Below are 69,439 nucleotides of genomic sequence, written 5' to 3' on the forward strand. Positions count from 1 at the left end.
TTTTGGCATTTCTACTTTTGGCGATCAGCGAATATCTTATATGTGAACGTCACAGTTATTTCTCCAACAGCAGAGCGGCCATCCACCGTTCAATACCTTGCGCTGTATCAGGGTCATTTCAATGAATTGAACAGCAATTTCTCCGGTACCCAGACACGATATTTGGTTTTTGATCTATATATAACAAGCAAACAAACGTGGCACCCAAGGGTCAAGTTTACACGCTAAGAACTGCACACAGTCCGGTTCGAAGCAACAGCGCCGGCCATGCGTTGTGGGCGCGGCATCGAGCCGCGGCACTGCAGAGCCTTGTGCTTGCGAAATTGCGTAGTGGAGTGAGCTTCTTTTTGCTACGCGTTCATATTGAAAAGTCATTAAGGCAGCCTTGTTTTTTTAAAGCACAGGGGCAGCCACAATACCATTTTCACAATCACCAATGCCAGAAACAGGCTGCAACTTTGATTAAAATCTGCATAGCAGCACTTTAGGGACATGCATGAGAAGCACCTGAAATGACCTTGAAAAACTTGATTAATATTGACGCGGAAAACTACGGTATTTTGGGGGGTGCAGATGCAAAATTGAAGAGTGTCTTGATCGGGTGCCTAACGTTAGTTGTGACAACTTTTCAGAAAAAAGGATTAACAAATTGTGGTGTAATGTTAATTTTGTAGATAACTTGCAGCATTTTTGGCTTCCGAACGCATCAACTTCCCAGTGCGTTGCCCATAGCTCGTACAGCTGTTTCTCTACGTCCACAGGCAATGACTGTGCATGTTGTCGAGTCGATACTCATTCGTGCATTCGTGCGGTGATGTTCTAGACGTATTCCGTGGTTACGTGTCGTCATCGCCCCTGCTTTTAGGGTCCCGTATGTTTGTACAAGCTCCTCGTTCAACCAACAGTAGACCCGTTAACTAGGTAGGTACATAAGCAGATGCCTATGTAGTAGGCAGAAAAGTCGCTTGTAGTGGATGGTGCCGCGGTAACTACTGAAGCTGGTGGAACCACTAAGATGGAGTGTACTGTTGCACCTCTTCAAGGTAGGGAAGGTGGGGCAGTATGTCTTCCATGTATTGTACAGTCAGACTTTGTGATGCTGGCCTGTACTTCAGTAAGTGTTTGGTTATAGTGGTTCTTGAGATTCATAGATTATTTACAGATTTATGACTTTGTGTTCCTGCTTTTTGACCACTTGGTCAGTCTATTAATTGGGTGAAGGTGTGGGCTTACTGCCCATGCTAAGCAGTACAGGGCCAGACCAGACCATCTGGTGGTAAAATTCCTGGTCAACAATATGATTTTGAGGTGAATATATATATATATATATATATATATACATATATATATATGTATATATATATAAATATAAATATAAATATATATATATATATATATATATATATATATATATATATATATATATATATTTGCTTATGTATAGTCCTGCCAACAAATCCCAGCTATCTACATTCGTATTTCATTACCACTCTGTGGTTGTTTCACCATTGGACTGTTATCTGTGTGGTTACCAAAGGTTTTTGAAGGCCTTTTTTCATGGCTTAATGATGGCTTATCGGCCTTTTCATTCTGAATTGAATAGCAACAATGCCACAAGAAGCTGGAATGTGAAACCACTTAACATTGGAATAGTCTGGGTGCAGAACATTTCAAAACTAAATGATAAGTATTGGAAGATGAAAATTATGAAAATTGAACAATCATTTTATCTAACAAAACCATGGATCATTAGTATGCCATTCCAATCCCCACTCGCTTTATCAGGGAATGTTGTTATTGAGGTAGAGAAGAGCAGTGGTATTGTTCTAGTCATGCATGACCCTACTTATATACCAGTTTCAATCCTATTAGTCATTGCTGAAATAGGAGGATCTCCCAAAATTATGGCCATTGCCCTGTGAGTACTAGGGTGCTACATTCCTGAATATGGGTTGTTTGTTATCTTTCCCGACATCAAGTGCTGGTGATGCCCCGGTTTCACCCCTCACCTTTTTTACCATATCACCATACTGGTTTTAATGAACATATAAGACATTTCCCTGAGAGCTTAGTTTACTGTAAGGTAAGGCTTCTATATAGAAGGATTAGCTCCCTCATATTTATAACCATGTTATCAAAGTTTTAAGTTGATGGTAAAGTATTTCTTATCTGTGTTTTTACTTTGTACACACTATACTCTTTATTAACTATACATCCTTACTCTTCTTATCTTTGAATGCACAGAGATAAAATCATTTTCTTTCTAGAAACACAATATAAATAAAGTGGCTGCATATTTTGTGAAATAAGGTTGCACACTGTGGCACAGTTATACCATCTGTTGCAAAATGATGGGCAAAAGTAGCTCAGTCAGGACTTTGGTGCTCAACCTCCATGTGGGATGTCCAGGCTCAATTCACAGCTGATCCTATGGTCTTTTCCTCCTTGGTGATCCTTTGGAGGTAGCATGTTCAGTTCATTCTACATTAAAAACACAATATTGGCATGATAACCATCAAGGAAAGCTTTCTGTAGATGGTATGATCATTCAGAAAAGCTTATTGCAAATGTCCTCAATTTTTTGCCCATTGCTGACCCATTGCTGATCCTTTTGCTAACTTAAGTTTATGGTTGATTAAACATGACAACCTGCTTATAACCTGTTATGCATTAATCTTTTTTTGTTTGCAAAGACTTAGGCATTCTGTATCAGTATGCAGTGCCACAAGACATGTGATTGCATGACAGTGGTCAATTGCCAGCTGATCACAAAGCAATGCGATGTGAGTTTTTTTCTGAAACCTGAAGTGATTCCTTACAGCTGGATAGAAGCTTTTGGCTGACCTGATGTCTCTCCCATCTGTCTATATAGCACTCAAATTCCCAGCTTACTCTATACCTGACTTTAAGTGATGATCAGCCCAGTTATTTGTTTAAGTAGCAGCTAGGATATAGTACTGTTACCAATATTTATCATACATCCCTGCAGGGAGCTCCTTCACAGATGCTGCCTCCACATCACACAGACTCAGAGCAATGCTTATGGAACACTGGTTTCATGCCCAGGTGCTTGGTCACTATGCTGGCTGATAACTTGCCACCCAACACACCACCTACTATGCGCATGTGGTCACATGCTACACCATTTTTGTGTGCGTCTGAGCACAGCTGTGCATGCAGCACCTGAAAGACAGGTTCCTCTTTTGTGTGTGCATGTGCGTCCATATCAGAGGATGCCTGCCATGACAGCCTGGCAGGCATATGGCCAGGTTTACCTCAGAGTGGGAGCACTGCAAGGCTGCCAAAGCCAAACTTCACTGTGTGGCCGCACACACCAGGAACACCGGAAACTTGTTTGGGACATCCTACTAGAGACATGTGTTCCACATGCTCATGATAATAAGATAAAATGCTTTGATCTTGTGGTTCTGGGTTTTTGTCCCAGAGAGGAAGCAAACTACATGACTGGTCATGGTATGGCCATCAACCATTTGCAGACCGAATTGGCACAACTTGTGAACTGGTAGTGTTACATATTGTGGCTTGAAATGTTCCAATGCAGTTTAGAGGCTGCAGACATAATGGCCTGTGGAGCTAGAATGGAAGTACTGAGGATTTTGCTTGGCTGATCTACATGGTTTGCTTCACACATGGCTAAGCTGTACTCTTCGCAATAGCACCTATTGTTACATTTTTCTTGCACGGCCTTTGCTGGTTCTTCAAGTACCAATGTGCTCCGAGCGACCACCCGCTGCTTAGTAGCTGTCTCCGCGCTAGTTATCTCGGCCAGGCGCTGTTCTATTTACCTCTGCTGCGCCCTAGACTCGCCCGTCCGCCCGGGGCAGTCCTGACGCTCTCGGCTTGGACACCGGTGCTCGCCTCCCGCCAGAGCTCGGGGACCCGTCGGTGGCCGCCGCGTCCGCCCTCGCCATGGACATGGACGACAGCGACCAGGAGGAGTTCGACTGGGAGAAGGACGCCGACAGCCAGGATGAGGTGTCGGAGGGCGAGTCCCGGCTCGGCTTCCGGCCGCAGAAGCGTATGCCCTCGCTGCGCCACCTGCCGTACAGCACCGCCCTGGAGCGCGAGGCGGCCGACAACCTGGCCAAGATTAAGCTGAACATGGCGGTGGCGCTCACCGGCGACGACACGCACGGCTTCCAGATCTACACCAGCCGACTGGGCGTGTGAGTGGGTCGTGAGGCTCTCCTGCCGCGTCAGTGACTGGGACACTGGCAGACGCGTGTGCCGGCTGGGCCAGTGGTGGGCCGCGGGAGTGGCCATTGCGTGGTAGTCGATGCGGAGTAACTGGTTTCGATAGTTACTTGCTTTTATTCCTGAGTCACGAGAACGTACAGCCAATGTCGCGGCCACTCGAAGCTCATCCCTGGGTTTTATTTTTTGGACCTGGTGCAGCATTGGATTAAGTGCAACTGCAATGTGTTGTTGCAGTTTGCCAATCGCACTTTTTTGCATTCGTCTATTTGTCCCCATGGTTGCTCCGTCCACTCATGGGGCAATGCTTGGTCAGGTACCTGCAAGTTTACCACCTCTTCATGTCCAAGGAGGACCACATCCTGTTCATCCAGATGTACCTGAAGATGATCCAGCGGTCGCCGACCGACTATAGAAATGTGGACGCCTGCAGCAAGATGGTGATTCGACTGCTCAAGAAAGTGTAAGCATTGTGCGAGCCGCACCATCCGGTGTACTATGGAGCGCCTGAGCACGCATGCTATCTTTCGTAAATAGTGGACTGATACGAGATCTGTGAGATAGGAAGAAGGAAGCTGCTTTCACAAAAATGTCCGGTGCATTTGACATATCGAAGCATTAGGAACATTGTGCTGATGGTTGAATTCTTTTTTTTCTTTTTTTTCCTACGCCGTTTTTTTCCTACGTTAATTCGCATATATTTGAAGCAATTGTGTGTTCGAAAACCAACCCCATATCTCGATTGGTTGAGCGCCTGCCCGCGCCTTCGCCTTGCGCCTTTCCCGAGGCGCATTGGCCCGAGCGCCTTCGAGCTACTACAAGCGCTTGCTTTTTCCCCTGGTTGGGATGGCGTACGGTTGGCGGCAGTGGCCGCTCTAGGTCAGAAGAGGTCTAAGGGCTGGACGAGCAGTGCGTTGCCCATAAATTTTACCACTGAAGCGGAGTTTCGCGATTAAATGATGGAGTCAGGGTTTACACAACAAGTACTGCTTAGCATGATCTCTGATTCCAGAAATCCATCCAGTCAAAAGGGGTTTAACAAATTATTTACAGTTATGAATGCTTTGGAGTACATTTTGTGTTGCTGCGACCCATACAAAATATACGCAAAATAATGTCTACAAATATGTTTACTAGGGTTTGGGTCATGTGTTAATCCATCCGATCGCAAGACGTGCCGTGGTTAGGGGTGCTACTGCTTGCTGTCATTCGCAAGTGACTGTCGTCCGAAGTGTGCGACATCTGCTCACCTCTGACGCCGGTGGCGGTGGCCGGGCTCGGTCTGACCGTCCGCGCGTGCCGTGGTTAGGGGTGCTACTGCTTGCTGTCATACGCAAGTGACTGTGGTCCGAAGTGTGCGACATCTGCTCACCTCTGACGCCGGTGGCCGGTGGCCGGGCTCGGTCTGACCGTCCGCGCGTGCCGTGACTCGCCAGGAAGCGGAACCTGAGCCGGGACGACCTGGAGATCCAATGGCGTCCCATCTACGACCTGTACAAGAGCTTCACCAGGCACCCCTTCCGCACTATGAGGCTCAACTTCTATCTCGAGTAAGTGCAGGGATGACAGATGGGGATCAGAAGGCGTTTTGTGCATTATTCCCCAGTTTTCCTGACATATGGCCCGTGTATTTGCGTGGTCGTTGTTGGCGGACGTACTATGGCGTAAGCATGCTTTGAGGCTGGTGCACGGGCTGGCTCGGGCTGCCTGACTCTCCGGCCGTGGGAGTACCGCGCGTCAGTGGCAGGACCGTGTGCTGAAGTGACCACCACCGCTGTCCCTGACTCTCTGGCCGTGGGAGTACCGCGCGTCAGTGGCAGGACCGTGTGCTGAAGTGACCACCACCGCTGTCCCTGACTCTCTGGCCGTGGGAGTACCGCTCGTCAGTGGCAGGACCGTGTGCTGAAGTGATTGCCACCGCTGTCCCCAACTCTCCGGCCGTGGGGGTACCGCTCGTCAGTGGCAGGACCGTGTGCTGAAGTGATCATCACCGCTGTCCCTGACTCTCCGGCCGTGGGAGTACCGCTCGTCAGTGGCAGGACCGTGTGCTGAAGTGACCACCACCGCTGTCTCTGACTCTCCGGCCGTGGGAGTGCCGCGCGTTAGTGGCAGGACCGTGTGCTGAAGTGATTGTCACCGTTGTCCCCGACTCTCCGGCCGTGGGAGTACCGCTCGTTAGTGGCAGGACCGTGTGCTGAAGTGATTATCACCGCTGTCTCTGACTCTCTGGCCGTGGGAGTACCGCTCGTCGGTGGCAGGACCGTGTGCTGAAGTGATCGTCACCGCTGTCCCTGACTCTCCGGCCGTGGGAGTGCCGCTCGTCAGTGGCAGGACCGTGTGCTGAAGTGATTGTCACCGCTGTCCCTGACTCTCTGGCCGTGGGAGTACCGCTCGTCAGTGGCAGGACCGTGTGCTGAAGTGATTGTCACCGCTGTCCCTGACTCTCTGGCCGTGGGAGTGCCGGGCGTCAGTGACAGGACCGTGTGCTGAAGTGATTGTCACCGCTGTCTCTGACTCTTTGGCCGTGGGGGTGCCGCTCGTCAGTGACAGGACCGTGTGCTGAAGTGATCGTCACCGCTGTCAAGGGATCGGCGCCACGTCGGAGTCGGCGTGCACTCTGTTGATGCGCTCACCACTGACGGCGGTCTTTCGTTTCAGCACGACGCCTCGCTATGTTAAGAACATGGCGCGCCTTTGCCGGAGGTCAGTGTGATCTCTTATGTTCACATCATGCTAGTTTTAAGTGTTGTACTATGTGCGAGCAGTTTGTATGAGGTGGGGGAAGTGCAGTTCGCGATGGGCAAGTGCGCAAGAAAGTAAGATGCGTCAGTGAGCATAGACCCACTTAATTCGTATGAAATGCAGCTTTAACTCTTGCACCCTGCACTGCCGCTTGGCTGGCCTGACCTGACCTGACCTGACCTGACCTGACCTGTGTGTCGGCCCGGCAGCTTCTTCCCGACGGAGGCGACGGCCGAGATCCTGGCGGAGCTGCTGCCCGAGCTGTGCCCGTTCGACAGCGCCGCCACCTGGGTGCTCGAGTGTCTGGAGGTGTTTCTGCCGACTGACCTGCCGCCGGCGCTCTACGACCGCGGCTGGCGGCTGTGGCTGCCGCAGCTCTCCGGCATGCTCTCGCTGTTGGAGAACGGCGGCGCCTGGGACCAGGTGGGGACGGCTAGGACGGGGCGAGAGGGCAAGGGCGCTGCTGATGGCTGGGACCGAATGAGAGGGCCCGGCCAGGTGGAGGCTTAGCAGCCGAGGGCTTGTATGAACCAACTGGGCTTACTTGGGCAAAGGCACGACACTGCTGGGATGTGATGGGATATAGCGGCATGTTACTAGTATGTTTGTTTGCCTCAAAATGAGTTTCTCCAGCACTTCACTCTTAATTTGTCCCAATCGGTCATGTGCAAAAACCGTGTGGAACAATTCAAACTATTTGTCAAGCCATGAAGCAAAACAGTCTGGTAAGCTGAAACAAACGAGTATCATCTTGGTTGCTTTGACGGGCCGTGTTGAGCTGCTGGTGTATGTTGCCTTGTCTGTGCAGGAAGTCACCATCTGTATGCTGATTGTCCTGTGTGTCGCCGACACAGTCTCTCTGCCTGCTGATGGCGCGTCTGGCGTTCGAGAACCCCGGCCAGGTGGACTGGTCGGACCTGCTGCCCGAGGTGTTCTCCCGGCTGCTGCGCGCCTTCGGGCTGCCCATCTCCTACAAGGGCGTCGGCTCGCACCGCGCCAACGTTCACGTCATACCGGCGCTCACCTCCTGGATCATCGGCATGCTGGTGAGGGCTCGTCGCAGCCCGCGGCCGGCGGCTGGGACGCCGGCGGCTCTGATCGGGAGCGGAGCGGCGCCGTCCCGCGCCGCCACGGCAGGTGAGGGCTCGTCGCAGCCCGCGGCCGGCGGCTGGGACGCCGGCGCGCTCTGACCGGGAGCGGAGCGGCGCCGTCCCGCGCCGCCACGGCAGGTGAGGGCTCGTCGCAGCCCGCGGCCGGCGGCTGGGACGCCGGCGCGCTCTGACCGGGAGCGGAGCGGCGCCGTCCCGCGCCGCCACGGCAGGTGAGGGCTCGTCGCAGCCCGCGGCCGGCGGCTGGGACGCCGGCGGCTCTGACCGGGAGCGGAGCGGCGCCGTCCCGCGCCGCCACGGCAGGTGAGGGCTCGTCGCAGCCCGCAGCCGGCGGCTGGGACGCCGGCGCGCTCTGACCGGGAGCGGAGCGGCGCCGTCCCGCGCCGCCACGGCAGGTGAGGGCTCGTCGCAGCCCGCGGGCCGGCGGCTGGGACGCCGGCGGCTCTGATCGGGGGCGGAGCGGCGCCGTCCCGCGCCGCCACGGCAGGTGAGGGCTCGTCGCAGCCCGCGGCCGGCGGCTGGGACGCCGGCGGCTCTGACCGGGAGCGGAGCGGCGCCGTCCCGCGCCGCCACGGCAGGTGAGGGCTCGTCGCAGCCCGCGGCCGGCGGCTGGGACGCCGGCGCGCTCTGACCGGGAGCGGAGCGGCGCCGTCCCGCGCCGCCACGGCAGGTGAGGGCTCGTCGCAGCCCGCGGCCGGCGGCTGGGACGCCGGCGGCTCTGACCGGGAGCGGAGCGGCGCCGTCCCGCGCCGCCACGGCTGGGCGGTCGCCGCCCCGTGTCGTGTCGTGTTGGTCCGCTAGCAGAGCGCCTGAGGTGAGCCGTCAGCCGCGCCTAACGCCGTGTCCGGGCGGCCAGGGCGGCGGCGGTGAAGCACAGGCCTACCTGGACCGCCTGCTGGAGGCGCTCGAGTCGTACTTCTACGCGTCCAACGCCGGAACCTGGCAGGAGCCACTGAGCCACTTCTTGAACAATGTCTGCGCCGTCTTCGTCCGTCGCTACAACAGGTGCGTCCGCGGTGTCGGTCGCCGCTTGGCGACTTGTACGGTGAACTGAAAACCGGGTCAACATTAAGCGTTCAAAGTTCTATCTCTGGTAAGCACAGGGATGACAGGGACCAGAAGTTAATGTTGAATCAACGACCTTCAATAGACTGGGAGGTGCGGGTCAAATGACGCAGTGCTTATGTAACGACTGTATTGACGGCGCTCAGTATTTCGAGGTGTGCTCATGCTCAAAAGTGAGCCACATTCTCAAAAGTCTTAAGGATGAGCACAGCTAGAAATAATGAGTAACATCGATATGAAAGTCATTTAGCGTTACTGCGCCGTTTGACTAGTACCAGTGGCTCATTGCATGCTAACTCAGCATAATAACTTTGAAGCCGTAATGCCAAAAAAACCAATAGCTGAAGGCCTTTAATGTGTGACGTCAACATTGAGGAACATTACCGTGCTTTGCGTCGGGGATGACCATTCAGGTCACCTTCTGTACAGTGCGCAGACACGCTGTTGCTGTGCTTTCACGTGACTGTGCTGGTTGTGGGGGCATGGTCTTTGAGTCATGACGGTTCACGAGTCATCATGCATGGAAGTCATCATGACTCGGTTCCGCTTCAGGGAACGCTTCAAGAAGGCCTCCTGGAGCCACTACACGGCCGAGGGCCATGAGCTGACCGACGATGACGTCACACGCTTCGTGCAAGGCGTGCTGCCGTGCGCGCTGCTCGGTATCTACTCCTGGTGGGTAGGCTGCTCCTCGCAGCTCAGCGTCAGCTCTGTTGCCACGCACGCTGCCTCAGCTTTGTGTGTGTTGTGAACGCTTGATCCTGAACTCGTGTCGGGCGGCTGACCGGACCGCCGAGTGTCACGCTGCGGGTGTATACTTCGACTGTTGGAGATCCGTCGGCCCGTCGGGAGTGGCCCTCCTCAGGCTTCCCTGTAGTTGTGTCGATGTATAGCGCGGGAGACATCTGGTGTCAGCCAACGCCCCGTGGACGTGTGACCTGGCGCTCGTGACTGGCGATCTACGGTCGGAGATGACGGGCGCACGTGATCCGCGGTCTATGGATCGCGCGGCTGGCCCCGATGGGGGGCGAGCGCCCCATCACGCTCCGTGCTCCGCCGCGCTGAGCGCCGCCGTACGGTCGGAGGTGACCGGCGCCCGTGACCGCGTGGTCTGTGGAGCGCACAGCTGGCCCCGATGGGGGGCGAGCGCCCCATCACGCTCCGTGCTCCGCCGCGCTGAGCGCCGCCGTACGGTCGGAGATGACCGGCGCCCGTGACCGCGTGGTCTGTGGAGCGCACAGCTGGCCGCCGGTGGGGGCGAGCGCCCCGTCACGCTCCGTGCTCCGCCGCGCTGAGCGCCGCTGTATGCCGCCCGCAGGACGCACAGCCACCACGCCAACAAGTGCCTGCGGGCGCTGGCGCAGCTGCGGCCCGACCTGGTCATCCCGCCCGTCATCGACAGGTACGCACGGGCTGCCGGCGGCACCAGCCGGCCCGCTGCGGGCGTGCGGGCGGGCGGCGGCGGTGGCGGCGCGCCGCACTCTGTCTCGTGCAGTGCGGTGTACGGATGTGACTCACCCGGGCTGCGGCACGTAGCACAGCTGTGTTTAGTTGGCCGGTGCGGCAGCTGTTTGGGGTAACACCGATCATTGAATGTCGTGTAAATGTGCTCGTTCTTCTTTAGACGTGACTTCTTCTCTTCACATGAATCAGACAGGCATGATCCCAGCAGGCGGCATCTGGTGTTTGCTAGACGCGCTATGCGGTGGCCAGATCGATCTGTGCTTACGGGAAGGTTCAGATATCAATGTAGGGACAACAAACGCTTCGTAGTAATGGTATGGTATGAAACTTATGGCAGCTCATTTTGTATTCCTTTTGTTCCGTTCTTCGTAACTTGACACTGGCTTTGATTACCAGCGAGATCATATTTCCAGTTTGTCTTAACAGTAACCATGAATATCTGTGGCTCCAGCGGCCTGTCTTGGCTTGCCCTGCTTTCGACGTTCTTATATCGCTGCAAGCACTGATCTCGAACCTGAACCAACGCGAAGCTTTTGCAGCCAGCAGTGCAGTTCTCTGTAGCAGTTATGGTGTAATGTGTTCAGATTATAAACGCGTTCGGTTCATTCGATGCAGTTGTACCCACGCGACGTCCCATTCTCTATCACTGGAAGTGAGCGTGCTCCGGGCTGCCGGCGTCTCGGGTCAGATCTCGATCTGGAAGTGAGCGTGCTCCGGGCTGCCGGCGTCTCGGGTCAGATCTCGATCTGGAAGTGAGCGTGCTCCGGGCTGCCGGCGTCTCGGGTCAGATCTCGATTGTTCCTGTGCCAATTCGCTTGCGACTGGCAGACTTAACACAGCGCGATTCTGCAGGAAAACCGAGCGTTGCCGAAAAGCTGGCGTGTGAGCACCTTGCAGACACTGTGCAATGTCTGAAAAATGGCGCCGCTTTTTGTTTGAAGTTCCATGAAGCTGCAACCGTTGGTTGCAAGGATATAGGGTGGTCTAGTACGTGACTGGCCGGATCGGGCCGGGCCGCCGAGGCTGGAAAGTTTCCGGTTGCTTATAGGGAAGGTTTCACACTTGCAAATATTGAGGCGAACATCAGATATAAAGCAAGCTCACTTGTAACCAATGGTATGCTTTGAAGTAGAAAAGACTGGTTTAGACAACACGATTTCTCTATTTAATAAAATGTTCCTCGATACGTCACTACTTGGTTATGTCATCGCACCCGAACAACACTGATTGAGAGCCAATTAGCGGCCGGTTTATCTGGAAATCGTACCCACGAACGCCAGATATGAACGACTCGACCAGTATATTTGTATCCACCTTGATCGCCGCATGGCTTGTGGAATGCTAGTATTTGAATGGCGTTATGATGGCGCCATGAATGTCGAGGTTATCTTTGAAATACTCTTCCCCCATATTCCTTTCCTCATTTTCGCGGGCGTGTAGTTCAGCCACTTGGGGGATATAGGTCTTAAGAGGGGCAGGGCTGTGAACTGCCCCGAAAGGTCTTCCAAGATGGCTATTTCAGTTCAAAACCCCATAGAGATGTGGAACACTCTCTTTAATGTTACGGCGGACTCGGCCGACAGTTACGTTCGTTACCGTTATCACCCGAGCCATTCAAAGCTGCGGGCCGACACTACCTGTTTCCTTCAATTGCACAGCTCGTCTCTTCAGTCACTCTCCGAATGCTCTTATTCTCTTCGTGCGTGTGTGCGTACTTTGTCGTGTGCAGCTAAGAGTTTATGTACCGTCACCTGCAGTGTTCGGACTTTCTCGGACCTCTTGTGGCCTTTGACCCCTGTGGCGTTGCCGCACGCTGGGCCGCCGCTGTGACGTCACACTCTGTCCCAGTTTCCACCAATCGCTGGAGTCGATCACGGAGCCGCACCGACTGACGTCGACCATGAACGCTGTGAGCGCGGTGCTGCGCACCATGACCGAGACGGGGCCGCGGCCAGAGGTGGTGCCCCTGCTGCAGATGGTGCTGCCTGGCATCGACCCCAACGACAAGCTCAAAACCATGTGCACGTTCGTGCTGATCGACCGGCTGGCCGACATGATCACGTTCGTCGACTGCTCCAGCGCGGCCGATAACCCCGAGCTGACCGAGGTCAGTGGGCGCCGGACGCTGCGCCGCGGAGGCGTCCGGCCGAGACTCACCGCAGGTGCTGACTCGCTGCCGCGCACAGCACAGTGGCCCTCATCGTCTTTCAAGATTACTCCACTAGGTTGTGGCTTGCCATTGCTCTACACCTGTGTACTGTGCATTGATCGCCCAGGTCAGTTTTTACGAGCAACTCAAGTGGCGACGTCGACCTTCCGAATTGCTGTTGACCTAAAGAGAGCTGCTTTGCTGTCAGTCAGGAAACACCTTTCTTGCCCGTCCTGACCCGCCGCCCAAGCACCCCGTCGCGCGCGCTGGCAGAGCGGCGTCAGCTGTCCGCCTCCGTGACGCCCCGCCTCTGCCGCCAGATGGAGCAGCAGGTGTGCCTGCAGACAGCCGGCATGGAGGACGTGGTACTGCAGCTGCTATCGCGCTTCTTGGCACTGCTCGAGCCCAACAGCCAGGAGGGCAACTCGCGGCCCGACCAGCAGCGCCAGCGCGTCAGCCAGGAGGAGGGCGTGCTGCTCACCGTGCTGCGCACCTCCTGCTTCAGCATCCTCAACAAGGCGTCGCCGGAGATCCAGCGCTGCGCCGTGCTCAAGCTGCGCGACGTCATTGTGGGCCGCATTTTGGAGACGCGCGTCTCCGGCAAGCTGGCCGCTGTGCTCCTGTGCGGCGCCATCATGGTCAGTGGCCGGGGGTGCGAACGAGCGGCGGACGCCGTCTGGCCAGTGTGGGCAGGGGATGGGGAGGGGACGAGTGAGAGAGAGGCGGCACGGCGCGGCAATGGGAGGTTGTCGCTGGGGTGGTGGTATGAGCGTCAATGCGACGGCGGACGCTGATTGACGTGGATGGTGCTAGAGTGCTTTGCTTGACTGGTGGCCTGGGTCATTTCTCCGACACGTTTTGGATTGTCATGTGCTGACGTCAGGATGTTGTACTGGTGACTCGCCCCGTCGCCGCGCTGCACAGCGAGTCCGAGTCGAGTACTTGGCCACCTCAGTAGCGCGCCGTGCCCAGCTGTCCGCTGCCGGCGGCCGGTGTCTGACGCGCCGTCGCCTGCCGCAGGCGAACCCGGAGATGGGCCTGCGCACGCTGATCCCGCCGGTGGTGGAGACCATCCTGGAGCTATCGGAGGACGTGCAGACCGAGGAGAAGCTGGATCAGGAGCTGCTCTTCAACATGCTCCTGCTGAAAGAGGTCTGTCCCGCTGGCCTGGTACGTCGCCGAGCACACGTCCGGGTGGAGCTTTCAGACACAGCCAGCTGGCGTTAGCTGGCCGAGAAAGTCGGCTGTGGCCTGCGCGGCTGGGTTGGCTCTGGTTGGTCCCACCCTGCCCGTGACCTGTCAATGCTGATGGGCTTGCCTATGATCTGACATGTGACTTTCACTCCGAACGTTCCGGGACCTTCAGCCAATGCGTCTGTTGCGGGGCCTGTTCTCAGACCGTCTCGCCTGCGGCAGATGGTGTGCTCGTGCGGCCAGTGGCTGCTGCCACACCGGGGCCTGTTCTCAGACCGTCTCGCCTGCGACAGATGGTGTGCTCGTGCGACTGGTGGCTGCTGCCGCAGCGGGGCCTGTTCTCAGACCGTCTCGCCTGCGGCAGATGGTGTGCTCGTGCGGCCAGTGGCTGCTGCCGTACCGGGAGCGGCTGGAGCAGGTGCTGGAGCGGGGCCGCCACCTGGCCTGCCCGGAGGGCGCCGAGCTGACGGCCGACCTGCTGCACAGCCTGCTGACCGGCCTGCTGGGCACCTACATCACCGACCACGGCGACTGGCGCCGCCGGCTGGCCGACGCTCACAACCGGCACCTCATCGTCCGGGTACGGCATCCAGCGACACCACCAACCGGTACAGACCGACAGCCGGGTACGGTGGTTATCCCGGGGCGGACCAGCGCGGACCGACTTTGATAACTGACAACTCATCGTCCCATTGTGGGCTATCCGGCTCCACCGATTAGTATCAATATCCCACACCCTACCTACCGCTAGCCGTGCACGGCCACACCCAGTCACAGGGCCAATGTCGTTTTTGCGGGCCTTTCACCAAGAGAGTGTGGTGTGCTGATGCTGTGCCACGTTCAGAGGGCGTTGTCTGCCGATCGGCCAGTCCGCCCGCTGACCGCACGCTCTCGCCGCGCAGGAGTGGGGCAAGTGCACGGACATGAAGTCGCTGGAGCTGCGCTGGCACGTGCCGTCCGAGGAGGAGGTGGGGTGGGCCGCCGCGCTCGTGCAGAAGTTCGTCGTGCCCGAGCTGGACGAGATGGACCGTTTCATGGAGGACACGAGTCGGCTAAACAAGTGAGGCGATCCATACCGCAGTATTTGAGGAACGGCGTGACATGAGCGGCCCTCGTCTGTAGGCTCACGGGATACGGGGTCGGCACTGACGCGCAGTGGTATTCATGACTAGGTTACATCGACATTTGTCTAGCATTCTCTGGGAGCGGGTAACCAGGAGTGCCCATTCCCAGATTGCATTGTCCTGGAAGTTACACCGCGTTATCACTGTTGAAGTGGGCATCGTGCTGCAATCCAGCTGTCATTCAGGGACCCGGATGTGGAGGGACGTGGAAGGACAGTGCCTGAGTGGCGCGGCGCCATGTAAGCCCCGGTTGCGAGCCCGCCCGGTCCTGGTGACTGGAGTGATGCCAGTCGTCGGTCGGGCCGGCAGCTGACGTGTTACCGCGTTGGCTGACGGCCTCGGTGGTGACGCTCTGTCGTCTGTCCGCCGCAGTGAGCAGCTGCTGTGCCGCCTCAGCCTGCTGCACCTCGGCCTCAAGGGTGCCTGCTACGGCCTGCCGCCCATCGACGACGCTACCATCAACCTGTGAGTCGGTGCGGCCCCGCCCCCTGCACACGTCACCCTGGCTGGCCGTGCCACGGCGACTGCCGCTGCCGCCCGCTGCGCTGCGAGGAGCCCAGGCGTGATGCCATGGCCCACCGTCATGGTTCCCTGGCCTGTTGGGAGGCGCCGCCGGGAGGCTCAGCGCCTCTGTTATCCAATGTCTGGGCTTTTGTGAACACCAGATGGGTGCCCGCTCCAGCCGCCGCGCACCGCGCGTCTGGCAACAGCTCGCGCGCTGGCGCGGGCTTTTCACGCACCCCTTCCGAGAGACTGCCTGCGCACGGACGAGCTGACCGCGTCCGGTGCCCCGCAGCTGGAACTGCGCCGTCGACCTGAGCCCGCTGTCGATCGAGACGGGCGCCGTGGTGCTGCCGCGCGCCGAGCGGCTGCGCGCGCGCGCCCTGGACGTCATGCACCGGCTGGTGGCGCGGCTCACCGACGACCGGCCCGACGACACCAAGTCGCTGGGCAAAGTCTGCCAGGTGGGGCCGGGGTCAGCCGGCTGTCGGTGCCACCTGACGGTTCGCGCCGTGTTCTCGGCTGAACTCTTTTTGCGAACGTTCACGAGCTCTATGGTGACCGCCGACGGGCGGGGGGGGGGGGGGGGCATCATTGTAATGAAGATGGGCGTGGCGCCCGTCGTGAAGAGTGGTCTCTTTGCGTCAACTGTCGTTGTCTATGCGGAGTTACTTTTATGGCGTGGTCACATTGTTTTTGCTGATTCTGTGCTGCAAACTTGTGCTTGTGACGGACATCTGCACCCCCGGTTTTGCATCAGCTGACCACTGCAAACCAAGCGTTGATGCCGCTGTATGCAGGTGAGCATGACTGGTTTGTTTGACCAAGTACCGCGTGCGCCAGATTCTGGCAACGGCCATGTTCCACTTCGGTGTGAGGCGGGACGAGAATGACGCCGAGATGAAGATGATGTTCAAGAGCCGCGCCTCGCAGGGCAAGGACTTCGGCCCCAAGAAGTACTCGAGTCGCATGCTGGCCGCCTGGTGAGTGCCCAGGGACCGTCGTCCGGCGATACTGGGCCAGGGGCCGCCGGAGGCGCGCGGCCCGAGGCAGGCGTGAAGCGACTTCCGCAGTCGGGAGTGGTGGCAGACGGCGGGGTACGGGAACGCCGGTCAGAGTTGGACGCAGCTCCGTTGGAGTTCGTTGGCGGTCATCGTGCTCTGTTAAACTGCCATGCTCCTATGGTGAACGTGTGACCGAACCGCCAAAAACGGTCTATTCTAAATCTGTGATCGAACACAAGGTGTTAGTTGCTCAGTCGGTTCGTAAAAAAACGGTCATGTTGTCATGTCTTTTGTTTTGTTCTTCGTCTTGGCCTTCAAACTGATACTTCCTGTTTGGTCCAATCACCATCAGTGTTCTTGCATTGTGTCATTTTGTGTTGTGCCATTTCACAACATTACACGCCGTTGCCTCTATGCTAACCTTTTCCAATTGGAAATAATTTAGATATTTGGCCTCGAGCCGAGACAACTTGGGGAACAGAACGAACTTGTGTTTGCTCACTGGAGACGTGAAGACGTAAAGCAGGAGTGGATCCTTTTAAAATGCTACGGTAAACCCTCGCACTTCTATTGACGGGTTGCGCGCCCACGTGAGATTCGTGCTTGGCCGGCCCAGCCTAAATCAGCCTAGCTTTTGTCGCACCGCGCATGTGTCCGCATGTGAACCTGAAGCTGTATTTCTGCGGATGCTGGTGCAGCCAGCACTGGCAAGACACACTAAGCTTACCTACATGGTCTCACTAAGACACGCTCCCTGTTGTCGCTGTTCAGGGTACAGCTTCAGCACAACCAGCGTGTCATCTTCAGTCACGTCACGCCGCTGACGGACACGTTGAAGGTGGTGATGGAGGACGTGCTGAAGCTCTCCACCAACCGATACAGCTACGTGAGTCCTCCCCACTCGCCCGGCACGTGCCTTTACGATGACGCCTAGATATGTGTGGGCCAGTCGTGCGGTGAATTCATGGTCAGCACCTGTCTTACTGAACGTCCTATGCGTTCTTTTGGCTTTCCACGCGTTTCTATAATCATGTAAGTGCCTCTCCACCGTCGTGTCGCCCCTGTTTGATTTCATACACATGACGCTAATTGTATTGCCAACGTGTGCTAAAGCATCGATGCGTGAGCAGCTTTTGCATTCACAAGCCGCCAGCAACAATGGACCTGTTGCATACATTTGCTGGGATCAGTGACCGTCCAGTGAACCTCGAGCCGGACCAGTGTTGCTACCCTCGGTCTGCGAGCCAGGCCGTTTGTGTCAGTGATGACAGTGCGGCATCGTACCTAGCCACTCATTGGGCGCCGCTGACGACGCGGGGCGTGTGTGGCGCAGGTGCGGCAGCTGGCGCAGAGCGTGCTCGTCATGTGCATGCAGAACTCGAGTCAGGCCTACATGGCCCTGTGGCCGCGCCTGGTGGAGATGCTGCAGACGCCCGACCTGTCGCACGAGCAGCTCAAGGTACGCCCTCTCCGTCCGTCCCCCAGCGGGCTGGACTCTGACTGGCGTCGGTCGTCTCCGTTGACTTCTGTTGTTCAGTGACACGGTCGCTGTGGCGCGCCGCACCGTCCGCGTGCCTGCCTGTTCGCCTGACGCGGTCAGTCAGACAGACAGACGGACGGGCAGGCGGGCACAGAGTGCGCTGCGTCGCACCATGGCGCGTCCGCACGCTCACTGGAGAGGATCCAGCTGGGGCATGCGCCGCGGCCCAGGCTTGGTTTGTGCACCGTCATGCTAGACGGGGCATGGGTGGCACCCCGAACAGATCGTATGATATAGCCCACAGCGTCTTGCTGGATTCAGTTACCTTGTCGATGAAGCTCTGTTTATCTTTGTTAAGTGCTGGCTTCGCGCTAGTACACGACATGTGCCACCAGCTCTTGGAGCAGCCACCGATCCCAGTCGGCGAGCCCTGTCCTGACAGTGTTCCCCCAGAGTGGGCGCCCGTCGCGGCCGCGGCGCTGTCTGACGCTCCGCCCCGTCCGGCCGGCAGGGCCTGCTGCACGTGGTGCTGGGGCCGGGCAGCCACTCACTGCTGCGCGTGCACAACTGGCCGATGGCGGCGCAGCTGTGGCCGGCGCTGCTGACGTGCGTCGGCTCCGAGAAGGACTCGATCGTCGTGCTGATGGAGCGGCTGCGCAAGGATACTGACCTGTACGAGGCGGTGCCGCTCCAGCTGACGGTAGGAGGCGAGCGCTGGCGACTGGGCCGCGACCGGCGGCCCGTCTGCATGCGGTACAGCGTACAGGCCGACCAGTTGGAGGCGTCACATGCGTCGCGTGTGTCGTAACGCTGCGTGTACAGACGTCACTAGTGTTGTCTCACCGTGTCCCTGGCCCCGTGTGTGTATGACCCTGATCGGCGGATGTCTCCCAAGTGTCTGCCGCTGGTGCCGTCTGACCCTATGCTGGTGTCTCCGTATTACTGCCCTGTCCCGGTTGTCTCCGTGTCTCTGCCCTATGCCGGTGTCCCCGTGTCCCTAACCCCGTACCTGTGTGACGCTGGTCACCAGATGTTTGCCGAGTGTCTGCCGCTGGTGCCGTCTTACTCTGTGCCGATGTCCCCATGTCCCTGATCCCGTGTCTGTGTGACTGGTCGGCAGATGTCTGCCGAGTGTCTGCCGCTGGTGCCGCGGCTCTGGTCCAGCGCGCCGGTGGCGCCCGGCTCCCGGCCGCCGCCGCCGGCCGTCAGCCCGGCCGCCGCCGACCGGCTGCGCGAGGAGAGCGCGCTGAACCGGCGCTGCTACGACGCACTGCTGGACCGACTGCTCTCGCTGATGGAGTCCGGCACGCTGTGAGTGACGCCGCGCGCCGGCCGGGCCGCCGCTCCGGCCCGCTGCTCACCGCTGGCACGGCGAGGCTGCGGCGCCCGGAAGGCCGGCCGCGCCGCTCTCCCCCCGGCGGACTGTGTTTGCGGGGGTCCTGGGAGGGTGACGTCGAGCCACTGTATGGTCATCACTAGGACGCTTGGTACGTCGGCCGTTTTTAATGACTGTTTTTCTCGATAAATGAAAATTGAGTATTCATTGTCGTGTTGCCTTATTGGCAGACTACATCGTGAAATCTGGCGATTGCATTGCTGACACAGTCGCCCTCCGCTACAGTCGGCATCCGTCGATAGAGCATTCTGCCTTTAAAATTCAAAATAGCTGGGAAGCACCGATCGTAAATGTGACGTGCTGGAGGCTTGTCTTTTAGATGTGTTCGTTTGCAGACACTGGCGACGGAACGAGCTTTGTCTGGAGTTTGTCAGCCTTCTGGTGCGGCCCGACGTGCCTGTGCCGGCCCGTGTGGTCCGCTTCTGCCTGCAGAACCTCCTGCACACTTCCATCTTCGTCAGAAAGGTGGGCGTCTGCGGCGGCGAGCCGGACATGCTGGCGTGCTCGCCGGATGAGCGTGTGCCCTGTGCTGTTGCCGGCCGCCCCGCGACGTTAAGAACACGGCTGTTATTGCAGCCCGGGTCATCAGCATGACTTCTCACGTCGCCTGTAGCGGGTACACTGAGACGCGGCCGGCTTGCGTCGCCGGCTGGCGTGTGGCGCGAGCGCCGGCTGACCGGCGCCTCGGCCGCCGCTGTCCGGCAGAGCTCGATGCTGGGCCTGGCTGCCATCCTGAAGCAGCAGAAGCGGCGGCACGAGACGGTACCGGTGACGCCGAGCACCGTGGCGCAGCGGCCGGCGCGGCCCTGGCCGCCGCTGCCGGCCGGCGACGCCGCCTGGCGCGGCTGGCGCCAGTTCGGCGAGCGCACCGACAACCTCTGGATGCAATACGACAGCGCCACGGTGCCGCGCGACGCCAAGCAGTGGGCCGTGGCCCGCTATGTGCACAAGATGAAGTGGGGCTACTCGTGGTGGCCGCGCGAGCTGCGCCTGTACCGGCAGCAACCGCAGCTGCAGGAGAAGCCGGCCGACGAGGGCGAGGCGGTGCGCGCCGTTCGGGAGTTCTTCAGTAACGCCGAGTCGGTAGCCAAGCTGGTGGGCTTCCTCAGCCTGGAGGAGCACAAAGGCAGGGACGTGTTCGCCGAGACTACCTTCATCGTATTTAAGGTATGCGCGCGCGCTCGGCCATGGGCCGTGGACGCGGCTGCTGCTCGGTTACCGCTGAGGCTGCGGGTGAATGTACAGTGACACCAGGTGTAGCGCAGCATTGCTTTGTGTGTCGCGTTGCTTATTTTACACGACTCGCCCACGTTCCCTATTAATACATTAAATGCCGTTTTGTGCAAACATGTATGTGCCATGCATTGGCCTCTTTCGTTTTCAGCTAACATTTGTGCATAACAGCAACTTATGGTCATGGAAACCTTAATGCTTATAGGATGAAGAAATGAACGGGACGGCGCGTAGAGCTCAAAACCTGTAGTATCGATATGCTTAGTTGAACACCTCACAGAGCTTGTCACGTGGTTTGTGTGCTATGAATGCACGTGTCTGGCGCAGGGTCTGTTCCGTAACCACGGCGAGGAGCTGCTGGAGGTGTTCAAGCCACACCTGGACCGGCTGAGCAAGGAGGTGACCGAGAGCTCACAGAAGTGTCTCTGCGAGATTGTGGCAGGTGAGGCCGCCGCCGCCGCCGCCGCCGCCGGCCTGTCCGCCGGTGAGGAGGCGCGCCTCCGGAGCAGCGGGCCCGACCTGTCCAGACCGGGCTGAGCGGGGACAGCAGCGGCCGGCGGCCCGGCGGCTGGTCGGTCGTTTATCGGGTCGTGCCACTGCATGGCAGTCTCTCGTTGGCTGATGCCACATGTCCAGCGAAGCAGTCTAGCAATGCGGGGGATCGGCCTCGACGCGTGCCATCGCTGCTCCCTTGCGCCATTATGGAGCAGCTCAAGGCCTCGGCGCGCAGGCCGCAGCTCCAGCCTTCACCGCCGTGGGTCGCCCGTCACACTCGCGCTTCTCGCAGCACCCTCCGGAACACGCTCCGCAGCGCAGGTCATCCCGTCCGCCGCAGACTAAAGCACGCTTATCGGCCAGAGGGGATGTCTTGCTGTAGCACCACAGGTCGGGCCGTCTGTGCCCAACCCGTGTCGCACCAGCGGATGATGTGTTCCTTGACCACTCCGTGCCGTGCTCAGTGTCGTGCCCCGAACCATGTCCCGCGTCGTGCTCTGTGCCGTGCTGTGATCCGTGCTTTGTCCCATACCGTGCTCCATGTATCCCGTGCCGTGCTCCGGCGCGGTGCTGAGCGCGCCCTGCCGTCCGCCGGCGGCGGCTGACGCGGCGCCCCGGCCCGCAGGCGTGATCCGCGGCAGCAAGCACTGGTCCTTCGAGTCCGTGCAGCGTATGTGGCAGTACCTGCTGCCGCTGCTGCGGTCCTGCATCGCTAAGATCAACCAGGAGACGGCCGAGAACTGGGCGGCCTGCATCAACCACAGCGTGGTACGGCTGTCTGTCGATCGGGACCGGCGTGTGCCGGTTCTCCGCGCCGGCGGAGGTGGCTCACTGAAGTGCTCCGATTGTGGGACGGGTGTACCTTTAGGGTGTATCAAGATACCCGCCCTGTGGCTATCTTACACAGCACGATCTGGGGATGTTGTCAGTAGCTTTGGGCCTGAACCTGTGGTCCGGATGCCTGCTGATGCTCTGCCTGTCAAAGTTGGAACGCCTGTGGCATGCAGCATGCCAATGATCATGTCACGTGACCTGCCCTGCGCCACCGAACTCCGGTGTTCCTATCGTTTCCTCTCCGTCGTCTACATCGTCATCGCCTTCAGTGTCTGAGCTCCGTGAGGGCCGCGCCAGCCCAGAGCATGCGGTACATTTATTCCCTGTTGAGTCAACCGCGGGTCGCGTAAGTAGCTGCCACCAGAGTACAGCTAAGAGCGTCAGTGGTGTCTCCCGGCGAGCGGTGGACGCCCTGCCCATGGTGCTGAGCCGCGGCCTGTAGAGGCCGGGCCGCCGAGTGTAGCGCGAAGCGAGACCGTCTGGTGGGGGCGGACCGTGACGCGCCGTGTCGCCGCCCCAGGCCGACCGGGACCCCAACCGGCACCACTGGCTCATCGAGGAGATGATGCAGCCCGTGTTCGGACGTGACGAGTCGCTCTTCCTGCTCGGCATCCGGCTCTTCCTGCTGACGGTGGGTACGAGCTGCCGCTGCTGACGGCTGCATCATGGCAGCATGCTTACTGTAGGCTCTTCCTGCTGACGGTGGGTACGAGCTGCCGCTGCTGACGGCTGCATCATGGCAGCATGCTTACTGTAGGCTCTTCCTGCTGACGGTGGGTACGAGCTGCCGCTGCTGACGGCTGCATCATGGCAGCATGCTTACTGTAGGCTCTTCCTGCTGACGGTGGGTACGAGCTGCCGCTGCTGACGGCTGCATCATGGTAGCATGCTTACTGTAGGGTAACAAACGACGTGACGCCAGGCTCTGCACCATTCCGATGTTTTAGAATGCAGATTGCTTCTGTGTGTAATTCAAACATTTTTTTTTTGTTTTCCCCGCAAGGCTCACATCTGTTGGCCCTGTGAGTCGTGTGACTGCTCCCTCTGCGCCCTCTGGCCGCACGTGCGGGGCGGGAGCGTGACGGCGAGCCTCTGTCTGTCGGTGTGCAGAGCGTGATCGGCGAGGTGGAGTGGCGCGGCGCCGAGCTGCTGCACCGGGTGCGCGACATGGTGATGCCGCACCTGGACCACCCGTACCAGAACATCCGACACCGGCTCGGAGGCGTGCTGAGCAAGGTGTTCCAGCTGGACGTGTACGGCGGGCCGGCCTCGCTCAGCCCGCACTCCGACGCGCTGATCGAGGCGGCGCTGCCCCAGCTCGACCTTCTGCTGGCCGCCGACGGACGCGGTGAGTGGCCCCGCTGCCCGACGGGTGAGTGGCCCCACTGCCCGGCGGTGGACGCGGTGAGTGGCCCTTGGGGAACGCGGTGAGTGGCCCCACTGCCCGGCGGTGGATGCGGCGAGTGGCCCCACCGCTCGGCGGCGAACGTGGTGAGTGGGCCTACTGCCCGGAGGGGAACGCGGCGAGTGGCCCCACCGCTCGGCGGTGGACGCGGTGAGCAGACCGATCACACTGGGCAGACCGTCGTGTTGGCCGCGACTCGCCGGGAGGAGCTGCCACCGCCCAGTCTGCTTGGCCCCCGGGCCCGTGGGTTTGTACGCTGGCTTGCGTGCCTGTGTCTATTGCTGGCAATTACTGGAGCATTGTAAAGTCAAGCTGCAGATTTTTGGACTTTCTTTCCTTTCCTTTTTATCCGCGGGTTCGGGCTGTTTTTTCATCCCTACGTTTGATCTCTGTTCGCAATACTCCCCTCCTCCACGTTGTGCAATACGTGTTACACAGCCATTATTGCAATGTGATACAGTGCTGCGCGCCGGATGATAGCTTGCACAGACGTTCCACGGTTTTACCGGCGCGTCAGCCGCCCTCGGCGTCGCGTGGCTGTGATGTTTTCGGTCTGGCTCGGGCCGGGCCGGGCCGGGCCGACCTTTGGCCCTTGCGACGGCCGGGGCCGCGCCAGTGACGCCGGGTCTACCCGCTCTGTTGCAGCCAACGGCGGCGCGGCGGAGACGGGAGCGGCGCCGCTGAGCAGCGAGCGCCAGACGGCGCACCGGCTCCTCCAGACCGGTGGGTGGCCGCCGGGCGCCGGCGGGTCCCGGCCCTTCCCGTTACCACGCACGCTCATCCGGCACACACTTACTGTCTGATGGCGCTCCAAAACCGCTCCCGTGGGAGGTGCAGGCGTGGTGGTTGGGGCGATGATGATGGTGATGATGATGATGATGATGATGATGATGATGATGATGATGATGATGATGATGATGATGGGTGGCAGAGATACAAATGTTTTCACTTTAACACGGTAGCGACCACGGGCACTGGTTATTTTGGGTATGCTGGACCATTAACGGTGTACACGTAAACCAGAGCGTATTTATTTCGATTAATTCATAAGTCTTGTCTCTGCCTCGAAATGAGGAAGTCAAGTAAGATATTGCCTGCCAAACTGTCAGATCGGGGACCATAGAGATGTGGCGCTCCTTCCTGACTGATTGCTGCCCACGTGCACCAGAGTAAGCTTGTCGGCGTGTCGACCCGCTCATACACCAGCTGGATCGGACCACGTGCGTGACTTGGTGTGGTGTCGACGGCCGCCCGGCTCCGGCCGGCCGACTGCGGCCGGCTGACGAGCGTGTGTGCTCGGCAGTGTGTCAGTACATGCTGTGCGGCGCGAGCACGCGCCTGCTGCGCTTCGTCAGTCCGAAGCACCTGCAGCTGCTGCCCTACCTGTGCGCCATGGAGTCGTACGACATCGACCGCGACCTGCAGGCCGACTGCGTCCGGGTGAGGGGAGCGGCCGGAGCCGGCCCGGCTCCCGGCTCCCGGCCCTCAGGGCCGGGCTGCCGGTGTCGCCGGCGCCCCGCGCCTGGGCCCCGTGCTGCGCGGTCAGAGCTGCGCGCCAGTGCAGACGTGGCCGCGGAGCGATGCTGGGCCATTTCGGAGGCTCACTGTGTTTTTCGGGACTTAGAGTGCTGCAATCATCAGAAATTACCTCAGCAGCGACAAGGTGCTATATGTCTGACGTTGGAGCGCATCGTTCGTTCGGGTCTTTCCGGTTCCTTCCCTCCCGCTCTAACCTGGTCTCCGTGCTGACGCCCTCGTGCGCCGCCAGACACTGCACGCGCTGGCAGTGCTGCGGCACGACGGCGCGGCCATGGCGGCGCTGCTGGCGGCCGTCGGTCGCGTCATGGGCCATGCCTACTGGCGCGTGCGCGTGGCCGGCCTGGCGTTCCTGCAGGCGGCCGCCTTCCACAACATGTTCCTGCTGCTCCGCAACGGGCCGGCGGCGCTCACGGTGAGAGCCGGTCGGCGTGGTGGTGGTGCAGCGTCGCCGGGCTGGGCCGCGCGCGGCGGACGCGGCGTTGCGGCCGGCGTGTCGTCGCTGTACAGTCGTGATCGCGGTGCGGCTGCGCCCCGAGGCGCAGCCGCGCGTCGTGCTGCATCACGCCACGCACAGTGACTCTGTGCCTTGCCGCGGCTCGGCACCGTGCGGTGTTGGTGGCTGCCTGTGTGCCCCGTGTAGCGGCTGTCTGTGCCGAGCGTGACTTGACGCGTGCTCTCGCCAGGTGACGGAGCTGGTGGTACGCGGTCTCCACGACCAGCGCGTGGAGGTGCGCGAGATGGCTGTCCAGGTGTTCTCGGGCCTGCTGCACTGCGGCTTCATCGACAAGGCCCGCCAGCAGCAGCTGCGGGTGAGCAGGAGCGCCGCACACAGGCCGCCGACCGACCCGTGGCCGCTCCCCGGCTGCCCGCACGCCCCGCCCCGCCCTGCCCCGCCTCCCGGCGCCTGGGCTGACGGGCCGCCGGCCGACCCGTGACCGCTCCCCGGCTGCCCGCACGCCCCGCCCTGCCCCGCCTCCCGGCGCCTGGGCTGACGGGCCACCGGCCGACCCGTGACCGCTCCCCGGCCGCCCGCACGCCCCGCCCCGCCCTGCCCCACCTCCCGGCGCCTTGGCTGACGGGCCGCCGGCCGACCCGTGATCACTCCCCGGCTGCCCGCACGCCCCGCCCTGCCCCGCCTCCCGGCGCCTGAGCTGACGGGCCGCCGGCCGACCCGTGACCACTCCCCGGCTGCCCGCACGCTCCGCCCTGCCCCGCCTCCCGGCGCCTGGGCTGACGAGCCGCCGGCCGACCCGTGACCGCTCCCCGGCTGCCCGCACGCCCCGCCCCGCCCTGCCCCGCCTCCCGGCGCCTGGGCTGACGGGCCGCCGGCCGACCCGTGACCGCTCCCCGGCTGCCCGCACGCCCCGCCCTGCCCCGCCTCCCGGCGCCTGGGCTGACGGGCCACCGGCCGACCCGTGACCGCTCCCCGGCCGCCCGCACGCCCCGCCCCGCCCTGCCCCACCTCCCGGCGCCTTGGCTGACGGGCCGCCGGCCGACCCGTGATCACTCCCCGGCTGCCCGCACGCCCCGCCCTGCCCCGCCTCCCGGCGCCTGAGCTGACGGGCCGCCGGCCGACCCGTGACCACTCCCCGGCTGCCCGCACGCTCCGCCCTGCCCCGCCTCCCGGCGCCTGGGCTGACGAGCCGCCGGCCGACCCGTGACCGCTCCCCGGCTGCCCGCACGCCCCGCCCCGCCCCTCCCTGCCCCGCCTCCCGGCGCCTGAGCTGACGGGCCGCCGGCAGACAGCGGCGTCCGGTATCGCCCGTCGTGGGGTTTGCAGGATGACGGCATACTAACTCCAATTGGGGCTGACTGTGAAGCGTGGCGCGTGGTAGTGGTCTTGATGTGAAATTCAATAGTATGTTGGACATCATGGAATCATGAACCCCTTCACCAGAATATGGTCGTAATGGGGAGTGTTGTACATGAAACAATTGGACGAAACTTTGTGGATCGCCAGAGTCGGGCTTTAGGGAGGTCTAGACGATTTATATTCACTTCATCCAGTTTCTTTTTCTTTTAGTTCAGTTGATGTCCCTTGCCACGCACATGTGCTCTGCTCCGCTCTTATCATCTGTGGCACATACTCAGCCAAATTCGGATTTCTTTGTATGTGCCTGGTCACCCTCCAACCGACATATGGTGTCGGTCAAGTCTGGTCGGCGTATTATTGCCGTGGAGACCTGACCTGACCTGTATCTCGTGTGTGCATTGGGCAGGCCGACTTTGAGCAGATGTCGGGCACGAGACTGCGCCAGCGCGGTGCCACCCCTGCCGACCACGTGGCCCAGCTGCGGCAGCGGCACACCGGCGTGCTCGGCCTGTGCGCCTTCGTCAACGCGGCGCCGTACGACGTGCCAGAGCACCTGCCGCAGACGCTGATGATCCTCGGCGACCACGTCAACGACCCGCCCCCCATACAGGTAAGCCGCCACACCGAGCCGCCTCCCATACTGGTGAGTCGTCATACCGGGCCGCCTCCCATACAGCCTAGTCGTCATACCGAGCCACCTCCCATACAGGTGAGCCGCCATACCGAGCCGCCTCCCATACAGCCTAGTCGTCACACCGAGCCAGCTCCCATACAGGCGAGCGGCCATACCGAGCCGCCTCCCATACAGCCTAGTCGTCATACCGAGCCACCTCCCATACAGGTGAGCCGCCATACCGAGCCGCCTCCCATACAGCCTAGTCGTCACACCGAGCCAGCTCCCATACAGGCGAGCGGCCATACCGAGCCGCCTCCCATACAGGTGAGTCGTCATACCGAGCCACCTCTCACACAGGTGAGTCGCCATACCGAGCCACCTCCCATACAGGTGAGTCGCCATACCGACAGCTGGGTCGTTACACAACCAACGTCCGTGCAGCCCGCATAGCTGGGGCACGACAGAGGAATGGCGCTCGTATTGCGGGTCAACACCTTGCACTGCCTTTGGCGCGTGTGTGGCTACAGTGAGCTGACGTCGCGTAGGCGGCCATCGTTATCATCTCGTCTGAGAGAGTTACGCGATGTGTCCACTGTTCGGTGCTGTTTATGGCTGTCTGGCTGTCTCGGGAGCCGCCTCTCAACAAGCATTTGTGTTAGCATACGCGCCATGTGCGTTGCGCGTATGATGTAAAAGTTGGGTGCATTTCCGTGGAGCGACGCGCCGGCTTTTACCGTAGTGCTCTGAAGGGATGATCGCTTTGCCCTGGTTCCTGGTCATTCAGAGGCGAAGAGGACTGATCAGAGGCGCAACTGATCCGTGACGTGGCAATAGTGTCGTCTTGTCTTCCATTTCACTGTGTTCCGTTTCAGACCACGATCCGCAAGACCATGATGAACTTCAAGCGGACGCACCACGAGAACTGGCGCCAGCACCGGCAGAAGTTCACCGATGATCAGCTGACGGTGCTCACCGACCTGCTGGTGTCACCATCCTACTACGCGTGAGGCGGCAGCCTGCCACGCGCGGCTGCCAGCTAGCCGAGCATCTGACACTGCCCGGCCGTGGCACGGCGGCCCGGCCCTCTAACCCTCAGCGGACGGCGGACAGCGTTTGTCAGCTGTCCGCTGCCCGTCACAACACCCACGCCTGTCTGCACCGAGAGTTCCTGCTGACCTGTCTACGAGCGGCCGGGCTGCCGGTCAGCCCGCGGCCCCGCACCGCCCGACCCGACACAGCCCCGGTTCTCAGTTCACGTCCTTAGCCGACGCCGCCGACAACTGGCCCGAGCGGGCCGTCTGCCGCCGTGCGCGGACCCCCGCAGCGTCCCCGAGTCTTCAGAGGTGGCGGGCCTCGGCTGAGCGCCGCCGGTGGCGCCCACTACCTCGCCCTCCCATTCCCCCGGCGCGCGGTGGGGCTCCGCTGGCCGAGCCCCGTTTTAGCTGATGACGCCACGCGCGCTGCCCGTGGGGGCGGCGCGCGGCGGCTTACCGGCGGCTCGCCCCAATGGCGCGCCGCCGCACGTTATATTATCATGTAGTTTTGCAAATTGTTTGATATCTTTATCTATGAGAGTTGGTGACACGAATATAAAGACGTCAGAGCGGGTGTCTTTGGAGGGTCGTTGTGCGAGAATTCGGCGTGGTTGCGTTTGTCTATTACCGCATCGCGCACGTGGGCATAGGGCTGGTAGACACAACAGTATTTCGTCACTTCTATTGCGCGGGCGCGCCGAACACAAACGGATACAGAAAATAATGCACACCGTGCTGAAATGGGAATCCAACCCCCGGCCGTAGCGGAATGGATGACTGGCTGGTCAAATAAACGATGCGTCCCGGCGTGGCAGACTGCGCAGCGTTTGGAATGATGGCACTCAATCCGGGTCCGCCCCGCATTTTGCTTAAAGTAAGTACCCTGATCGCCCGCTTGCTGCCCGATTTCATCGCGTTGGATGACCCCAGGGGTCACAAATGGGTGGACACGTGCACATACGAGCGAAGACAACGTATCACGGACGGCACCGTCCATTGAACATATCACCGGGAGATGACCATGTCGTGACGCTTCGTTTCAGCGCGCTGCCACCTCCGACAGGCGCAGCGAGCGGGATGGTCCGGTCACGTGGCGAGCCGCACCCCTCCCAACCGAACAACAGCCCTGATCACTTGGCAAAAGCCACAGCATTTTGATAGTCAAGACTAGTTTAACGAGCTGGCGATCTTACCTGAACTTTGACCACATTCGGCGACGAGGCGACTGGCACGCCGCGTCTGGTGCTGAGCTCAGTATTCGCCCCATATCACGGTACGCTTCACCCCGAGACGTTAATTTCGGTGCCCATTCCAAACAACTCGAAAAAAGGCCACCTAATCTGCTTGGAAACCACCGACCTGTTGGTCCCAACTGGCATCTTCGCACAATCTCCTCGTGCAACGCTTGTCCGGACGGGACAAAGCCAACCGTCCCGGCCGTTCCCGGCCGGCTGCGAGCCGGCGCGGCCCCCGCCGCCAGGCCGCGTCAGCCAACAGCGGGCCGGCATGTTCCTCAGCCGCCCGTCAGAGGATCTGCGGCACCAGGCCGGCCGACGAGATGTTGTCGCCGCCGCCCGCCGTCTGGTACACCTCCGTGCAGACCAGCACAGGCGCCACGCACATCTGGAACAGGGCGTATACTGAGCGTGGGGACGATCCACCGGGGTGCGCGTCGGGAGTGGCACGGGCGGAGCGCGAAACGAGGCAGCGGTCACGCAGACGCGCAGCACCACCGCACAACAGACGGCCGTCACTGGGGCCACCCTCATCCGAAAGATGGCGCCAGTCGCGTGCAGGGCGATGAGGCAAACCTCAGCTCGTCACAGCACACCTTTGCCCAAGAACTCGGGTGTGTCTCCGCCGCATGGCAAAAATAACTTCCACACGAATAAGATATACAGGACCCATCAGTTACGGCGCACGTCCCATAAGCTGAGCAGCGCCGGGCAAAAGTCCCTGTCGCTCGCTATGCACCTCGTAGAGTCCCTCGTTCCAGCAGCTGACAGGCCGGGCCGGGTCGAACGGCACCCGTCGGCTGCCCGGCTCGCCAGACACTGAGAAGCTCTCGTCCATGATGAGGCGCGCCTTTCTTGTGTCCACCTGGCGGCGCAGCGGGAGGCCGATCAGCCGCCGGACCACGGCCAACGTCGGGCGGCAGCCGGCTCGCGGCACGGCCGAGCAGTCAAACCCAACAGCCTCCCTACGGCGAACCGCCTCCTTATAGGATGGGGGGGGGGGGGGGGGGGGCGGCGACACCGAGTGTCATCTGATCTCCTCTCGCGCACGGTTAAAATATACAGCTAGCGCGGCTGCGGTGACGTTTGGCTGAGTCCTCTGATGCACCCTCACTGCGTTCCAGCTGACCGGCCCAACAGCACCAGACCCGCGTTCCGTCCCGGCCCGGGCCGGCGGCGTACCTGTTTCGTGCCGCAGATGTGGCGGTGGGCGGTGAGTGAGGCGCGCGCCGCCGCCGACATCGAGTTGCTCCAGATGCCGTCGCGGCGCGTCATGATGGCCTGGAAGGCCAGCGTGTGCACGTGCAGGCGAGAGAGCGGCCGGCGGCCGGGCTCGGCCGGCGCCTCCTCACCCAGCACCCTGTCGGCAGCGCACGCAGCGCCGCAGTCAGCCGGGGCTGCCGGCGGCCGAGCTGCGGGGACGGCTGCGCCTGTGGCCAGTCACTCCAATGTACGGCGGCATTCGACACCACAGCCAGACTGCAGCCACATGTGGATTACGACAACTGAACAAACACATAACTTGCACTTGAACGCACACCGCGTGTATCCTTATTCGAATGATTTTTTCTGGGCCACTCGCCCGTCTAGGAGCGCTACATTCGTCGTAGGTCTGAGCATGGAATGGACGACTTAAGTCTCCTTAAGCCGCCTCGACTGGCTGACGCACTGAGGCCACGGCCACTGCAAAATGGCCACACCCGGACAGATTCAGCGCAGGCAGTTTTGTTCACTGCTGAATGTGGGAACGATAATGTCATTAATAATAACTGTAAAGCCGAAAGCCTTGGATTTAAAATAGCGGGGGGAGACAGAACCCTTGGACGACGGAAAGGTGGTTTTATTGGCGTGGCCGTCTGCTTCCATTAGTGGCGTTTTCGGCGGGCTCATTACGGCGCACACCTCGCAGATGGACTGTGCGGCCTTGAACAGGTGTAGCCCAGGGCCACACCTGCCACGCATGAGCAGCGATCGATCCGGCTGCGCTGGCCGACTCATCGGGCCGGCACCGCGCTCCGCGGTGGCCCGGCGCAGACGGGACGGTAGGCGCCGCACCAGATGGACGGCACGGAATCTTCACAGAGAACCCATTTGTAAGTGCAGTGATAAACCCAGAACTTAGCTGACCGGTTCATCGTCAGATTCATCCAGACCCGTTAAGCCAGACCGGTTTATCGTCTATCCCATGGCGGACGGATGTACTCGGTGTCTGCACGCAAATTACAAAAAAAGAACCAACCTCGAAATGAAAGGCCGCCATTACAATTCTGCGCCGCTTTTTAACTCTTGCCATTCCAGAAGTCGCCATAGTGGCTGCATGCCTGGCCGCAGCAGTGCTGTAGTAGCGAGTTATCTGCCCCGGTGGGGGGTGCGCTTCCCCCCCCCCCCCCGTCCGCAGGGCGACCTGAGAACGGCCCGTACCTCATGACGGTGCGCATCTGGTCCAGCACGGTGGCGACGCGCGGGTTGGCGTCTGACACCAGGCTCACGTTGCCGTACAGCACCATGCTGTGCAGGTTCGGCAGCTCCTGCGGCAGCGGGGTGGCCGGCGGTCAACGGGCGCACTATAGGGCCGCACCGATGTCGAAAGAAGACTCCCCAGCGCCACCGGCACGATGTTCGATGATTTTTCACCCGGTGCGCACACATCAGTACCACCAGGGCATCACCGCACACGCATAACCATCCTCCGTTCAAAGAAGGAGAGCTAACAACATAATCGCACGGATCTACCGATAACACGAAAACACCCAAAGATCAATACCGCAACTGGCACCGCCACCTGGCCCATCTCTTTTTGCACGCGACTCGGGGCCTAAGTAACTGCTGTTACCAATTGACGCCGGCGGCGAGAAGGGGCAAAATTTCAGACCATCAGGCCTGCACCACCTGCGGTTGCGATCACACAGTTGTGCGTTACTCACCCGCTTTCCCACTTTTTAGACTTTACCCCCGCCTCTATCCAACGCAATGACGGAGCATGTCGAAAAATGTTTGCTTCGACTCGCCTTTGAACCTACAAGACTTCAAGCAACAATGTACAGTCAGACGCTAGGGCTCCGGCGATTTCACCACGGCTGGTGTACTTCTTCCCTCGCTGCTCACCAGTTTTTCTATCAAGCAGCTATCACCCATTGCATTTCTCAACTAGTTGACGACTGGATACGGCTGCTGCGTACCTAAACGCGTTCAAATCACTCGCCAACATCGTACACGGGCGGCGCACCGGCACCCGGCCGGCTCGCGCGGGGCGCCGGCTGCTGCGTCACTTCACCTGTTCGTTCATGCCCATGGAGTCGACGTAAGGCGTGACCATCTGCATCATCTCGCGCAGCAAGCCGGTGTCAGCGAAGCTGGCCATCTCGAAGTGGATCTTGGTGCGGGCCGGCTGCGAGCGCATCTGGTCCCGCAGCAGGCGCAGGCGCTCGGGCCGCGCGCCTGTCGGCAGCAGCCGCTCCGTGGGGTCCCGGTGAGGGGGGGGGGGGGGCAGAACAGCCAGCCAGTGGGGGGAGGGGAGAGGCAGAACGGCCAGCCAGTGGGGAGGGGGGAGGCAAAAACAGCCAGCCAGTGGAGACGGAAAGGCAGAGCAGCCAGCCACTGGGGAGGGCAGAATAGACTGATACAGCCGGCCATGGCAGAAACTCATGTTGGTCCATGCATGGCCTCATTGGCCCTGTTGGACCTACACCCGAGTCCGCCAGAAAATCATATGGCGCGATGTAGCCGGTGGCGGTAGCCAAACGTCGGGTTCTCACCCTTCTCGAATGGGAAGTTATCCATCATCTGGAGTCCCGAGACCACGAGCAGGTCCGGGTCAAACTTCTTCAAGGCCTCGCCGAAATCCTCCAGAGCAGAGATCGTGGGATTGGCCACGTCGCTGTGAATAATAAACCTGAAACATATACGCAAAGCTATACACATAATTCCCGTCTTTAATTTCGCAGTCAACATCTGGGACAGTGCAGACCTTCCGCTCATTCGCCATTGCCCCAGCCACCTATCATCTGACGCCTCGATAATAACCACTCGACTTCTATTGCCCCACGAAAAGGAGCGGTGCCGAGCTGCACCACCCTGCCGCCGGCATTGGTCGGTGCGGAGGGGCGGGCTCACCTGTTGGCGCGGGTGGTGGTGGTGGCCGCACCAGCTGGCGTCGGCGCCGTACTCGAGGATCAGGTGGACGTCGGGTCGCGCCGCCTCCGGCCCCACCACGCGCACGTCCTCGGGCACCTGCTGGCCCGGGTAGCGGCCGCTGCCCAGCAGCACCGAGCAGCCCCTCGCGCGCGAACCGGGCCGCCATCACGGGCGCGTTGCCGCCCACCACGTAGCGGGCATCGGGCGCACTGCGAGCCGCCGCCACCAGCTCGGCGAAACAGGTCCGCGTCCGAGACGTACCGTCTGAGGCACGGAGGGCGGCGTCGGGAGGCCGTCCGGCGCAGGGAGGTGCCATGGAACACTAGGGGAGACAGCGGCACACCGGCGCGAACAAAACGGCCCCACTGGAAGGCATCGAAGAGATGGAGAAAAGAGCAACAAACTGTGCTCCTGAATACCCAGCGTTTTATCAGCATCATCATTGACAATGATGGGACAAATTGTCCTACTAGTGGAACCAACTATGCGTTCATCCGTATTACAAATAAGATGTTATTATGGGACATACACAATCCACACATATACTCCTTGTTGGTATGGGTTTTTTTAAAATACATGATGGCATGACCTGGCGGCCCGGGTTATGTATGACACAGTTCTGGCAGATTTAATAAGCATGACTGGTCAAAAGGTGGCTCAGAGAAGTGCAGTGGATCCAAGAATGATACAAAATGTTTCATGTAAAGTCCTGGGCGTTACTTTCAGCCAACAATTACCCACACAGCTACAACATGGCCGTGGTTCCAGCTGTGTCTTCATATTCCCCGGCCGCGTTGGAGTGGCTGCGACGCTCGCAATCACAGCAGCAAAACGCCATGACATAATCCGTGAATTCATCGCCGCGTCTGGTCCGCGGGTACTCACTCGGCGGCGGCGCCGTGCTGGAAGAAGTAGAGGAACGTCTGATGCAGCTGGACGCGATCGTGCAGGAAGCCGTGGTGGCTGGCGCGCACGGCGCACTTGCCGCCGTCCAGCACGTGCAGCGCGCGTGCGAACAGGTCCATGCAGCCGCCGTAGCCAACAGCGACGCGCGGCCGCGGCCGGGCGGCCGGCGGCGTCAGCGTCAGCTGCTCGGCGCGAAGCAGGCTGTCCAGCACGGCGTCCAGCTGGTCCGCTGGCTGCCGGTACCAGATGGCCAGCAGCACCACCAGCAGCGACACGGCCGCCCAGCTCAGCCGACTGGCTGCTGACATTGTCTGATCTCTTCTGTCCTATGAGCATTCAGGGCAGATGTTACAAGCTGGCTGTTGAGGGGACCATTGGTCAGTCCCTTCAGCTTTACACATGCATGGAGCTTACATTATGAGCTGGCTCTGGCAGCCACCATCATCTCCAACTGTGGCTGCATGGTCTCTCAGTAACATCAGACAGGTAGAGTCAACCATACAGCTGGGCTATGCTGCCTACCACCATCATCCAATGCATTAATCTCTGCATGCATTTGTGGCTATTGTTTGTAAAACTATCCACCCAGGTGTCACAGGTTATCATTATAAACAAGGTAGCTAATCAACACCTGCAAGGCTGCATCTTTGATGCATCCCATTCCAGTCACACAACTAATAGTGTCTCAATGAATTATCATATTTATGACAACCAGGCACAGGCTCCAGGCAAACTGTTTTAACTGGGTGGTGGCCAAATTGGCCACTGATACCAGAGGAGCAGGAGAGGTGAGAGGAGCCCGAGGCAGCACAACTACTGGTACCAAGGTAGCAGAAGAGGAGAGAGAAGCCAGAGGCAGCAGAACCGCTAATACCTGAGTAGCAGGTGAGGAGAGAGGAGCTGGAGGAAGCAGGGCTCCTGATACCAGAGCAGCAGGTGAGGAGAGAGGAGCCAGAGGAAGCAGGGCTCCTGATACCAGAGTAGCAAGTGAGGAGAGAGGAGCCAGAAGCAGCAGGACTACTGATACCAGAGCAGCAGGTGAGGGGAAAGGAGCTGGAGGCAGCAGGGCTCCTGATACCAGAGCAGCAGGTGAGGAGAGAGGAGCCAGAGGCAGCAAGACTACTGATACCAGAGTGGCAAGTGAGGAGAGAGGAGCTGGAGGAAGCAGGGCTCCTGATACCAGAGCAGCAGGTGAGGAGAGAGGAGCCAGTGGCAGCAGAACCTAATCTGTAGCAAAATTTAAGGATGACCCTATGATGTTCCATGCACAAAACATAAGATAACAAATCATTATAACCCTTAACCCCCTAGTGCCAGGGGGGTTTCATGTAGAATTCTGTGTCACTGTGACTGCATGGGGTGAAAGTCTATCCTTGACAGCAGGTAAGCCCTCCAAATATGTCTCATCAGCAGAGCATTTTTTGCTTGCTGTTTCCTGCAGATGCTATGGCTGTGACTATGAGTTAAATTTAATAAAAGTCCAGTGAAACATTTGCAGCATTATGATGCAGCCTGGGGCAGCTAGGTAAAACAATAGTCAACATTCTATACATATCTTGTTCTCTTGTTAAATTGCCAATGCAATTTTGTGGAAGAGCAGCATAATTTAGTGAACAAAACAACACAACTAGAGAAGATAACACCATAGTCTCCGAGTAATTAGCTTTGACAACACAAATGGAAGACTGAAAATAAAATCATAAAATGCAGGGAGATGAGAAAAATACAATGATGGGGTAACCTCACAACAAGCAAATATTTATCAGCACCTCCAGCCTAGCGTATTTAAAGCGGAGGAGCTTTCAAGCAAGTGATAAACCCCATCCACAAACCAGGGCACTCCAGTCCCTTCATATCAGCAAGAAATGTCTCCAACTCCTATTGCTTCATTGTTTGCATTATAAGTTCAGAATTCTCATTCTAAATTACTCATTTTGATGATGCACATCATGTAGGAAATGATTACCTGAAGACTCAAATGCATAAATATATCAGCAGCCAGGAAGGATGTGCCTGTTAGACAGCATTAAAGAGAAAACATTGGCTATATTGATGGTATGTACTCGATGTTTCCTCTACATCGTCGTTTCATCAGTGCTTATCAGTATATTGACGGTCAATGACCAGGAACAAAAACTCACGATTCGCAACAGCCCAGACCCCATTTCTAAAAAATGCGCGATGTTACGACACTAGATCCACGGCACCCCGGTGATGCCCCGCATATCAAAACTCATCCTTCTGCCTTTGCACATCAACACATGCTATACATGACGTGATGAATGGCAGGGATCAGCTCCACATGCCAATCAATACGTACCACCAGGGAGCACTCCTCGGTGAAAGTACAGATGATCCCAGGACGGCCCGCTGCGAGCCTGTTCGGGTTTCGTCACATACCGGCCAAGGCTATCGAGTCACCGGCCTTGAACATCCCCGGGTGCGGTTAAAGTCTTTTACTTTGCTCTACACTCAAGAGCTTTTTTATTAGTTTTGTGAAAATATTAAAACAGGTGATATCACTGGGAGGATTTGGTAACGGTTCAAGTGTGGTACACTACTGACGTTTTTCAGAAGATGTTTGTTTTATTCGCTTTGTTGTGTTGCATTGAACTTGCACCAGTAGTGCAGGCGGGGGGACACAGGGCCACGTGCCCCCCCCTCTCCCTACGATTAAGGGCCCGCTGATTTGAGGGCCCGATGGGCCCGAAAGGCCTGCCGGAGGTCTCATTCAGAGGCTCCGTCCCAAAGGGCCAGGCACTTCAGTGCCAGCCAGAGGGCCCTTTGCGCTAATAAGGGCCCACTGAGTCCATAAGGGCCCACATGTCGGTCAGACACCACAACTAACAAACAGTCGGCCCTGTGACGGCATCAGCCTAAGGGTCCATTCTCAAGCAGGGACAAAGCCGGAACCAGCACTGCTACATTTATCCGGGCCTCACAGCGCCTAACAGAAGCCTCCGAGCCTGTGTTGTCAACGTACCCCGAGTCGGCCACAGGCGACGTTCGAGGAGGCCAGAAGAGCCTGAGTGTCCAACGGGTCTGACGATCACCTGCCCGACTGGAAGGTCTAGGGGCATTAAATGCTGGTCGACGTCTTATTCAGGGACCCCGAACTGTGAAGATGGACCCTCAAATAACGGCCAAAGAGCCATTTGCGTCGATCGGGGACCCCCTGAGTCGATATGATCCTATATGTCGGTGCGGTACCACCGTACTACATAGTCGGCTCCGTGTCGGTATAGGCCTTAGGACCCACTTCTCAATCAGCTATAAAGCCGGGACCAGTGATTTACTCTAACCGGGGGCCTTATACCTGACAGGGGCTCACAGCGCCCAACGGGGGAGCATGGAGGGGCCTGTGCTCGCAAAGGCCCGAACCGACCAAGGGAAGTGCTCGATGAAGCCCGAAGAGGGGCCCGGGAGCCACCGGAACCGACTATCAAAGGCCCGGCTGTAGGGCACAAGGGTGCAAAGGACTGTCTGTAAGCACATAAAGAATCGTGGCCCGTTAGGGTCGTGACCTGAAATATCAATCAGAGGTCCTCTTGCACCGTTTGAGGAACCCCTGTAACAATGCGGCTGTCTAAATCGGTCAGAGACCACGAACACCGAACAGTCGGCCCCAGGTCCGTCCGAGCGCGTGAGACCCATTTCGCAAGTAATGACGAGGCCGGGGTCCGCGATTTGCAATGTTCGGAGTCCCTGGCACAACGAGGGGCTCCTGTATCGGTTAGGGGCCACAGTGCCAAACAGGGGTCCCGTGGCGGCAAGTGGCCCGGAGTCGGCGCGGAGTTTACAGTGGCCGGAAGAGGGGCCGAAGAGTCTCCCGAGACCAAAGATCAAGGGCCCAATGGGATGGCTGGAGGGACCGAATGGCTGGCTGTAGGCCACATTAAGGGCCCCACCCAAAGGGCCGTGGTCTCAAATGTCAGTAGGATGATCTATTGTACCGATAGGTACGCCTGAGGCAGAGTGCTTCTCTATTTCGGGCAGAGATCACGAAAAGCGAACAGTCGGCCCCGTGTTGGTCTGAGCTCTGAGAGTCATCTCCCAAACAGGGACGAGGCCGGGCCTGTGATTTACAGTAATCGGGTTCTTGTATCGTTCAGGGACCCACAGTGTCTAACAGGACATTCTGTTCCAAGGGGGCCTCGAATCGGTCAGGGGAAGATTTGCTCAACAGGGACAGGGATGGGAGCCCGAATGGCACAAGTTCATGACATATTGGTCAGGGACCTCTGAAAATTGTAGGAAACATTAAAGCTTATGATGAGCGCTCACATTGAGGTAACAGAAGAGTCCTGCGTCAGTCAAGGCCCCAAGTACCGAACGGTGGGTCCTCCACCCATATTCCAGCATGGGCCCGTTAACACACGCCCGGGTGGTCAGTTGGATACCCTACGCTCGGGTGGCGGTGGGGGTCAATTTGACCCCGTTGATATCTCAGGACCTAAGAGAGCTAGAGACACCAAATTCACAGGATGTGTGAATTATGTGAACATGTACGTGAACTCACTTAGGTATAGTTTGAGGTTCCTAGGCCATGACCTTTGGGTCAAATAAGGTCAAATAAGGTCAAATTCCAAGTTGGTCTCCAAAGGGCCCTTGGAACCTAGATCACTGTTCTACGAAAAGTTCACATGCTCATCTAAGGTCAGTGACATCGTTTCACCTTTTGGGGGTCATGGTGACCAAAATCATACAAGACTGCTTTTAATTTTGCATTTGGATATGCGACATATATTACGCTAGGGGGCACATTCTTAAAAACAAAATGTTGACCTGAGTCGTTCCAGGTCAGTTACCTATTCTGACCTTGAAGAAGTCTATGGGAGGCGTACAATGCGGTTCCTATTGTTGTACAATAAATTTGGTACATAAATTTGATATTGAATCTGATTATATGAATCAAAATATAATGAATTATTTGAATATATAATAACTTTGGAATGAACACCAGAAACTACCCCATACAGCAAGCCCTACAGTAATAATGCAGGTTGATTTTGACCCTGGTCTGACCTTCATACCTGACTTTAGGTCAGTTCAATTTGTTCATTCAATTGTTGTGTTGCCTAATAAAGTCTCAGAAATATATGGCTTCGCCTAACACTCCGTTGTTGGATCAGATTGAGCGACTCCATAGAAATTGCCTTCGCTGAAACTATGGCCTGAATTTGACCTGCCTAGCTCAGTGACCGTAAAAGGTACATCTAAATTGTTTATGCCAGACCATCAACTATTCAGTCGTCTACAGCTATGCAAAATTGGGCGTGGCCACGCCACGCCAAGCGTTTCTTTACCGGAAAGCTTGGAAATCATTCCGGGAAAACCTTCGGGGGGTCAATTTGACCCCCCCCCCCCGAGGGCGTATTAAGCCCAACTCGAGAATTTGTGCCAATCTGACCACCTGTGAAGAGCAGGGATGCTATTGTGTTAATGACAGTTCACGTGTCGACCCGGTATCAACTGTGCGGGTCAGAAGGTCTCCCCCGTCAGGGAGCGGACCAATGTGATATTATGCATCCCTCTAACGGCCTTTGGATCAGCCAGGGGATGCCGCCCCGTGTCGCCAGAATGACGGCCGGAAAATACATCGCGTGGGATAGAATGACCCTTCAGACCTTGACCGGGAACAAAAATGTGCCCTGTAGTGTTGTAATGAATGGGGGCCCATTTACCGGAAAGAAATAAGATGTCTCACTAGTGTTGAATGAATTGGGTCGAAATGAGGAACGCACAAGGCCATCCCATGTTTCCCCGAGAACATCCATTATTTTGCAGAATCGACTAATGAAACAAATGACGTCAGAAGAATTAGGCATGCACGCCGGATGCCGATAGTGTAGTGGTTCATGCGCTTGCGTAAACTACTGCTCGTCCGGGAAACCAGAGGTACGGGGTTCGAATGCCCGCGGTGCCCGCCCTTCTCACCAGGTGAGAGGCCGGCGGCGCCATATGGCCCGAACAGCTGAGTGCGCCATAAAGCCCCCGTGATACGCATGTAGCATCGGCGAGCAAGGACAGCGATGGTTTCGGTAGCAGTTTTCGTAAAATCGAACGGCGTTGTCCGCTGTAAGCAACGCCAGGGGGCGGGCGCCGAGCGCAACAATGACCATCACAAAATAATGTGTCTTAAGGTCAGTTTTTTTACTGTCAACTCAAGGCAAAATTGATCTCGTGGTAGTGTCTGGCCTATATTCCAGTTACAGAAGGTAAGCATTTGTAATATATATATATATATATATATATATATATATATATATATATAACATCGGAGATAAACATGTCCTCAATATCAAATGGGCCAAAACCGGCGATTTCTGGGGTGGTTCTTTTACTATCAGGGGGCTCTCTGTCAACCCTGTGCCCCTTACCTTGCCAATGCTTTGCCTGTGCCCCTGACTTGCACCACTCCTAGGCTGCGTCGACTGACTGGCGGGGCATTAACGGCGCGGTGACAGGATGCAATACCGTGGCATGCAACGAGGAGGGGGTCACAGTCTAATGTCGCAGCGGTCACTGCCAGGCCGCGGTCGTCTGACTGGCGCGGTGACGGGATGCAATGTTAGAAAGTATAGCCGTTATTCGCTGCTGAATCAGAATGCATTCCTATTCGCCACATGACCTCGTCTGAATAATGTGGTATTAATTTTTTGCCGCCTGTGCAAAGCCTTTGATTAAACTCGAATCATTGTAAACGTATTTCCGATGAACAGCTGACAATATAAAGTCCATCCGTGATCTAAAATCAGCATTGCCCTCTTTTGATGATTTGGGGCGTAAATTTCCACGCATGACCATGTTCGTCCGGTGCATGCGTGCGCAGTGCTTTGCGTTCCGTGAACATAACTTCGGGCGATTTCAAGATTTGACCTGGAAGACATGCACGTTAAAGATCCCTCACATTACCAACGACACCTACTAGTTATTTGGTTTATGATGTTTCCGCTTCACTGCCGACTTACTGAACTCCAGCCTCGAATGACCTTTGGAGCCGTCACGGGCGCTGATGAGGTCGATCGCGGGACCACTCCACACGTTCGGGATCTAACACGCAGGGAATGCAAAGGCGTAGGGAAGTAAGATGCAGTGAAGGCCAAAGGCCACTCCCAGGTCACTTCTTTCCAGTCACGAGTACTGATGAGTGCAGTCACGAGTACTGATGAGTGCAGTCACGAGTATTGACGAGGTTCGTCATGTGACCAATTCACACATTGGGGATTTCAAACGCGGGGAATGCAAAGAAGTAGGAAAGAGGGGGGGGGGGGAGTCAAGGCCGACCATAAGATCAAAGTCAAGTCATCGTGGCAATATACGAGATGATGCAAGGCGAGGACCCGCCGTCACAGGTGTTATCCTCATTTTCACTGCAAATGCAAACTTTTCAAAACGAGATATCTTGTTGGTCTGATATAAAAGTGTAAAACGCACACGAAACTTGCCTGACATCATTCGAGTTGCGCCTCGGAATAATGCTTAGCATGTTTCAATTTGAACGGATTTTACTCGCAGACATACCTAGACGTTATGCAGACACACTACCGTGCCGTCTATGCAGACATACCTCGCATAGACGGCAAGGTGTAACCGCCGCTGTATCAGTCACGATCGAGCGGCACCGCCTGGTGGTCTCAAAACACAATCGTCTTTTGAATCTCACGATATTGTCAGCACGCGGTGAATCTCACGACATTGTCAGCACGCGGTGACTGACTCGTCACCCGATCGAGACCATCTCTGGGCAGCCAGCGTTACATTAAGTCGTAACCGCGGCCGGCTGGCCGGCACACGTCAGTGTGTCAGCTGGTCGCTGCGACAGCCCAAAGCTACCACGGACCACCACGGGGGTGCCCAGCCAGGACGGCCGGGTCAATACCGGCGCATTCAGTCGGCCGGTCGGCCGACACATGACTCAAGGTATCCGGTATCCCCCTCCCCTCCCCCCCCCCCCTGGAAAACACGGCACTCGCTGATTTGCTTCCGGACGGTCGTTTGGCGAGTGCCACGGCATCCAGTATGAATATGAGAGTATGCCGGTCTTACGCCGGAATGCGGCTGGTGAATGCATTAAGCGATAATTCTTCCGGCGCCAAACGGCGGATTACTGAGGCATGTTGCGGTAGTCCGGCCTCGCTGGCGCTGCACGCGGCGAAAATCCCAAGTTCGCTTTGTGTTTAATATTTGTATCACATTTATGTCTGGCTTCGGGCATTCACAATGATGAATACACGTATAAGCTGCACACAAACCACATCGCTGAACTCTCAGTGTTGACTAAGAATGACATCTTCCTGCTTCGTTGTGGTTATGGCCTTAGCTAGAAGGCGTTTCCTCGAACGATTTCACATCATAGCAACGTTGCACCATGTTCCGGCAGGGGAACACAATTAACGCAGATACGTTAAGCCACACGAATCAAGGGCTGATTACCTGTATGACAACAGTTATGAGCTCCTTAGCACAGTTCGGCTTAGACTAGGCATCGACAATCTGAAACCCGCCACACTGCAAAACCAGCAACGGTCTGGAGCGAACAAAAGCCCAGCATCGCGACTGCGATGTCTCCAAGTTCGCTCGAAACTCACTGAGAACACAAAACAAAAGTGGCACATCGATCATCGCGTTACGTTGGAGTCCGGCCTGGGCCACATGCCGTGTCCATTGCGCCTGTGGTTAACTGTGGCCACAACGGGCCGCGGCTTTCCAAGCTCGTCTTGCTGCACCCCATAGTGGTGGGTGGTGAAGCGCCCGTCCACGGGTGAGGGATTAGCGACGCCGGATATGTGAAGAGATCGCCACCCTCTGAGCCTCCAGTCCCATAGACAAAGCGAATGGCTGAAGGACATTGACGCTACCGCTCGATATGCTCTGTTACCACGAGCGGACCATTCACACCCAACCGCCGGCCGTACTAGGCAGTGCATGGCCCTCCGACGCCGAGCTCCCGCCTGGCGCCAGGTGACGTCACCGTCACACGTTCATCTCGCGCGGCGCGGCGCCGGCGTCGCAGTGCCACCTGGTGGGTGGGCCGGCCTCGCCGTCCCGCAGCACGTGCCGGTCGGCGCGGTAGGCGGCGCGGTGGGCGCTGCCGCCGCGCACCGTGCCGCTCTTCACGTGGTAGGAGACGGGCCCGCCGGGACTGGCGACTAGCGGGGACGGCCGCAGCGGCTCCCCGACCGGCCGGCAAAGCGGCGGCTGGCGCTGAACGCTGCCCTCCAGCTGCAGCGAGTCGGCCCGGGCCAGGCGCGCGCGGCCGGGGCAGCCGACCGGTGCCGGTCGCGGGCGGCTGGGCAGGGCACGCCCCTCCGCGGCCACGACGGCCTCGCAGCTGCGTGGTGCCTGCCGCAGTGGGAGACAGCGGGTTACTGCAGAGAACGGCGGGGCTGTCGGCCAGCGGCTATTCTGCCCTGGCTCGCGACCGGACCAAATCATCACTGACACGACGAGCTCCAGTTTCATTACAGCCACTGCTCCAACAGCGGCGCAACTACGTAATCCCGAGCCGACGACATCCACAAGGCGAAGCTACACCAGCTTGGGTGAGTGGGCCGGCCACCGCCTCCTCCTCCGCTGACCCACCTGCGTCTCGGGTGGCGCCCCGTCGGGCGCGGCGCCCAATTCCGGCCGAGCCGACTCCGAGTCAGACCAGTGGCCGGCACCGCTCGGCTCGGCATCCATCTGCCGCAGGGGGCGCCACCAGGCCGGCTGCAGGCTGCTGGTCGAGCGCGTCGAGCCGTACAGCGGCGGAGCGCGCGAGAACGAGCTCCCGTAGCCAGACGAGTCGTTCAGGCTGAGCCCGCTGGACGGCCTACTGGTGCCGCCGTCGCAGAGCTGGAGGAGGGCGGCGGCGTCAGCGGCGCCGGCTGCAGTACCCGCCCGGCTCGCAGCTCCGCGTCACACGCCAGCGAGGCTGGCCGAAGTCAAACAGAACGGCGTTCGATTGGCGAACGAGCGATCTCGAGCGGCACTTTAATTACACGACGGCTGGCAGTGAGAACAGAAAGGGCGACAGAAGTCAAACAGAACGTCCGTTCATAAGCGTGCCGGCTGGCTAATATCTAGTAAAGACAAACTATTTCCATCCTGGTTTGACGCCCACCATTGCAAATATTGCATTCGTATCGCACGCATCCATGTCGATTTTGATGGTCGCTGACAACAGCAGCTCAACAAATCACTGGGATTGTCCTGGCATAGCTAATCGTATAATGTGTTCTAGTTGGAATATTTTGTGCAGGGATGGATATATTCCTCCATCAAGTTTTAGCGCGTGTCATTTCCAAACGATTTACCACAGGTTTTCGGAGCCTCGAGCCTTTTCACATATTGTTTATCCCTGCCACGCCCAAATTGCGAAAAGGTAATGTTACGAGCGGATCTAGGGCCCTTTTTCGAAGGAACTATGTTGAAAGCAGTCGCCTTTTTACCCTCGTACGTGTCCACGTCATGTGAATTATTAAGGACGTAAAAAAATGCGCAATGCAGGCATATGCAGTCGTATCCTGCTTTTATCTTTTCCCTTTTTACGCAAGTTGTCTCTTCTGTGTGTTTATCTATAAAGTGGCCACATAATGCTTGCCAGAGCTTAGCCCGCGTACGAATGATCGGGTGGCAGACGATTGACCAAAGATCTGGTCATTTATTCACACATTATAGATTTATTGGTATTTCGGGAAAAGCAAGTATGTAAATGCAATATATAAAAACAAGATTTCATATGTTGTGCAAGGATGGCTCAGAGCCGGGGAGGTAAAAGGAAAACGTTATGAAAGTGCGCTGAAGACACTGTGGGCAAAATTAGAATAGGTAGCGATTGTTTGAAGTGTAAACTTATGCTGGTTATATTATGTGCATTTCCAATCATATTGCACTAGATGTCAAAAGGTAAGAGGCCATGGCAAGCCCTTGCAGGAAAAACAGAGCGTTTTGCATTGTGTGCCAAATGGGGTATGGCATAACATGTGTCGTAATTCCTGGACAGGCGGTTTTTTGTTTGTTTGTTTGTTTTGAAAATCGCCTGCATTTCTTCGAATCGATCGACGTTTTCTGAGCGGAGAACCGGCCAGTGGTTCTCGATATATTATGGGGAAAAGGATCTGACCCCGCCCAGCGCATTGCCGTACATCGCCCTCGAAATACCATTAAGCAACGATCCACAGAACAAATGTGGCGGTTTCCTTTCCGTAGCAAGGCCACAAACGCTTCAGAAGGTACCGTCTCGGCACCGAGCCGGCGGAGACAGAGTCTCCCAAGCTGTCTGCGTCTGCCGTCTGTCTGTCTGTCTGTCAGTCTGTCTGCGTCTGGCGGCGGCGGCGGCGGCGGCGGGGGCGCGCCTCTGGGGGGGGGGGGGGGGGGGGGGCGATCTCACGCCTGCGCGTGACGCCGCTGCGTGTCGTCGCAGTACCTGCACCAGCGACGGAGGACTGCTGCGGTGGGTGGCCCCCTCGCCGGTCGGCCCCAGCCCCGGCTCCGACACGACCCGGTCTTCTGGCGGGGGCGTCACGGCCAGCGAACCCGCTCCTGCCGCACAGAGTCGGCCACAGCCGAGCTGAGCGGTGCCCGCACGTGCGAGACGGCGACGTGCATACCAACACAGGTAGGTCAACTATTCACCACTCATCCATAAACTATTCTATCAAATGCGGTCCGTTGGATCATATTTTGTCATGTTTCTTACTTGGGTCGGCTTCACCTCAACTCATCTTCGTCTTAGTAAATTGCGCAAAGCTTTCAATGGGCAACACAGGTAACTTTTCGTACTGCGTGGCGACGTGATGATTCCTACCTGGTTCAAGATTGTCTGAGGCAGCACGGTTGGAATATGATACACCGCAGCAAACATGGAATAACAAAACAACGGCTACACAGACGTTGTGCAAATGTAAACGGGAAACACACATTAAACCCTACACCAGTACAAGAATAGGAATATGTCGTACCTCCATCAGCTTTGTCCTCCTTCCAGTCAGATTCGATCTCAAATCTTCTCAGAGTTAAGACTAGAACGGAAGAGCATATATTAATAAAACGGCACTGAGCGCGCAACAACAGCGTATGGCTATGTGTGGTCAAAACCCCTAATAAAATGGGATTAATCATAGCCCACCAGCAAACCGCTAAGATAGAAAACAGTTACATTATCAGACAAAAGGCTTCGAAGGCGGCTGACCAAACAACAGTTTGCAACTAAAAACTGCAACTGAAGCTAAATAGATCAGCCACTCGACATCAATCCGAAACAGCAAACTTGAGTCGTAAAAGAGCACTTATAACCAACAGCTCTTTAGCAAACAAATGAGCGTTTACCTGACGGGTAAACGCTCACTTGGAGAGAAACAAAAAAGATACGACACCTTTGTCGGGTGAACCCAGTGCTGCGATGTGATTGGCTGCGAGGTCTCCGAGCTTGCTCAGCGATTGGACGCTGCTCACATGCACCTGAACGCCCGGCCTGACGGGCCACTTATGCACGGGCCGGGCGACCGGGCCATCCCGGCCGTCGCCGCTGCCAGCCGGGCTGTGCGGGTGGACACGTGACAGTCAGCACACAGAAGGCGACCAAGCGTGACAGCTAGCTGCGGCGGGGCCATCTGACCGGGCTGTACAGGCAGACGTGACACACAGCACAGCGGGGTAGACAGCGGCGCCGTCTAACCGGGCTGTGCAGGCAGACGTGAAAGACAGCCCAGAGGGATAGACAGCGGCGCCGTCTAACCGGGCTGTGCAGGCAGACGTGAAAGACAGCCCAGAGGGATAGACAGCGAAGCCATCTGACCAGGCCGTGCATGCACACGTGACAGACAGCGCAGAGGGATAAACAACGGCGCCATCTGACCAGGCCGTGCAGGCACACGTGACACACACAGCATACAGAAACAGGCAGCAGAGCCAGCCTGATGATGGCTGGACCATGCAGGCGACCGCATTCGGCCGACTCAAGGCGACGGGACGCCGGACGGAAGGTCCGGTCAGCATACAAAGCCGCCTGGAAGCCCCTGTAAGGCAGGCCGACAAGCCGGCGCCATAGCAGAGTCGTCAGACCGCCCAAGCCCCATTGATAGACCGAGCGTGGACGTAAGCATCTAATGCTGCCAGCGTCATACACACACAAAGAGAGCGGCATGCCACGGCACGCGTCAACAAGTACACAAGGCGCCAGTCAAGTAATGACGTCAAACCACGCTGATGGACCTTGACTTGAGGTGGTATGGAGGGACTATTAGAGCGCTGTCAGCACAAATGCAGCAGCGGGCCGCCCGCGATGGAGCCGTTACATCGGAGACGCGGCGGTGCTCAAACTGGCGGGTTCGATCTCATCGCTCTTCCGGGCGGATCTGAGCGAGCATGTCAGATGAGCGGCTCCACTGATCTCGAGCTGGGGAGCCCAGTCCGGGTACCGATGTTGAGTGGTCACGAACTGAAAGTGATCTACCACTCTCAAACGGGTGACGGCTCGTCAAACGGAGGGCCGCTCGCCACAGATAAGGCCGGCAGGGCTGGATGAACGATCCGTCGCAAATGCGGGTGAGACGCCGGGTCGACGCCTGGAGAGGCCTGAGCGGGTGCCCCCGCCGACGGCCGGGCTTTCTGCCGACGGCCGAGGCCTGAGCGGGTGCCCCCGCCGACGGCCGAGGTGTGGGCGGGCGCCCCGCCGACAGCTGAGGCCTGAGCGGGTGCCCCCGCCGACGGCCGAGGTGTGGGCGGGCGCCCCGCTGACAACTGAGGTCTGAGCGGGCGCCCCGCTGACAACTGAGGTCTGAGCGGGCGCCCCGCCGACAGCTGGGGAGGTATGAGCGGGCGCCCCGCCGACGGCCGAGGCGTGGGCGGGCGCCCCGCTGACAACTGAGGTCTGAGCGGGCGCCCCGCCGACAGCTGGGGAGGTATGAGCGGGCGCCCCCGCCGAGCGGTCTGAGCGGGCACCCGTGACCCAGATTCGTTTCGGTCCAATGGTCAAAGACTGACCTTAGACTCAACATTGCGTCCGCCATTTAGAACTGCGCGTCGGAGATGTGTAGATCGTTTGCGTATTGAGTTGATAGGTTGTGTATTGTGTTTAAAGGTTATGTGTTGAATTGATAGGTTATGTATTGAGTTGATTGGTCATGTATTGAGTTGATAGGCTGTGTTATGAGTTGATAGGTTGTTTATTGAGTTGACAAGTTGTGTATTGAATAAACCGGTTATGCATTGAATAAAGAGGGTGTGTATTGAATTAACAGGTTGTGCATTGAACTGATGTGTTGTTTATGAACAGTTAAGCTCTCTGAACTGAGGACTGAGTTCAAAATGGGTACATTCTGCAATAAATAGCGATACCGAAAGTCGCAAGAAATCGACGACACGGACACCTTTCTACGCCACATACGCAGCCGACCTTGTCTTCTTCAGGTTGTTTTCTACTCGTCCGTGTTAGGCTGCACTTTCCTCGAAAAAAAAACTCAAAAAGCGCATACTGCTCTGTCTTGCGCACCGTTAGAAATATTCACGGGTGGGGCTTTACACTGCAAGAATGAGACAAGGTGTCAGTATCCCGGATGGAAAAGCTGTCCGGACTACCATCCTCGTCTGGTGTGTCAGTACTAACACACCACTCGAGGGGACAGCCCACACTAATGTTCCATCTGTGGTACTCGTGGCTGCGATTGGGATGATAGGTCTCTCATGCCAGCGGGATTTCGGCTCACACGAAGCGTGCAGCAGCAGCGTGCTACAGGAGCTGTGGGTGGAGCGGCGGCCACTGAGAGCGGCGCACGCCCGCGTTACCTGCCCTCCGGCCGGAGGATGCGCCCGCAGACCTCGGGAGGAGCACCGAGCGCACCAGCGTCGGCCCTCCGTACCGGCACAGGCTATCCCGGTCGGAGTCAGAGGCAAAGGTGTCAGCCATCGCAGGGGGGGGGGGGGGGGGAGCCGGCACGCCCCAGTGCTCAGCGCCGCGCTTTTTCAGGATCTGGAGCATGTCACTGGCAACGCTTTTTCTAAATCCTGTTGACGTGAAAAAATGTTTTCAATTGGTTTTAGGCGACAAGAGGCATCCGATCTGAAAAGATACTCACGCCTCTCTTTCCTTGGGATGACTGGAGACACCATCTGTTGGAGAAAAGGAGCATGGTGATGTTAAATCGTTTGAAATGTCCACCTAAGCCATGCCGCAAGAGTGCTGCAAACAATAGTCTGGTCGTGACAGGTGTGGTATGTGTCTCGCTGTGTGGTACGTTAGTACTATGGCTACATGACACTGTCCAAAACTATTGCAGTTGCGTTTCAGTCTCCAAATGGGCACAGAAGCTCGGCGAAAGGACAATGTGCCACCGCATTCCCTTCGTTTCTCAACAGTACACCGTTTCTGGCGCGGTCATGACGGCAGCCATCATTTCAGGGCGTAAATGTTTGCCTGACATTACCAATCAAACCCCACATGGTCGGGTCGTCAGAGAACATGCCACAAATAACACGTCCATCGTGTGTTCAGTCATGCGATTATCATTCAAGCAAGGCCAGTTCGACCAACAGCCCAGCTGCGCCCGGCGCGGCCGACTTACGTTTGTCGGCGCGTCTGCGGCGCAGGAGCAGGAGTCCACCGCCGATCAGGAGCAGGAGCAGGAGCAGGGAGCCGGTGGCAGCGATCGCCAGTGTCAGAGTGTCGGTGCTCATCCGCTCCGCCCAGCTGTCGCCGCCGCCTGCCAACCAGGCTGGTGTTGGATTCCGACCGATGTCGGGGTCGATTCCGGAGTCGACGCGGGTCCCGTTAAGTCCGGGTGGAAGAGACTCCTTTGAATTTTTGCTATGGGTCCGGGTCGGAGCCAGGCCAGCCGAGTCTTCGGTGAGGCGCGTGAACAGACATGACAGTAGCATCATACACCGGTTGTAGGGCAGTTCGCATGTGCGCGGAATAAAAGCCATTTCCTTGCATGTCTCCCTATGCTCCATGTAGGCTTTCACGCAGCCCATGCCACGGAATGTTTCCAAAGCCCCCGTCCCCAGAACTGACCCGGTAGGACTCTGTTCTGGAGCCCGGCCACACCTCGAGTCAGCAGGAGCTGACCCAAAGCTGTGCCGAGTAGCCAGAGTTCGAATCAGCCCCATGCATTGAGCTGAGGTCTACTGCTGCAGTGAATTCAGGCAGCAGCCGGCTGCCGCCAGACTGCGGCGGGTCCGGACCGCGTGGGACCCCTGACGCCTTGCCGAACGTGCCGAAAGTTGCGAAGGCCGTGTGCGGAGCGCGCTGGCAGCCCGCCCACGTCTTGCTCCACAGGCGAAACTGCGCGTAGAAGTTAAAGCCAACTTGCAGGTTGCATTTAAAAGTTAACCCGACCGGAGCTGTTTAAAGTTTGAGCCAAGATGTTACCCTTACCGAGAATTGGGTCGAACTAAGGAAAAAAAATCAACGAATTGGAGGAAGCGCCAAACTGCCAAAGTTCACCGAGCACAGGGCGGAGTGCACCAGACGTGACGAGCCGCACCTGCGACGAGCAGGGTGCATGGCGGGCCGACCCCGAGTGAGCTGCTGGCCCGGCAGGAGACGAGGGAGCCGTCGCCGTGCGGCGGCGCGGTCAGTGTGCTGACGGCGCCGACCGTCGCCACGCCGTCCACCACCGTCTGGTTGTCCCTGGCCCAGACGAAGGTCAGCTGGGCAGGCGCGCTGTCCACCTGGCAGACCAGCAGCGAACCGGCCTCGGTGCGCCGCTGCCGCAGCCGGCACTCCGGAGCGTCTGGGGACACGGCCAGTCGCTGCTCACACCCACAGATCAGCTGGTGAACACCGCGCCTGGAGAACGCCAGCTGGTGAACACCGCGCCTGGAGCACGCCGGCCAGACTGGAGCGTCTGGTGAGACAGAGGCGCGTGGCGGCGAGACCGCCGGCTCAGCACTGTTCTCAAGCATCACACCTGGCCTCGCAAAACAGACTGTCATGTGGACCGCCACGCGGGTTGTTCGCGGTTAATACGAACTGTCATGTGGACCGCCGCGCGGGTTAGTCACGGTTAATACGAACTGTCATGTGGACCGCCGCGCGGGTTGTTCGCGGTTAATACGAACTGTCATGTGGACCGCCGCGCGGGTTGTTCGCGGTTAATACGAACTGTCATGTGGACCGCCGCGCGGGTTAGTCACGGTTAATACGAACTGTCATGTGGACCGCCGCGCGGGTTATTCGCGGTTAATACGAACTGTCATGTGGACCGCCGCGCGGTTTGTTCGCGGTTAATACGAACTGTCATGTGGACCACTGCGCGGGTTGTTCGCGGTTAATACGAACTGTCATGTGGACCGCCGCGCGGGTTATTCGCGGTTAATACGAACTGGTTCCCCAAATGACCTGTTGTCGACACTGACAATTGCTTTCGGCTTGTCTCGCCAGCGTTCCGACCAAGTTGCGACATACATATCTGTGTTTTTTTGTCTATCGTTTCTACGTTTGCAAGGCGGCCATAATCCCGTCTCCCGCTGCCCTTACAGAGCACGCGGACGTCGAGATCGGCGGAGGCGTGGCCGTGCCGGTTGTGGGCGTGGCAGACGTAGTGGCCGGCCTGCGAGCGCCGCACCCCTCCTCCGTCACCGAGGCGAAGCTCGCTGCCCGCCTGCACCGTCTCGCCGTCTGCAATGGTGCAAATCATGTAGCGTAACCCGGCTCCAGGCGAGCACCCCTTGTATCAGTGAAGGGCGCCGCTCATGTGACGTTATCATACAAAAGCGGACTACCACCGCCACCAGGAAATGCACGAGACTGCCTCGGTTGGGTCACTGGAAGCATAGTTTCGGCCAAGTAATAACCGTAAAGCGGAATGTCCCGGTCATGATTTTCATGAAACCACTTCGGTCATACTAAACGCGCCATGAGACAATTTTGATCAGTTCACTCGCATTGACTCCCGGCTTTATATTATGAACAGGGTTGCGTCAATCAGCAACTCCCAATTTTTCCCAGCAATTTCTCCCAGCAACAAGCTCTGCTTAGCTGGGTGGACTCCCTGGAAATCCAGCCCAAAACCCAGCACAAAAATGACCAGGTAATTGCCCCCTCCGACTTGTGACTATAACCCTTACTAACACGGGGAATTGAGTGGTTGTAGATTATTGGGCGGTTGTAGCGGGCTGTCATTAGCTGATTTTGGCTAATGACTACTTTAAGCCTTTTCATCTATGATTTTTCCCTACCTCTCACATAACACAATTCCCTCGGGTCTGCTCCATCTCCTCGCCTGTTTTTTTTAAGTTTGTCTCATCTTCCTAGCTGGGAGTGCCGCGACTTGATTTTATGTTTTCTGGTGTTAACGCACGGTTTACTGCGTCGCTGGGATTGAGGGAGGGGCACTCCTGGTTATCTGTTCTTGGGTAATGGCGTAGAAAAAAAAAATCAGATCACAACGCAGCCGGCTTCCGGAGCCAGCGCACTGTGGATGGCTGGGATCGTCGATCAAAACAAGGGAATAGGTGGTGCTAGGACAGCATCGAACGGCTAATAAGCCAGTGCCCTGCCGTGTAGCTGCTGCGCTTTTCCGGAAATAAACTGCCAGGTCACGAACGACTGGCCCAGAATTAATTGCACACCATTAACCGGCACATATCAACAGACGGAGGCAAAACCCGATTAACGCAATCAGCTTATCGTTTGAAAGGGTTATTCTTCTCTGTCATAGTTCGCCGTAGTTGTCGTTTAATAGGATTATTCTTCTCTGTCATAGTTCGCTGTGGTTGTGTTCGCATAGTCAATGCAAATGACTCGGGTCCTTTTATCTAAAGGTTAGTAGATCGCTAAAGATAGTGATAGTGTGAAAATGGCAAATTCAACTCCGGGCGATGTAGACCAAACAGAGCTGGAAAGTCCGTGGAAATGGTCACGATGTCAGGGAACCGGCTGGATTTTGTCAATCCCGGGTAAGATCCGCATGCGGCTTCAACCGTGTCTTTCTCACTTCACTTCACTGATGCGCCGAGACTGGTGCGCTCACCCCGACTCCAGGTGTAGGCAGCCTCCGGGAAGGCGTCTGACGAGCAGGACACGACGGCGGCCGCCTCGCCTTCCACAACCTCCACAACAGGAGAAGTTACGCTGACGTTGTGCGGCGGGGCTGAGGATCGGGCCGAGGTCATCACACACCGCCCTGAGCCAGCATCACTGCACCGGGTCACCAGTCACAGGCGGCCAACGCAATACGGCGGCAGTCGTCACGCTCTCTGATCAAACCAGGGCCACGCGATCGTTAGCGTTGCAGCATCGGCGTCAGCTGCCCCTCCTGGCGATCAGGTTCAGCGACAACCGATTACCAGTCCACGTCCGTGGGATTACCAGTCCATGTCCGTGGGATTACCAGTCCACGTCCGTGGAATTACCAGTCCACGTCCGTGGGATTACCAGTCCACGTCCGTGGGATTACCAGTCCATGTCCGTGAGATTACCAGTCCACGTCCACGGGATTACCACTCCATGTCCACGTCCATTACCAGTCCACGTCCGTGGGATTAACAGCCCACGTCCGTGGGATTACCAGTCCATGTCCGTGGGATTACCAGTCCATGTCCGTGGGATTACCAGTCCACGTCCGTGGGATTACCAGTCCATGTCCGTGAGATTACCAGTCCACGTCCACGGGATTACCACTCCATGTCCACGTCCATTACCAGTCCACGTCCGTGGGATTAACAGCCCACGTCCGTGGGATTACCAGTCCATGTCCGTGGGATTGCCAGTCCATGTCCGTGGGATTACCAGTCCACGTCCGTGGGATTACCAGTCCATGTCCGTGGGATTACCAGTCCACGTCCATGGGATTACCAGTCCATGTCCATGGGATTACCAGTCCATGTCCGTGGGATTGCCAGTCCATGTCCGTGGCATTACCAGTCCATGTCCGTGGCATTACCAGTCCATGTCCGTGGGATTACCAGTCCACGTCCGTGGGATTACCAGTCCACGTCCGTGGGATTAACAGCCCACGTCCACGGGATTACCGCTCCATGTCCACGTCCATTACCAGTCCACGTCCATTGCCAGTCCACGTCCACGGGATGACGAGACTGTGCACAGCGTTCAGACGGCCGCTGCCGGCCATCAGTCAGCCCAACGGGGAGAGACCCGCGGACCGCCCTCCCGCCACTCACACTCGAGGTGAGCCTGGACAGACCCGCGCACCACCCTCCCGCCGCTCACACTCGAGGTGGAAGAGCGCCGTGCTGACGACCGCCGGCCCCAGCCCGTTGGACGTGCTGCGGCAGCTGAAGCGGGACGTGTTGGCCGCTCCCTGCGACGCCTGCTCTGGCCAGGACGTCGTGTTCCAGGCGACGGTGGACGTGACCGTCTGCAGAGTGTTGGTCCGAAGGTCCGGAGCTCGGTGGTCGCTGTTGATGCTGTACACAGCGCCGTTCTCGATACGCTGGAGGAAGAGTGTGCGGCTGGTGCGGGCGGACAGTTGGTGATGTGTAGCGCGGTCCAACCTTAGCGCGCAAGTGACGTCATTCCGCGCTGTCACTGCTGTAATTATGCCCTTTAATGCATGCTTAACATGTTGAATGCAGGAAAGTCACAAACGACAAACACCTGGCATCCCGCTGATCAGGTATCTCCCCCTAACTCGCGTTTTGTTTGTGACCCCCGTTGCGACCCCTTATAACCTACCATACATCTCAGCCATTTCGCCGTATCTTTCTGTGTTTCCCTCGGTCTGAATGCAATACAAATTGAACTGAAGTCTAGGCGAAGCCATAATTTCGGGGGGGGGGGGGGTGATCATGTAAGCCCACATATGAAAGTGGTCGCGCCATTGGGATTTCGCGATACACGATGCTGTAGAACAACAAGAACAACAAAACACCATCAGAGAAAATATAACAGCCGCTCACCTGGCCGTCCTTGAACCAGCGGAGCTCGCAAAGAGGAAAACACTCCACTCGACATGTCAGGGAGACCACAGACGAGTTCAGCTGAGTACCCACGTGGGGCGGCAGCTCCTGGATAAACCGCGGCTTACCTGGTGAACAATGATCGCATGATTCAGACCAACGAAAACGGTGATTGCCATGATACAACTATCATGTCGTAATGGAATGCGTGAAAGATATCACCAGAATGCACAAAAAGCAAAACGAACCCCCAGCTCGCATCCAAGCTTGCTGAGGGCACCACAGTTGTCACTTCTGGCAATTGTTGCTTCTTACTACTACTTTCTACGCTCTTTCTAACCGATCCTCTTATTTCCGACATATTTTTTTTTAAAGATTTGATCCGAACCCTTTGAATGGATGGATTTCCGGAATCAGAGCTCACGCTAAGCAGTGCTTGTTGTGTGAGCCCTGACCCCACCATCCGATCGCGCAATTCCAGGCAACGGCAGAATTTGGTGGCGAAAGCTTAACGTGCCGCAATGCTCGGCACGGTCCGTCCTGCCCTCTGACGTCAACTGACCTTTAGCGCGACCGCTGCCACCGGCCGCAGGCCATACCTGTCAAGGGCATATAGCGAGCGCCCTAAAGCGACTCGAACCCACCTCGCCACGGGTGGGTGCATCGGAAGGCAGGCGCTCTAACCAACTGAGCCACCGGGACGGACAAATGCCCTATTTTATTTGATCTTCCTAAGGTAAGTGTACAGCATGCCAATGTGACGGTCGTGCCCTTCACTAACCCATCACGGTGATGGCAGCTCGGCTCACACCACTCCTGCCGGCGCTGTTGGTGGCCACGCAGCTGAAGTTGGTGCTGTCCTGCAGGGAGACCGACGAGATGTTCCACGTCCTCTCCGTCATGTCGGTAAACACGTGCTGGCCGCGCATCCAGATGTACTGCCGACACATCGCGACAGCGTGAGCGTGGTGGCGGGTGGAGGGCAACATGTCAGTGTCAGTGAGCTTTCGAAGGGAGCGAGCGTCCCACTGTAGACTGTGAGCTGTACTGAAGGCAGGGCTCGGAGACCACAGAGCTGAGGGCGAGCGTCCCACTGTAGACTGTGGGCTGTACTGAAGACAGGGCTCGGAGGCCACAGAGCTGAGGCGTGCAGAGCGCGAAACCACGGTGTAAGCCACGGTACTTTCAAGTCTGACCTGCAATGAGTTCAGCTAGGGTTCCGATATCGACGCTTTCCCCAACACTAACATGCAAAACGAACGTACTCTGGTAGCCTGGGGGTATCCGGGGTCATCCAGGTCGCAGGTCAGCGTCAGAGGGGAGCCCTTGAGGACGACAGCTGGCCGGTACACCAGAGCCGAGTTCTTGGGCGGATCTGAAACGCATGTAAGCATGTCTTTCGCCCGCCTGATATCATAACTAAGGCATGTCAATGACTGCAGCGTCTGTGTGCAGTTGCCGGTGCAGGAATTGTTGGAAAGCGAGATAATATGACAAGGAATCATAACCATAGGCCTCTTTGAAATAGTTCAACGTAGATATCACAATGATTCGATCGCAACAGAAGGGGGCCATGCGTCTTTGCTACGCCGTTTGTGTGATGGACGCCGTTTGTTTGGGCGGTGTCATGGGGCATGTTCATGTCAATGACGCATCCAATGTCGCTAACAAGAGCATACCACGGGCTGCTATGTTATGTGAACATGTTATATGAGCGTGTTATGGGCTACGCTACGGGTCTGTCCGTAACATGAATGCCGGGTGCTATAAACTGTGCTATGGATCAGTTTGTGTGGTGAACAGAGACATTACGAGTTGCGCTATGAACATGCTGAGGTAAAGTTCACCGGCTGTTATGGGCCTATGAGTCTGTTTGTGTTATGGCCTGACCCTGCAGCGGACGCGGTGTGCTATAGGCTGTGTTGAAAGCCTGTTCATGCAATGGTCAACTGAAGTTACAAGTTATCCATAGCACCGAAGCTATGTTCGCGCAGTGGACACCGCTAGCATTATGGGCATTGTGAATCATGGACATTATGGGCTATGGAACTGTTCGTGCAGTGCTTTGGCCTGCACGGGTGCTATGGCCTGCGCTGTGAGCCCATTCTGGCGCAGACATCTGGCGCCGCTGAACTGCTGTGAGCTGAGCTTACAGTGGACGCTGAGCTGGCGCGCCGGCGAGATGGGGCCCCAGCCGGCCGCCGTCTGACCGGCGCAGCGGTACGAGCCCAGCTGGGCCCGGTCCACCCGCAGCAGACGCAGCTGGGCTGGGTCCCGGCCGCAGAAGTCAGCTATCGAGCCCCGGGCGCCGGCCGGTCCACCTGCACGGCAACACCAGCCGCTGTCTCGACACCACAGACACCAGCCGCTGTAACGACACCACAGACACCAGCCGCTGTACCGACACCACAGACACCAGCCGCCGCACCGACACCACAGACACCAGCCGCTGTACCGACACCACAGACACCAGTCGCTGCACCGACACCACAGACATTAGCTGCTGTACCGACACCACAGACATCAGTCGCTGTACCGACACCACAGACACCAGCTGCTGTACCGACACCACAGACACCAGCCGCTGTACCGACACTACAGACACCAGCCGCTGTACCGACACTACATACACCAGCGCTGTACCGACACTACAGACACCAGCCGCTGTACCGACACTACATACACCAGCGCTGTACCGACACTACAGACACCAGCCGCTGTACCGACACTACAGACACCAGCGCTGTACCGACACTACAGACACCAGCGCTGTACCGACACTACAGACACCAGCGCTGTACCGACACTACAGACACCAGCCGCTGTACCGACACTACAGACACCAGCCGCTGTACCGACACTACAGACACCAGCCGCTGTACCGACACTACAGACACCAGCCGCTGTACCGACACTACAGACACCAGCCGCTGTACCGACACTACAGACACCAGCCGCTGTACCGACACTACAGACACCAGCCGCTGTACCGACACTACAGACACCAGCCGCTGTACCGACACTACAGACACCAGCGCTGTACCGACACTACAGACACCAGCGCTGTACCGACACTACATACACCAGCGCTGTACCGACACTACAGACACCAGCCGCTGTACCGACACTACAGACACCAGCGCTGTACCGACACTACAGACACCAGCCGCTGTACCGACACTACAGACACCAGCGCTGTACCGACACTACAGACACCAGCCGCTGTACCGACACTACAGACACCAGCCGCTGTACCGACACTACAGACACCAGCCGCTGTACCGACACTACAGACACCAGCCGCTGTACCGACACTACAGACACCAGCGCTGTACCGACACTACAGACACCAGCGCTGTACCGACACTACATACACCAGCGCTGTACCGACACTACAGACACCAGCCGCTGTACCGACACTACAGACACCAGCGCTGTACCGACACTACAGACACCAGCCGCTGTACCGACACCACAGACATAGAACCGGTGACGGCGACCACACTCTCCTTCAGCCGATTCCACGTGGGCGTGGTAAATTTCCCAGAAGATAAGGATTGGTCGGAAAGCTTTATTCAAAAGGAAGTCCCCATCGATTTTTAAAGTTTCAGATAGAAGGTTCCGACAGTCAACTTCCCAGGAACTTTCCCGTGGGGATTTCCGAAAAGTTTTCTCAAAAGGCGTCTGAACATCAACTTTCTATACATTTTTCTGAGGCCCTTGAAGCAAGAAACGATGACTATTTTCAGTTAATCCGTTCAACGAATGTGGATAACACGATGGGCGAAATCCTTGCGATCTGATACTTCCACTAGTATTTAACTGCCAGCTGTGCATGCTATTGCATTGATGATTTCCATTCATGGTACTTGTGTACCCGTATTTTATTGGAGATGTCTTCTATGTTATTTTCCAACTGGGTGAGGTACACATTTATCAACAGATTTACTGTCCTGGTATCGCCTTAACATTTTGTCAAACCTGAGCCACATTTCGGAAAGCTCAGTCAGAGACAGAACCTAACAGCTATTTAAACTAAGTCCGAGAAAAAATGGCCCGGGAACTTTAAACCGTTACAAGCCGCAGCTTTCTGTCGAAATGTGGTGCTAAGGCTAATCTTGAGTTTTTTTAGCATTCCATGCAAAGTTGGTGAACTGTCCGCTGGATTTTGCTTCGGAGGACAGTTTACCGACCACGGAAAGCTCCCTACAAACGAGGAACACGTCATCATTGGCTCGAGGTCTTCCTTCAAAGGAGCCATTGAAGGCGTATCACGACATGATTTCAAAGCAATCCTAGAACTCGACGGCCTTATCTGATCAAAGGTTTCCCGAAAGATAATGCTTAACCACATGAATAATTTCGCGGAAGACCGTTGGAAATGCCACGTGTTGTTTGCATGTGATCACCAAGCCTTAGTAATGCAAGTGTAGTAGCTTTGTGTACATGCCTTTCGGCGTCTTGGGAAATCAGGAAGAAAACGAAATAGATCATTGTGAAGGACGGAGCTCAAAATTTTTGACATAAAGCCATGAAGCTATACAACTTAATGTTGTATAGCTTCATAACCATGAACTTCATCTCACTTTTCAAGCCAATACTTGAGTGTCAAATCTCTGTTTTTGCCTACTTCGTTTGCGTCCAGCTTTCTCAAGACTCCGAAAGATGCGTCAAAAGACGGAGCAGCCCCGTGCAATTTTTTACTGCATATAAGGTAAATAAACTCCGGCCTTCCCGCTTCCGCAAAGTTTCCAAGTCCTGTGTCTGCAAGTTTGCTATTGGCACTTGCCAAGTAAATTCACCAACATATTTCATGACGCGCCAAAACGGCAGATGACGGTCAGCAGCTCGCTGCGATGACTCAGCATCGGCTGGTGCTGACAGCACGCTGCGATGACTCAGCGTCGGCTGGTGCTGACAGCACGCTGCGATGACCCAGCGGCGTGGAGCGCTCACCGTCGACACCGTTGAGCGTGCAGTTGTCGGCAGGCTGTTTGCGTAGCAGGTGGTCGTCTCGGTACCAGGCCACGCGGTCCAGTCGTACCTCGGCGCCGTCGGCCACCAGACAGCGAAGCGTCACGTCCTGCCGCTCCGCCTCCAGCACGAGGCTCGGGCTGATGGTCAGCAACACTGCTGGACGGACTGTGGAGCCAAGGCACGGTGTCATCGGCGCAGGCACGCTGGGCGGGCCGGGCGGGGGGGGGGGGCGAGATGAACATGGTAGCGACTGCGGACGAACTGTGGAGCCAAGGCACGGTGTCATCGGTGCAGGCACGCCGGGCGGGCCGGAGGGCCGAGATGAACATGGTTGCGGCTGCGGACGAACTGTGGAGCCAAGGCACGGTGTCATCGGTGCAGGCACGCCGGGCGGGCCGGAGGGGCGAGATGAACATGGTAGCGACTGCGGACGAACTGGAAGGCAGAAGAGGGCCTGGACTGCGGCCGCGGCTGTATAGTCTGTCAGAGTCTGTGTACGGTCTACCGAGGCAAGAGCGCGGCTAGTGTTGGCCCTGATAGGTCCACTGGAGCTCAGCATACTAGACTCTTGATTCACCTAAATTTGAATGCAGCCTGCACAACGTGTAGGTGTGCCGCTGGGGTCCGCTACACCTCTGCTCAGCACGGATGGTGATGACACATCCTTTGCTGTTGCTGTCAGGATCAATTTGCACACCGATTGAAATGTAGCCGAGTCGTCCTCCAAGAATTCACTTGTTTACGCGATTCAACTATTGACTTGGTAGTAATCAATCCAAGGCCACACAAGAATACATACTGTCCGGGTCCTGGGAGAAGAGTCTGATGAGCCTAAGGGACCTCCACAGCTTCAACACTTACAGACGACGGTGACGGCTGCCTGGCTCTTGGACAGTCCCTTTCCGACGGTGTTGGTCACCTCGCACCGGTACAGGCCCGAGTCTCGCCTGGAAGCGTTCCTGACGACCAGTGCCGGCTGGTCCGGAGTACCGCCCGAGTACCGCGCGTGCAGCAGGTCCAGCCGCCGGCCGTCCCGGTACCTGCGGCACCGCCGGTCGCCCTCAGACGCGCGGTCGACGCACGGTGCGACAGCCTGTCAGACGCCCCCTGCGGCCGTCTGACCCAGTCGCGGTGAAACAGAGAACTGGTGCTGGTCCGCGGCAGGCTGCCCATCTGGCACCCGGTACCCAGCCTCGTCCGGCATCCAGCATCCAGCCGCGTCCGGCGCCCGTCCGGCACCTGGCACCCAGCCTCGTCCGGCACTCGGCACCCGGTCGCGGTGAAACAGAGAGCTGGTGCTGGTTCGCGGCGGGCCGCTCGTCCGCTGTTCAGAATGCCTGCCTGGTCCGAGCCGGCGGGGGTGTGAACTTCACCAGGGTTTTTTGGTCACTGGTGTTGGCTAACAGCCCCAGAGCACGCCTAAGGCGCCCCGGGTAAGTAGGCCCACCGACTGCTGCTCTGCCCTCAATAGATTGCGAGTGGTCATGACACACTGCTGCATCGTGTTTCGAGTTTGTACCCGATTTGTGTAAGTTTTCACAAGACGGAAGTACCGTTGTAACAACAGAAAAAGAGAGGGTGTGTGTGGGGGGGGGGGGGGGGGGCTTACAGAAGAGCCGCTTAGCTTCTCCGCCGAGGGCGGTTTATTCGGTGGGATGGACCTTACTCAGCGGAGCTGTTCGCTGGTGGCTCCGCGGGGATCTCAGCGGTCAACAGACCCTCGTGGCTTCGCGGCAACTTCAGCGGCCAACAGACCCTTGTGGTCCCGCGGCGACTTCAGGGGCCAACAGACCCTGGTGGCTCCGCGGGGACCTCAGCGGCCAACAGACCCTTGCAAAGCGTTCAGAGCCAATCTGCCGAGCAGGAGTGCCCCGGGTGCTACGGCGCGCCGCGCGTGACTCAGCTGGCTGACGCGAACGCATTGCACGGGCTCACATGAGCTGCGCCGGAGCTGGAGTCGCCCGGAAAGACTCACCACGTTACGGAGCTGATGTTGAAGGGGTTGGCGTCGAAGGAGCAGAACAGCACCATGTCCATGGACTCGTTGATGATAACGGTGTTCGGTGTCACGGTTACGACCGGCGCGTCTGAAGAAAGCAGTTCATAAAGTCACACCAGACCACAGACGTAGTCACAGGTGACCCTACGGGGGCTACCGCCCTTACCTAGGACAAGTGCTCTTCACCAGTAATCGTGCGTTTTCGTAGTAAAGCGATTCGCATATGGCAGAAGTTGATATTTTGGCTGTCTCCGAGGGCGAGTTTTTATACGTGCTTGTACCAGAAGGGCCCTATAGGTGACTAATTTATAGCCACATCAGGTTACAAAGATATAATGAGCAGTAATTATATCCTTTGGTCTTTCAATAATTCTATGATGAGAACGCGAGCCATTACAAGCCGAATGATACATCCCAATAACCGTTCCAAGATACCCTGCACACTTTTGAGCAGCATCACATGGCTACAGTGCTGATGAATTGTAGTCAATCCAGCACCAACTCTAGATGCGGGAAGACAGCGATAATATTGTTCGATGTAGACGGGCTAACCAGAAATCGCGGCAGTTGATTTGAATCACAGCTGCTAGTTGTAATCGTGGATACCGACTGATCAGGGCCACAGTCTACGACCGCGCCATGATCAGCGGTACCCCCGGCCGTGACCTGCCTGCCGACCATCACCGCGGGCCGGGCCGCCGACTCACAGATGACACGGAGACGGAGGTCGGCGGCGGACGGCGCGGCGCCGGCTGCAGCGCCAGCGGCGCCGTTGTCGGCCCGGCATGAGAAGCTCCTGCCGTCGGCGCCCCGCTCGGCCACCAGCGCGTGCCGGCTCACCGACAGGGTCGTGCCGTCCGACTGCGGAGATGTCGGCACTGGTGACCGCTGGCGGGGGCTGTGGACGCTCGCGCAGGGTCGTCACGAGGCGCTGGTGGGAAACTGCTCCAAGCGGTCGCACAGCTCGCCATTTTAAGGGAACAAGTGGTGGCTTTATACGGATGGGTTGGGTACGGGAATCTGCATATGATGTAGCATTAAAAACATTTTGGTGTCAATCATGATTCACGAGCAAGCCCATGCGTCAGTACAATTGATCTTGTACAAATCAGCAGAGCCCGCCACACTTTCTAGCAAGCCCGCATATCACAACTGGTCAGGCCCAAGCTACTCCTTGATCATTCAATCCGGGCGCGGTAAGGCCATTTCAGACATAGCAGACTGACCAGCGCGGCTGGTCCGAGGTCATAACTTTGACGGCTCTAATTTCTTTCATCAACCGTTGCACCAATGACCAAAAGATATGGCGGCACGGACATCAGCTTCATCATAAACATTGCTGGCGAAGACCACATTTGTAACGACTTAAACCCTTTCACTGCTGATGAAAGACGTCCCGTGCCCTAAAGGTCCGCTTTCTCATGAAATCAATCTCTTTGAGGCTGTCCGAGCTCCTCGCCGCCGAACTGTCCCATGTGGTACAAATAGGCCGCTGCCGCTCCTGGATCGCCGCGCGCCGACCGCCGACGTCCTAATCTCGCTCCACGAGCACTGCTGAAATACCGCTAAATCTCGCGGGCGTGCGAAATCACTGGTGGCTTGGACATTCCGTCCAAATGTAATCGAATCTCCTGGGTCCGAGAAATCACCGTCGCTGCGGCGGATTAATGTCGAGATATAAAATGGCGGCCCACTTCCTTCAGGAGTGGGCGGAGGAGCTGAAGCGTTCGCCTTATCATGGAATTATTTTCGTTATTTTTCACGGAGATGCAAGGACATCTATCTTCAACTCCAACAAATCGCATTCGTTCCATTCACATATCTTTTTGACAGCTATCATATACAACTGTAAGTCAGCGAAATAAAAGAAGAACATTCTTATTCAGTGTGTACGCTATAATAAATTTCGTTCAATTGGTTCATTTATCAACTTAAGTTTGATGTAGAATGCAAATGTTCATATCTGTCTGGCATTCCGTGAGGTGCACCCAGCTGCTTCTCTGCTATCCCGTCAATGTCAGCAACCACCACACGAAAGAAATTTGCCGGCATACGGATCCATGTTGAAATCGAAAATTACAATACCTTCAGCACCAGCGCTTATATTCAACAGTCACGTATGAAATGCGGATAATTATATTCCAAACCGATTTGCTTGAGCTGCCGAGACGGTTCCGTTGCCCCAGCATATAGCCCCAGTTGAGCCGATTCCAGTTGGAGCGCAGCCTCCTCACCTGGCTGTGGTGGCGCGTGGTAACGAACTGTTGGGCCAGCCTTCTGCCGTCCACCTGCCACGTGACGTCAGCAGCAGGCCGGGCGCCGCGTACGGTGCACGTGAGCACCAGCCTGGTGCCCGCCACCACCGGCTGGTGCTGGGTGGTGAGCGTCACCAGCGCCGGCGGCACTGTCGGCACCGCGTATGCAGCCGTCATCGTCAGGTCCTGTCTCTGTCACGAGACTGGCAGTGCGCAGGGGATGATCAACGCACGGATCACGGTTCTAGCGGCACGTGCAGTTACGTTTGACAGTCGTCAGTGATTACCGCCCATGTCAGGCAGGCGTGGGTTTGGGCGTGGGCGGACTCGTGTCCGGGCTCATGGCCTAATTGGGACACGGACTTCGAAGATTCCATCCATCTTACACATGAATGAGGCACGGACTCAGATACAAATTTGAGAAAGCCGTAAACTGAGACTCAGACTCAGGCCTGAGCCAAAAGAACGCGGACTCCAGCTCAAAGGTTCTATACACTTGGGACTCAAAGCCAGCTTTGCCTCACATTCAATGGCCACCCACGTTTGAACGGGATATGTTCACAGCAAAGCACATGTTTGGAAGGGGATAGTTGGCTACAGGGACATTCCATCAGGCGTTCGCGTACCTGGCCGGTATGTTCGATTTGCGGGTCGGTTCGTTCCTACAGATTCCGATTTGGTTTCATTTAGTTTAATTTATTTGGATTCTACGCGGGATAGAAGTCCGCGTAAGGCTTAGCATCGGCCATTGGTACACTGTGTTGTAAACAAAGGCACACTCTTCGAGATAATAATACCAGTGGTAACTCAAATGCGCCTCACGTGCCGCCATAGTTGGACTTCAGTTAGGTCCAGTGGAGTTAGGCGTAACCGTCACAGGTCACCGTGCAGGTCCAGGTGCGTGCAAGTATTTCGAACGAGTTCGTGTCAGTAAGTGTTTGCCGTGCACGCCCATGGTGGTGTTAACACAAACGCTGGTGTTTATCGTGCACGTACAGCAGGACATCAGCCATTGCGGTGTAGCCCACGTGGACGTCAGTGCTTACAGCGCACGTGCAAATTACGGTATGCGAGCTGTACCGCACGTGAACGGACGGCGACAGTGCTCATTGTGCATGTCCATGTGGACATCAGTACTCCCTATGAATGTCCGTGTGGGCGACAGTGTTAACAGTCCCGGTCCAGGTCAACATCAGCGTTTACTGTTCATGTTTCAGGTTGACATCAGTGTTTGCGGCACGTGTCCAGATAGACGTCAGTATTTACAATACACACCTATGTCGACATCATTGTTTACTGTAGATGTCCCAGGACGACATCAATGTTTACAGTTCATACCCAGGTACACATCAGTGTTTACCGTGCATGTCTGGGTGGACATCAGCGTTTACCGGGCGTGTTTAGGTGGACATCACTGTTTACTGTCCATGCCCAGATGGGCACCAGTGTTTACCGTGCGTGTCCAGGTGGACAACAGTGCATACCGTGCATGTCCAGGTGGACATCAGTGCTTACCGTTTATGTCCAGATGGACATTGGGGTATGCCGTGCACGTACAGGTGGACATCAATGATCATCGTGTATGTCCAGGTGGACATCAGTGTTTATTGTGCATGTCCAGGTGGACACCAATGTTTACCGTGCATGTCCAGGTGGACGGTTGACCGCAGCGGCGTACGGACGGCCGCGTTGGTCGCTTGACACTCAAACCGGGCGCCCAGATCGTGCCGACCCAGCCGAAGACGGAGCACGTTCTTCCCCACTCCCGTGCCGGCTCGCGACGTCACTTGACTAGCGACGCCTGGCGAACAACGGACGATGCTGTCAGCGGCACACTCGTCTTCTAGGGGCAAGGGCCGGGCTGGGTATCGCCACAAAACTATCAAACACCTGCATTGATCGTGCTTCCGTGGGTTAGGATTCAGACGGTCAGTATACTGTGCATTACACTTCATGAAGAGCATGATTCGCCATGGATGTTCTGCTTGTCTCCTGATAAAAGACACCTTCCAAATCGAAGTGCAGTCAACTATTTAAACCTCGAAGACCGGGGCTGGGTCGACTGGAACGCAATAAAAACTCGCTTCTAAACGAGGAGAACACGTTTGGTAATCATCGAATATGAGCACGAGGGAAGTAAAATAAAAATTGAATTGAAGGACGACGCAAAATGAGAGCGCTGAGATCAAAACGCCATTACTTACACGCGTAAAAAGTTCTAAGCATTTTTCTTGACATGGATAAAGAAAAGTGACTATAAAATTACGTTTACATTGCACAGGGGACATCAGTAAAACTGCTGTATCACATGAAGCGAGCGACAAACTCGCGGTGGGTTTGGAGTTAGATCCGGGGATGATCCAGCGCTCGGCAAGTCTCGCCCTCGAGTCGAGCTCGGCCGGCGTTCTAATGTCACAAGTGCCGCGTCAACTGCCGACAGCGGCAATTTTGTCTCCTTTATATTCAGGGCTCATTTCCTGAAGGCTGCTTGCTATGCCGCACTGATGCCGAGAAAAATAGCTGTGCATACATCACACTGTACGCGCCGCGGCGGCCCGCTATGTCTACGGGTGGTCTCAACTGGATTGGAAACTGGGAGGGAGGGAGAGAGAGGGAAGGAGGGGGAGAGAACTGGAACAGCCACAGGTTCACGAGATTGCCGGGCACCATTTATCGTGCAGTTTATGGTCGCCGGCAAGAGTCGCAGCAGCTGATTGGAGGCGGGCGGATGGCCACCGGATGTGCTCACCGCCCATGTCGACCGTGTTGTTCCACCACGTGACGGTGGCCGGAGGCTTCCCGCCGGGCGCCTCGCAGGTCAGGGTCAGGTTCGTGCCCTCGGCGTACGGACCAATCAGCGAGCCGTCCGTCACCTCCGCGCCGTCCTTCAATAGTATCCTCAGTGCGCCCGGCTCGGCTGTGTCACAGGAACAAGTCGCATGTTCAAACGGACGTCCAATGCATACCTGTGCTGAAAGGCGAAGCTCGCTAACTTTGTTAGCTTATTCTACAATACTCGCAGGGCGTGAGCGCACCTGACAATGAACGGACAGCGTCCTTCGGCGCGACGGTGCGTGTCTGACAATGGCGACACGATTATCAGACATGCTAGCCGCAAGCAATGTTTGTTACACACCGTGCCAACAATGAGCACACATGTATTAACCATACAGCGTGCAGGAAATGGAATGTCAATGACACGAAAACCTAAATGTATATGAAACGATGAGGAGCATTCTAGTGTGATAAGCTGAACCACTAAATTTTGCAGCATTTGGCCACGTCTCGTTGTCGTCAAAACGTCGGATGCTCTTAACACCGCATTTCAGCTGAATGACATCATTCTTATGTTCCCAACATACAATTAACCGTGGAAAGACAAAGAGAGGCCAAGAAAAAAGACAAAAAAGACAAAGAAAGACAAAGAAAAATTGAGGGACGACTTGGCAGCTTACCCGTTGTGGTGAGGTTGACAAACTGAATGACGGCGCATGACTCCCTGACCTCCAGGTATGTCAGCTCACACTTGTAGAGGCTCTCATCGTCCGCCCTCAGCGGACGGATCTCCAGCTGAGTCGTCACCGAGCCCTTCGTGTAATGGAAAAAACCTCTGGAAGTGTAAAAAGCCCAGTTGTAACGGAACGTGTTCTCCCATATAGGTCCACGGGAAAGAGAACACCCAAGACCGATGTCATACGCATACGACAGCGGATCGTTCAAGACATCTGGTCAACCTATTCCCCCGGAGATCTTTCCAGGGCATTTTATTCTTGATCAAACGCGGTGCATCGCAATCGAAGTGATACAGGTGCGTATATGTAAAAGTCCGGGCCTTTTCCGACACAAAGGCAGGCCGCAAGAACTCACGCCGTCCGCGGGGCGGCTCCGACGCGACAAAGCTGTCATCTGCCCTGGCGGCCCACTGAATAACCTGGCGGCCCACTCAATGACCTGGCGGCTCACTGAATGACCTGGCGGCTCACTGAATGACCTAGCGGCGCACTGAATGACCTGCCGGCGCACTGAACGACCTGGCGGTGCACTGAACGTCCCGGGGGCGCACTTAACGACCCGGCGGCGCACTGAATGACCTGACGGGCGCACTGAGTGACCTGGTGGAACGCTGAATGACCTGGCGGTGCACCGAATGATCTGGCGGCGCATTGAATGACCTGGTGGCGTACTGAACGACCTGGAACGCGGCACGCTCAACAGTCGTCACCGGGCCTGGTGGCGCACCGACTGACCTGCCCTGCAGCATGTTCTCGCCCGACTCGACGGCGGCCAGCTCTGAGAAGATGAAGACGCGCGTGTCGCCGTCACCCCGGTACCACTGGATGTTGTGGATGGGCCCGCAGAGCGTCTCGTCCACCTGGCAGGGCAGCAGGACGGACCGCCCCCACCAGACCCGTCACGGCCACCTGCTGCACACCCGACCTGTCACGCACGCACACGGGCACGGTCACCACAGCCGTCACACAGGAGCAGACACGTCACGACCTGTCACACATGACCGGGGCCGTCACACGACCGGTCATATCGGAGCAGCGATCATACGACCAGTCGCCTAGAGTGTCGCATGAGGCAAGGGTCACGTGACCAGGAACGTAGGCTACTGGGAGTGCTACAAACTGCCGCGCCTGTAGTCAGCCGCATTTGTCAGATGATTCCTTACGC

At 57.3% G+C, this 69,439-nt stretch overlaps 3 protein-coding genes across 5 annotated transcripts; 1 reads left to right on the top strand and 2 right to left on the bottom strand.

The window, feature by feature from the left end:
- Window positions 1–581: 581 nt before the first annotated feature.
- On the top strand, window positions 582–28,982 carry LOC119103523 (proteasome activator complex subunit 4). 3 transcript variants are annotated; one of them, XM_037227121.1, is made up of 34 exons: window positions 582–921; window positions 3,823–4,187; window positions 4,532–4,678; window positions 5,652–5,765; window positions 6,874–6,918; window positions 7,167–7,380; window positions 7,812–8,003; window positions 8,923–9,071; window positions 9,684–9,806; window positions 10,450–10,533; window positions 12,444–12,702; window positions 13,065–13,382; window positions 13,765–13,896; window positions 14,303–14,518; window positions 14,841–14,998; window positions 15,435–15,527; window positions 15,859–16,027; window positions 16,407–16,546; window positions 17,339–17,453; window positions 17,901–18,026; window positions 18,559–18,747; window positions 19,168–19,358; window positions 19,779–19,908; window positions 20,149–20,610; window positions 21,004–21,118; window positions 21,797–21,939; window positions 22,526–22,636; window positions 23,116–23,353; window positions 24,056–24,133; window positions 24,714–24,850; window positions 25,179–25,361; window positions 25,633–25,758; window positions 27,169–27,372; window positions 28,251–28,982. In XM_037227121.1, exons 2-34 carry the CDS (start codon window positions 3,931–3,933, stop codon window positions 28,383–28,385), a joined length of 5,493 nt encoding a protein of 1,830 aa, XP_037083016.1. In that variant the 5' UTR covers window positions 582–921; window positions 3,823–3,930; the 3' UTR covers window positions 28,386–28,982. The 3 variants fall into 3 exon arrangements, with proteins under 3 accessions (XP_037083016.1, XP_037083007.1, XP_037083000.1); XM_037227112.1 differs by having other exon boundaries at window positions 3,890–4,187; XM_037227105.1 differs by lacking the exon at window positions 582–921 and adding an exon at window positions 953–1,043 and having other exon boundaries at window positions 3,890–4,187.
- A 98-nt stretch (window positions 28,983–29,080) lies between these two features.
- Window positions 29,081–37,095, bottom strand: LOC119098672 (ADP-dependent glucokinase). Its single transcript, XM_037221660.1, has 10 exons — window positions 37,008–37,095; window positions 34,667–35,013; window positions 33,992–34,045; window positions 33,693–33,923; window positions 33,403–33,539; window positions 32,922–33,085; window positions 32,069–32,175; window positions 30,830–31,007; window positions 30,387–30,512; window positions 29,081–30,035 (listed from the first exon to the last, which is right to left on the bottom strand). Exons 2-10 carry the CDS (start codon window positions 34,993–34,995, stop codon window positions 29,937–29,939), a joined length of 1,425 nt encoding a protein of 474 aa, XP_037077555.1. The 5' UTR covers window positions 34,996–35,013; window positions 37,008–37,095; the 3' UTR covers window positions 29,081–29,936.
- Window positions 37,096–41,107: 4,012 nt separating this feature from the next.
- On the bottom strand, window positions 41,108–57,707 carry LOC119098682 (hemicentin-1). Its single transcript, XM_037221671.1, has 15 exons — window positions 57,685–57,707; window positions 56,797–56,906; window positions 56,313–56,469; window positions 55,532–55,659; window positions 54,843–55,065; window positions 53,644–53,763; window positions 52,149–52,289; window positions 51,154–51,402; window positions 50,233–50,370; window positions 49,747–49,780; window positions 49,457–49,539; window positions 46,633–46,692; window positions 46,098–46,213; window positions 44,273–44,524; window positions 41,108–41,125 (listed from the first exon to the last, which is right to left on the bottom strand). The coding sequence occupies exons 3-15, from the start codon at window positions 56,458–56,460 to the stop codon at window positions 41,108–41,110; spliced, it is 1,710 nt and encodes a 569-aa protein (XP_037077566.1). The 5' UTR covers window positions 56,461–56,469; window positions 56,797–56,906; window positions 57,685–57,707.
- Between the last annotated feature and the right edge of the window lie 11,732 nt (window positions 57,708–69,439).

Source organism: Pollicipes pollicipes, unplaced genomic scaffold (assembly GCF_011947565.3).
Source record: "Pollicipes pollicipes isolate AB1234 unplaced genomic scaffold, Ppol_2.1 Scaffold_2555;HRSCAF=2994_pilon_pilon_pilon, whole genome shotgun sequence".
Taxonomy (NCBI): Eukaryota; Metazoa; Arthropoda; class Thecostraca; order Pollicipedomorpha; family Pollicipedidae; genus Pollicipes; species Pollicipes pollicipes.

Coding starts and splice junctions, on each gene's coding strand:
- LOC119103523 (XM_037227105.1), top strand. CDS start 1,016: ATGGAGTGTACTGTTGCACCTCTTCAAG. Junction 6,919..7,166: donor ATGGCGCGCCTTTGCCGGAG/GTCAGTGTGATC, acceptor TCGGCCCGGCAG/CTTCTTCCCGACGGAGGCGA. Junction 17,454..17,900: donor CCACCAACCGATACAGCTAC/GTGAGTCCTCCC, acceptor TGTGTGGCGCAG/GTGCGGCAGCTGGCGCAGAG.
- LOC119098672 (XM_037221660.1), bottom strand. CDS start 34,995: ATGTCAGCAGCCAGTCGGCTGAGCTGGGCGGCCGTGTCGCTGCTGGTG. Junction 33,540..33,692: donor GCTCGGCACCGCTCCTTTTC/GTGGGGCAATAG, acceptor TATATGTTTCAG/GTTTATTATTCACAGCGACG. Junction 33,086..33,402: donor TAACTTCCCATTCGAGAAGG/GTGAGAACCCGA, acceptor TGCTGCCGACAG/GCGCGCGGCCCGAGCGCCTG.
- LOC119098682 (XM_037221671.1), bottom strand. CDS start 56,460: ATGCGCGGCCAGCACGTGTTTACCGACATGACGGAGAGGACGTGGAAC. Junction 52,290..53,643: donor TGCCTACACCTGGAGTCGGG/GTGAGCGCACCA, acceptor GCACCATTGCAG/ACGGCGAGACGGTGCAGGCG. Junction 51,403..52,148: donor TCTCGACGTCCGCGTGCTCT/GTAAGGGCAGCG, acceptor CCGTGTCCCCAG/ACGCTCCGGAGTGCCGGCTG.